Source organism: Primulina tabacum, chromosome 3, assembly GCF_025594145.1.
Source record: "Primulina tabacum isolate GXHZ01 chromosome 3, ASM2559414v2, whole genome shotgun sequence".
Classification (NCBI taxonomy): domain Eukaryota; kingdom Viridiplantae; phylum Streptophyta; class Magnoliopsida; order Lamiales; family Gesneriaceae; genus Primulina; species Primulina tabacum.
Genome location: NC_134552.1, coordinates 50,081,291 through 50,143,580, shown reverse-complemented (window position 1 = coordinate 50,143,580; position 62,290 = coordinate 50,081,291). Strand labels below are relative to the sequence as shown.

General features: G+C 36.3%; 3 protein-coding genes and 1 long non-coding RNA gene across 4 annotated transcripts; 2 read left to right on the top strand and 2 right to left on the bottom strand.

Moving 5' to 3' along the window:
* The first annotated feature begins 3,213 nt into the window (after nt 1-3,213).
* Nucleotides 3,214-15,192, top strand: LOC142541165 (DNA (cytosine-5)-methyltransferase CMT3-like). The gene is made up of 20 exons (XM_075647801.1): nt 3,214-3,664; nt 7,239-7,322; nt 7,937-8,044; nt 8,120-8,239; nt 8,314-8,413; nt 9,698-9,885; nt 10,019-10,084; nt 10,169-10,426; nt 11,248-11,306; nt 11,409-11,475; nt 11,556-11,885; nt 12,032-12,100; nt 12,179-12,265; nt 12,353-12,440; nt 13,544-13,662; nt 13,763-13,867; nt 13,972-14,015; nt 14,102-14,171; nt 14,262-14,365; nt 14,886-15,192. The coding sequence occupies exons 1-20, from the start codon at nt 3,326-3,328 to the stop codon at nt 15,049-15,051; spliced, it is 2,571 nt and encodes an 856-aa protein (XP_075503916.1). The 5' UTR covers nt 3,214-3,325; the 3' UTR covers nt 15,052-15,192.
* A 6,354-nt stretch (nt 15,193-21,546) lies between these two features.
* LOC142539169 (uncharacterized) lies at nt 21,547-29,239 on the bottom strand. The gene is made up of 3 exons (XR_012818847.1): nt 29,181-29,239; nt 28,611-29,046; nt 21,547-21,840 (listed from the first exon to the last, which is right to left on the bottom strand). It is a non-coding gene; the product is annotated as an uncharacterized LOC142539169 (long non-coding RNA).
* A 19,801-nt stretch (nt 29,240-49,040) lies between these two features.
* LOC142539168 (benzoate carboxyl methyltransferase-like) lies at nt 49,041-50,594 on the top strand. The gene is made up of 4 exons (XM_075644446.1): nt 49,041-49,142; nt 49,232-49,645; nt 49,776-50,030; nt 50,204-50,594. Exons 1-4 carry the CDS (start codon nt 49,062-49,064, stop codon nt 50,591-50,593), a joined length of 1,140 nt encoding a protein of 379 aa, XP_075500561.1. The 5' UTR covers nt 49,041-49,061; the 3' UTR covers nt 50,594.
* Nucleotides 50,595-51,653: 1,059 nt separating this feature from the next.
* LOC142538767 (uncharacterized) lies at nt 51,654-52,529 on the bottom strand. Its single transcript, XM_075644068.1, has one exon. The coding sequence runs from the start codon at nt 52,527-52,529 to the stop codon at nt 51,654-51,656; it is 876 nt and encodes a 291-aa protein (XP_075500183.1).
* Nucleotides 52,530-62,290: the final 9,761 nt, after the last annotated feature.

Sequence of the window (62,290 nt, the reverse complement as noted above, 5' to 3'; positions counted from 1 at the left end):
GAAATTTGCAAAAAAAAAAAAATGGAGAGCAAAGTTCAAGGATTTTCGTCGTCTGTTTGTTCTTCTTCGCAACCCACGCCAACGATCGAATATTCGAGCGTTTTAACGCAAAGACACGTCTCTAAACCTTCTTTTTGAACCATTCAAATCATATCATGCCTGATTTACGTTTTTAAGCATGAAAATTATTTAGATAAAAATATGCAACGTTTGAGTATTTTATTTCAAACGTTTTTGATGATCTTACGCTTGTTTGAGTCACGTTATGAATTATAAGGGTACGCTGCCAGTAGAATGTTTTTAAGGGATGAGGAAAGTGACGTTTAGAGATGATACGACGGCTAGACAGTAGCAAGAAGGGGCTATGCATGGAAGGGATCGAAAGAGCAAGGGTTTTAAAGGGTTTTGGGGGAAGCTTGGCTACGGGTTGGAGCTGCTGCACCAGGGCTCGGCCAGCCATGGTTCAGGCCTCGTGCGCGTCTTGGTTTAGAGTCCAGGAAGAGTCATAGGGCGACCAGACTCCTCAGGGCTCGAAGAAAGGAGGCAGCCGCACGCTTAAACCAAGAGCTAGGGTTCGCGGCTGGTTCAGGGGTGGGGCACACGGTTGGTTGGGTGGCTAACTGGTCCAGTAGGGTCTAAGGAGGATGGTTCAAAGTTTGAGACGTGGTTTGGTGCAGACGTGGTCCAAGGTGGCTAGGGTTAGTGTGAGCCACGACTTTGGGGATTGGAGGGGGGTGCGCGGCTGGTTGTAAGGACTAGGGGTGGTGCGCTGGTCTAGGATGAGTCAGGAAGGGTCCAAGAGGGTCTGGGAATGGTCTGGTCCATGATGGATTGTGGGTGGCTCGGGTGTTTGGGAGAAACGTGGCTCGATTAGGGCTTAGGTTTCGGTTTTGGTTATGGGAAGGGAATGGGCTCAAACCGTGGTCCACGAGGGTTGGTTCATGGTTCAAAGGGGTAGTTTAGGGATGAAAAGTTTATGCTTAAAATTTGAGAAGAAAATATTATGTTTTGAATTTATTTGGGTTTAAAACGTTTCACGGTTTAGCTACTAAGTCAATGAATCGAAAGGCTCGGGTTTACATTTAAGAAAAATATTATAACTCAAATTTAAGCTTATATGATGCTATGAGATACGTTCGAGTCAATAAAAGTAAGAAAAAGTCAAAATTGGGAAGTTCGAGGTCCAGAGGTAAAATGGTCATTTTGTATCTCGAGTAGTACGAAAGGTGTGGCAGTGTCCCGAAGAATCATAATGTATGCTAAATGATATTTTAAAATGGGTATGATGAAAATATGATATTTTGCGATATATGCTAAAACTGTACGATTTTTTCTGAAAAATACTATTTTACGAATTTGAAGGATACAATATTTTATAAATAAAATGAAAAAAAAATATTTTGAAGGATGTGAATTGAATGTGACAAATATGATATTACTGGAGATATCGTGAGGGAAAAAACCCTAGAGAGAGCCCGTTTATGGGAGAAGGCCCCAGAGGGAGCCCGACGACCGTCTTTCTATATTTGGCGACGACTCTGTGACAAAACTTGCTGACGCCCTGCCCCAGGTACTTGGTGTAGCTAAGACTGATCAGTTGACCACATGATGATATGATTACAGTTAGTCACTTTCAATGATCAAAGTTCAACAAAAAATGATATACGATGATGGAAAGTTTTACGATTTAATGATTTATTTACGCTTACAAATTTATGCTAGCTTGTTTTATATAAAGTACGATTTTTGTGAACGTGCTTGTATATGTATTATTTGTTGCGTATGGTTTGAACGTACAGAGTCATTGGACTCACTAGGTTTGGCTGTTTGCAGATGAGAATGATTTTGAGGGAGACACTGATGTTTGAGTTGATCGAGTCCAGCTGTACACTCCGGAGTAACTTTATTTTCCGCATTAGCTTAGTATTTAAAGTTTTGAAGTAAAGATTTTGAGAATTATTTATTTAATGATTTTATGCTTTATTTTGAAGTTAGTCTTTTGATTATTTTAAAGTGACATGATTTTGTGGTTAATGATTTATAAATTTTTATGCATTTAAGATTTTTAAATGTTGGGTTTATTTTCAAGTGAGAGTTCGAATTTCATGAAAAAAATAAAATTTAGTAGTATTTTAAAATTAAAAAGTAAGTACATTTCAATTTGTCTTTTTGAGCGATTGGTCAGTGCGGTGGAGGAAGTGTTACTCTTCAAGAAGTCGGTGACGGTCTGCAAGAGGTGGCCCACCCCATGTGCATTCCCAGTCTCCAGTTTATATATATATATATATATATATATATATATAACCAAAAATAATTTTTTTTTTAAAAAACATAACCATTGTTATTTGGGCAAAAAATGTTTTATATTTTTTATTTTAATAAATCTGAATTTATCTAAAAAAAATAAAAACTTCAAATACCCAAAAACTAGTTAACGTCCAGTCTAATAAAAATAAATTTTTTTCCCATCCATTATTTCATACATTATCTCAATTTATTTTTTTATATTATTTATATAATTCTATTTTTTCTGAAATAGATAAAAATAATCGATGTTTTTTACAAATTTCATAAACTATCCAAAAATGACGGAAGAAAATGCTTCTTCTCAATTATTGTAATTTTGAATGATTGTAATTTTCATTTCAAATTAATGTAAGTCTCCGGTTAATCAAGATGGCCATTACAAAATAGCCTTTAACGTAACAAATGTGATTTTTTTCTATGTTTTACTCATTGATTTCAAAATAATATTTTAGTTTTAAATAAATTATACTCGTAAAATAAGTTGAAACGATTTTAAACAATAAATATATTTAAAAATATTATTATTTATTTTAAGTAATAATAATTTAAGTAGTATAAATAAAAGTGAAAATGTATTTATTTAATGTAAACTAAAAGTAAAGATGAATGCATTGCTAATCATAAACTAATGAGTGTCAATATTAAAATAAATGTAAGAGAATATAAATTTTAATATAATAAATATGTTGTCGTAGAATGTAGATTCTACGATTTTTAATGAAGTGACGGGTGTTATAACCGAAATCAAAACAAAATATTACAATACTTATATGTTATAAGCCATTACATATAACAAAATAAGAGAGAGCCCAAACGGACTCCACGCCCAGCTATTCAAATTCATTTAATAACACCCGATAATTCCAAAACTCCCGCCTTATGTCCACTGCCCACTCCCTTCAAAATTTTGAAAAACCCTGCCCTTCATTCATAAAGCCCATTCGATCCTCTTCCAAAACTCCACACTTTCCCCAATTTTCTCTCGTTTAGCAGGAACCAGATCCATTCCTTCACAGAAATGGCGAAGAAGAGGAATTCTACCTCAGCGGTTACGGATCTGGAGGCTGCGTCGACGGCGAGAAAATCCAAAAGGCTGGCTTGTTCAGTCGCAAAGGAGGTGGCTGGATCGGATTTGATATCAGATGAGATGGCGGAAGTTGTGGAGAATGGTGACTTCGACGATACGTCAAATACTTCTGTTGCTGCTTTGGATGAGAAGGTTAAATTTCCGGTTGAGGAGGAGGAGGACCACCAAGGCGATGTGGAAGATGAATGCGTTGGCCATTTTTTGGGACAACCGGTTCCCAAGGAGGAAGCACGGCGGCGTTGGCCCCAACGATACCGAAAAGATGAAAAGGTAACAGGCGGTTTACATGCATTTGGTTTTACCATGTATGTTCATATTCATCTGTATTGTTCTGTCACAAGACGCCTGATTTTGTTTTTGGTTTCGTATTTGTATTCTTGCCAGTTTTTAGAGGATAAAAAACTGCTAGGATCTCAAGATACCATCCTTAACTGATCACGATTGCCTGCAACGTTGGTGTTATATTCGTATTATTCGAGCTATTTGTAGACTATACTCTCCCATTTCCTATATAAATTTTAATCTCTAACCCCATTTTCCTCACGTACAAAAGAATAACTGCAAAAAATATGAGATAATGGGGTTGTATGTAGTTCCCCCAATTTGCTGTGATCAATGTTTAAATTTGTTATTCCTAGTCAAATATTAACATCCGATTTTCAACTGATTTTGGCCAGCTAATTATTGTGTAAAAACTTGTATTCCTTTTGTAACCAAGAAATATGTTATCTTTAACCATTTTAATTCATTTGATCATATGTCAATTTCTAATTGTTGATTAGATCATAATCATTATCCAAAATTTCAGCATTCAATTAGTATGATTTGTAGGTGTCGTGTAAATATCATATTTATTTACATTTCATCGCATTGATTAAATTTACCAGATCCTGTAGTCAACTGGTGCCATTCTTGAAGCATCTCTAATTTTTTTTTTTTGAGCGAAACTCGTAATTTTATTGCGAAGAACCGTCAATTACAAGCTTAACCAACCAAGTTGGAAATTCTGCATTCATCCACACAAAGGATGAGGGAGAAGAAAAAACAAAACGAGCCAAATAATGGGCAACTAAATTAGCCGACCATTGCACATAAATAACTTCGGAAATAATAGGGGTCTGAATTCGATCTCTGATTTCTGCCACACAAGAACCAATGTAGCTAAGATTCTCTTGATTGGTTGTTACTGCTTGCACTGTCAACAGAGAGTTTGATGCCACTTGAACATTTCGAAGATCTTTTTCATACAAAAGCTTGATTCCTTCCCGGATCGCTAAAAGCTCCCCATACACCACCCATATTTGTTGATTGATTTGTTTTCCAAATGCTAGCAACAACCGACCTTGTGAGTCACGAACCACACTGCCCACACTATAATGATTCTTATCCTTATTCAGTGTTTCATCCACATTCATCTTGAGATTGTATGACCCTGGCGGCATCACTTTCTTTTTAAATTGAACAACTTTATTAATTGAAAATAATTTCATGTTAATTGTTTAATATTATATGATCAAATTAAAAATAATAATGACAGATGCAACACTTGTGTATTTTTACTGATATAAATAATGAATCTTTCCCCCTTTTAAACCTCATGCATGGTTTCGTCCATAGCTGTAAAAGGCGACCACCTCTCGCCTTAAGGTTACACCGTTGGTCCGTTGCTCTTGGGTATGCATCCAGACACAACAGTTTACTCATTTGTTGGATTGACCTAACAATTAGAAGTTCACTTTTATAGATCCTGAGGTGTAAACTAACGTCCAAGAGGCAACAAGAAAACTTAGTCTGCGTCCTGTGGTCTGTGGATCATTTCTCTTAAATTGAATATCGTTTCGTCGTCATCATTCATTCCAAATGGGAGAGTCTTTGGTATATTTATATTTGATACCGTGGAATCCACCCAGTGGCATATAGATTGCCTTGGCGGTCTAGGCCTTGGGTGATGGTCTGACGCCCGACTACCTCTTGGCGAATTTTAGAAGTTTGATTAATACATATTAAAAATATATATGTTTCCATAAAATAATACAATGTTAATATATTTCCCAAAAAAGAACTTGAACAATTATGGTTTCATCTTCACGTTCTCTCATATGCCCAAACCAATTCCCATAGTTAAACTACCATTTTATTACTCATAACTAACTCTATATCTCCCCTTGTAATAACTCCCCCACAATTTTTAAAATTTGTTTTCTTATCCTATATAAAGGTATAAAACCATTACAATATCATGCATCACAAACATTAATTTTCCTTGTAACATGAGTTTAGATAGGTTTTTGAATATATGTTCTCACTTCATAGAGAATTAATCATTTTTCAATCATGAAATGAATATAACTTTTGAATTTGAGTAACTAAATGTTTTTTTTGGCTCCAAAGGATGTAGAGCTACTCAATAGGAGCACATGTTTTGACGATATGATTTTTTTCTTTTTGAGTTTTGACCCACCTAGTAGGATAAATTGTGAAGAAATTTGAATGACAAGTGCAGAAGTTGAATCTCTACTTGAGATAAATAATTGGGATTGATACTGATTAAATTTGAGAGAAATTCATTGAATGATGGAGCCAATGCGATACCATATTAATATTCCATTCCTACATTCTAGTATGAAATCTCAAATTGACATATATTCTAAAACTGGTTGGAAATCACATGTTTCGTATGTTATTTCCAAACGGTGAAGCCATCCTTCTAGCAATGATCTCAGGAAATTTCAGGTATTTGACTTAAGCAACTTAACTTAAATCACAAAAATGATGTTTAAAATTTAAGGCCAAGACTCCTAAGCAAATAAGATCTTGTATTGATGTTCCATCTATCCCATTCCTTTAATTGCACTTAGTTGTCAAATGCTCACAGTTTGCGCTTAAGCGCTTGGATTCTGTGAAGTGCACGTTTTTTTGCGCTTAGCATTAAAGGCCTCTTCAGAGAGAAAACAGCATTTTTCTAAAACACTAACCTCAGGTTGCCCGTTGCCATGATAATTTCAATATCTGATATCTCATGTTTCTTAATTAAAAAATAATAATTTATTTTTTGTTAGAATATTTTATTTATTGCGCTGTAGTTTTGTAAAGTGTGTGTGTGTGTGTGTGTTTTTTTTTTTGGTACTTTGCGCTTAAGCCTCGTGACAATTGAGTGCTTTATTGTGCCATACGCTTTTAATTACTATGATTTTGCTACATTCATTTATAGTGAATCACTTCAAGCCTTTTTAAACCCTTTTTTGTCTTTCTCATCGATTGCAGCATTATGATTTTGGTTTGGTCGTAGTTGGACATTCTGTTGTCTCTTATTGCTTTTTTCATGGTTGCCAATACGTTGACGGTTATCTCTCCAATAATTTGTTTGCATAAGTTAAAAAATGTTATTATGACTATCTAAATTGCATGTTGCACATAATCATTTTGAATCTTAGTAAGTTTTGAATTGTTAATGAATCATGAGGCCACTGGACAACCATATCTACACAAATGCCTTACGCATCAAAGTTATGTATTTTTAAGTTCCTCAATTGTTGACAAATTTTAGAATTGTTTTGTTTTCAAGCTTCACAACTAAATGTTAATCTTTAATTTCATGACTATCAAAGAGTATGTCGATGTCAATCTTTCCTAGTTTGAAAGAGATCTCTCTATTGACTTACAGAAGGTTTGTCGGTTTTTGAATCATTACTCTTTTTGGAGGAGTTATCTTTGCATTAAGATGGTTCTTTTGTGTTTTAGACATTTTATTTTTGAATTTTCAGTCCCAAGATTTTTGCATCATTTGTATTGCTTCTCTACTCTTGTGAAGCATTTATGGTTGAGGATGTTTACATATTTGCAGGAAATAACTCAAGCCAAAAATCACTTTTTGCAAGCGGAAGTTGATGGAAAAGTTTTTGATTTGGGAGATGACGCCTATGTGAAGGTGAAACTTTATTTGACTGTAATGAAGCACACTCCTATTTATAAACAATAATTTTTAGAGTTGTTTTGCGGTTGTTTTTTTCTCTCGTTCGTGCTCTCGATTGGTATTCATTGTGATGTTGACTTCTGCTCTTATTTGGTGATATTTGAGACCACTTTGAAAGGCATATTATTCTTGAACTGTATAGCTTCTTTTAAATAGTAACTAGTAGAATATTATTTGGTATTTTGATATAAAAACAAGTGTTTGTGTCGTTATCTTCCATAATTAGGCTATGATTTTAATTTTCACGTGCAAAGTTCTTTTTAACGTGTATTTGGAGTCTTAATCACAATATATTTTTTATATATATTTTTTCATATTTTGTACGTAATTGTAAAGGGAAATACATTTAATCTAATAATTCTCCTTTTTTCTATTGATTTTGGAAGTATAGTTTAAAATTCGAGTTATGTTTCCAAAAGGTCATTTATTTGATGCTAGAACATTTTTCTAGTGTTCTCTCGTATTATTATTTTTGTACTATGAGGGTACAATGCCTAGCTTTCTTTGCAAATCTTAGACATAACTTGTTCTCAGCTATTACATTACTAATACGATGAAATATGGTTCAGGCTGATGAAGGGAAAGACAATTACATCTGTAAGATAATAGAGTTCTTTGAAGCTCGTGATGGCTCTCTAAAATTTATGGCACAATGGTATTATAGGGCGGTGGACACGGTAATACATTATCAGAAACTGGTGTTTTGGTATATATTTTATGAAATTTTTTTAACTGGTTTAATTTTTGGTTAGACTATCAAAGACTGTGGTAACCTCATCAAAGACAAACAGATATTCTTCTCTGAGATCAAGGATGACAACCCTCTTGATTGCCTTGTTAAAAAACTCAAAATTGTATTTTTGCCACCAAAGGTAAGTCCTATACTGGTAAAGTTGATTACACTTTTTACAATTGTGATAGGAGCTAAACACTTGTGCATCTGCAGGCAACGTTAAATGAGAAGAAAGATCTTGATCCATCATTTGGTTATTACTACAACAAGATATATTTAGTTCCATATTGCTCTTTTGTCAATATACAATCAGGTATCTCGTCGATTTCCAAATGCAAAGATATATTTAATTTATTATATAAATGCAATCTAAAAAATTTCTCAAACAGCGCAGCATAAAACGATGTGGTAACAATTTGAAGGAAGAATTGTGCCAATCACATTGAATGTTGGAGAAGTCAATTCTTTTTTACTTTTGATACAATGGTATCTATATTCTATACCACCAAACAAAAATATGTGCAATACTTTCTTCGATTTATCAATGTACAACATTGGAGGATGTTGAACAATTTGATGGATAGAAAATATGATCATTTAGAATTTTATCTATTTTTAGTTGATGCTTTCAAGTATCCATTATTTTATTAATGATTATTTATTCAGATTTTAGAATTAGATGAATCGACTTCATTTGGAGTAACTAGTGATATATTCGAGGGCTTATTTTTTCTACAAATAATTTGGTCTTAAATACTGATAATTGTTTTTTATCTAATTTTATTTGTGTAATTTGGAATACTTTTTTTTATATATATTTGAAAGACTATTGTTCATTGTTCTTTTAATATTTATATTGATAATTTTTTTGAAAAACTTTTAGTTGGTTATTCTCTGTTTTATGTTAACTGTCTAACCATATGAAACCTTTCAAATCTGCATGTCAAGGTTTATTTGAAAAACCACAAATTTTTTTTTAAATTCACACCAAATAGTATACGTCAGTCAGTTCAGTTTGAGCGAAAACTATTACTACCATTGTATTTTGGTATTTTGCACCACAGCAATGCATGTTATGCTATGATTTAGATGTAACGAAATCTGAGTTACACACTAAAACACAAGTTAATTGTATTTTAATTTGGACATCAAATCATCAGTGGTGGTCTTTTTTTGTTAAGAATAATTATTTGCTTTTCTCTATTTTAAAAATATTTCTGTTAAAGCAACATTTTAATTGATTAAATAATGTTAGTGTACTCTTGTATTTAAAATTAAAGCTCTTTCTCTCTGAGGTACATTACCATTCACTTCACAATACAAAACAAGGAATTTCACTGCATCTTTTTCTATGAATATTTTTGGTTGTAAAATAAAATGAGTAGTTGTAATATAATTATCTTCATTCCTAATAATGGCTTAGATGTTTTAGTAAAATTGAAATGAGTTGAGCAAAAATAAATTTGCTAATGCATTATGCTTGCGTTCGCACGCTACATTGTTTTTTTTATTTATAAAAATTTCGTATAATTTGTCTTGATGAATTTATAAACTTGAATTTTTTTAATTCACTTTTGAGTACATTCTTGCTCTGCAGACTGTTCTACAAAAAGCAGTGAATCTAATTCTACAATCTCTAGTGATGCTGATGGGGAAACAATTAATTTTCCTGAGGTTGAAGAGCATAGCAGTGAGAGAACAGTTTTAGATCTGTATTCCGGATGTGGTGCCATGTCTACTGGGCTTTGCCTTGGCTCTAATATCTGTGGTGTTAGACTCGTTACTGTGAGTCTTTTTGTCATCTTTATAAAGAAACTACACTTCTGAACCGATCACACTATAATTAGAATAGTTACTCTCGTGTTCAATAAGTTTGCTCTTTACTAGTTCAAAAACTCATGAATTTTTGAATTTACAGAAATGGGCTGTGGATATTAACCAATATGCTTGTGAAAGTCTGAAACTAAATCACCCAGAAACTCAGGTTCATTTCATTAAGCTCTATGCATGCATCAACTGCAGTTTGTTATTTGTTTGTTAAAGTTTTTTTTGGTTTTGGATAAACTAGGTTAGAAATGAATCTGCAGAGGATTTTCTGCACCTGCTCAAGGAATGGGAGAAGCTTTGTGCCTCATTTTTATCCCTAGATAAAAATGGCTTATCTAGTGAAATTGGAAATTCCGATGACATTGAAGAGGATAAAAGTGACGACGATGATGAAGAGAATGTTGATGGAAATGAATCTGAAATATATGAAGTACAAGAGATATTATCTATATGTTACGGTGATCCAAATGATAACCAAAAACCTGGACTTTATTTCGAGGTAAATAAACCAAATTTCTTGACATTCTTTTCTAGGCATTTAGCTTATTTTAACAATGTAAATAATTATTCTCCTTAAGAAGTGACAAACAAATTCTTCCATGCTGGATCATAGTTTTCAAAAGCGAATAAGCATGCACTTAAATATAAATCTCAGCGAAGCACTAAAACATACTTCAAAGTGCACCAATTCTGTGAATCGTATTTCACTTTGCATCCAAGCGCGCTTAAGCATGCTTTGTATTTCTTTTAATTTCTGAAGGAGGAGAAATAGCCCTTTTCTAATCTATATTTTTCTTAATAAAAAAAGAACAGATGAAACCCTAACTTAGCGTGATAAACATGATTATGTAGATTTGAAGGTGAAGATGTTGAGAATTTCAATGTTTGATATTTCATGTCTCTCATTTTAAAAGAAATTTGATTTGATTTTTATTTTTTGAGAATATTTTGTCGTCCTGCTTTATTTTTGTCAAGTGTGTGCTTCGTTTTGCATTTAAAGCCTTGGGATACTAGGTGCTTTGATTCGCATTGTGTTTTTTCAATGACTGTGTTCTGGATAATTAAACCTCTAGACTGCAAATTAGTCTCACAATTGGATACAGTCTTTTTATATGTATTTTGTTTTATGCCTAGCGCTTTTTTGTCTCTGGGTCAGGCACAAGTATGTGCGCCTTGTAGAAGGTATAATAATTATGATTTTTTTCTCATTTATGATTAAGATATTCCTTGCTTTATAACATCAAGTAAATTTTTCAGGAGATCTTTTTATGCTTGCTGTTATGACATAATATCTGCCTTTTCTCTTTCCATTCTGTTTAGATACGATGGAAAGGTTATGGTGCTGAGGATGACACATGGGAACCTTTGGAGGGTTTAAGGTATACATATAGCAATAGTAGTGTTTAATGATAATTTTGTTTTTAATTGTTTTCTATGATTGCCTAAATTTATGGTATTTGTACTGAATGGCTTGTTACTAGTGCTTGCAAAGAAAAGCTGAGGAAATTTGTGTCAACAGGCTACAAGTCCAAAATGTTGCCTTTACCTGTGAGATCTTGTTGCTTCGATAGACTCTTTATTAGCTGGTATCTGCTTTTTAATAATGGGTATTTTTTTAACGTTTGAAGGGAACTGTTGATGTTGTGTGTGGCGGGCCACCGTGCCAAGGCATAAGTGGCTTCAATAGGTTTAGAAACAAGGATCAACCCCTTGAAGACTCAAAAAACAGACAACTGCTTGTTTTCATGGATATCGTGGCCTATTTGAGGCCAAAGTTTGTGTTAATGGAGAATGTTGTTGATCTTGTCAAGTTTTCCAATGGTTTTCTCGGAAGATATGCACTGGGATCTCTTGTTGCAATGGATTATCAAGCTAGAATGGGAATGATGGTAGCTGGTTCTTATGGTTTGCCACAATATCGCATGCGAGTTTTTATTTGGGGTGCACTTCATACTGAGGTAATGCTTCTCATATTTCTCTTGTATTTTATTTATGTTTCTCGATACCTACCTTTCAATTTTTCCTACATCCTGTGTCATTTATTTTTATCGAACTTTTGTTTTATCAATTTTGAATTATTCATGCCACTTTGTTTTCTTTACAGAAATTGCCCCAGTATCCATTGCCAACACATAATGTTGTTGTTAGGGGTAACAGTCCCACAGAGTTTGAGGTAGGATTTTCTTGTTAGGGGATAGAATTTAGATTTAGCGACATTTTGTTTCATAATGAATATTATATAAACTTGCAGGCAAATGTGGTTTGTTATGAAGAAGGTTATCAAGTCCAACTGAAGAAAGAGCTTTTTCTTGGTGATGCCATATCAGATCTTCCACCTGTACGTGTTCAAGCTTATCATTTTGTTACTTTGTTTATTTAAGTTTTCATGAACTATTTTTTTTTCCTTTCCATGTCACTGTTTCAGGTTGAGAACGATGAGGCTCGTGATGAACAACCTTATAATTCAGATCCTAAAACAGAATTTCAGAAATTAATAAGGTTGCGGAGGATTGGTAAATCCCAACATCCTTGAATTTTGATGAATTTCATTCTTATGCTTAATTTTTTTTGTGATGAGGGTGAATATACATCTTGGCAGACGGTAAACTAAATAAAATGATCTAATTTTGAGCATGTTAGCATGACTATTCGGAAGTCTAACATGCTTGTTGAGAACACATCTAACTCTCTCTACCAAACGAGTCACTGAAGTGCGTAAACTAAATAAAATGGTATAATTTAGTGTTTTTTGATTTAACAGGACAAAATATGCAAGTAAATTTGAATAAACTGAACTAAAAATAATTGAACAAAATAGATTCAACTCAACAAGAGGTCTCTCACTTGAGAATTGGTGAGAAACATAAGTGTCTTTAATGTAATTTTTAAATTTTGGGAACATATGTAAGATTGATACAATCTCGGGAAGATATATGTAATTAATCTTTTATTTAAACTACACATAACTTAAAATTGCATTGATACAATCTCGAGTGCTAAACTTTATTTCCCAAGCAGACATAATTGTTTCCTTCTTTCTGCTGTCTGCGCCTCAGCACATCGAAACCTGAATGCGTCACTTCTCTTGTTTTTGTTATATGTTGAGTATTTAAGAATGAGAATTATGATTTTATGTTCAACCTAAGACCTGCTCTTTTATAGCTTTAAAGTTCGATAGTTATTAAATTGAATTTCATATTTTTATGTATAAGGATATAACATTGGTGATGACTGAGTCACTGAGTTGCCTTCTTAGATTCATATCTTACCAATCATTTGAATTTATGTGAGTATGTTTACCTGAATCAATAAAACAGGTCAAAGTTTGCCTTATATATAGGTAATGTGAAATTTTAAATAATTCAATTCCTTACCATGTCCCTTCAATACCATGCAAATAAAATGTGTAAATAGTAATCTATCTCAGCCTTTGCTCGATTGTTTATTGTCTTTCTTGCATCGGTTCCTATAAGTTTTGGTTAAATTTATATGTTCATTTTATTGTCCTCAAATCCTTTTGAGTTCAGGCAAGCTGGATCTGTAATTTTTTAAAACTTTTTTACCTTGTTATGGAAAATGTAAGTTTTTCAATAGATCTTTATCCTTTATCTTACAGAGATGCCCGGCTGCTTGACGTTCAAATCTGAAGTGACAGAACACAGTTTGTATGATCATCGCCCTCTTCAGCTAAATCAGGATGATTATGAACGTGTTTGTCAGATTCCAAAGAAGAAGGTAACACCAAACCGTTAAAAATATTTTTGCCTGGTAATCTTTCAAACCTCTCACAGTTGATCTTGACTATGTATTCTCCTAAATGTTCAACTTTTTCCAGGGTGCAAACTTCAGAGATCTGCCTGGTGTACGTGTTCGTGCTGATAAGAAAGTTGAATGGGATCCTGATGTACAAAGAGTGCTGTTGTCTTCTGGGAAGCCTTTGGTATCTATTTGTATTATTTGTTTTCCTGTCGGTATATAAGCCAGTCGTTACCAGTGGCTCTTTGACAAATTTAACTTTATTGTATTTGCTCTCGGTGAAAACAGGTCCCAGATTATGCGATGACTTTTGTGAGAGGAACTTCATCGAAGTAAATTAGCAATTATTGGTTTATTTTAAGTGTCTTTTCTGGAAAAAGTTTGCCTGATCTGTGAACTGATATTTTAATTGCTGCAGGCCCTTTGGGCGGTTGTGGTGGGATGAAATTGTGCCTACTGTTATTACCAGGGCAGAACCACACAATCATGTAACCATCTATTTCTTAATCAATAGATTCTCATCCCTAAATTATAAGCGTTGTGCAATATTGCAACATAAAGTTTTCCTGTTGTTCCAGGTCATATTACATCCTCTTCAAGATAGGGTCCTTACAGTGCGTGAGAATGCTAGGTTGCAAGGCTTTCCTGATTATTATAAACTCCTTGGTCCCGTGAAAGAAAGGTGACTTCGTTTTATATTGTTACTAGTTTTAACCTGTGTTGTAAAATGCGCAAAAAAGCATGGATGAAGTGCGAATCGTGAAAAAAGTTTTGGTTTGTGAACTTGATTTTTAAATTTAGTCGATAGTATAACATTTTAAAACTCTGTACCCAATCTTTTCCTTTCTTTTGCGCCTAACCTGATGCTGATCGGTAAAATTTTCCACCACATAATTTGTGGTTTTGAGATTCTGTTCTTGACTTGAAAAATATTTCATTTATTCTTAAATAAATATTTCATTTATTCTTAAATTTTGTTTCTTTAAGTGTTAATCTATTAATTGGTTTTGTAATTATAATATAAAAACTAAGGATGTTTATTCACAATTTTCAGAACTTTGGTTTTAATTAGGAAATTGTTGGCATTTTACTTCTCACTTAACTGGTGACATTTTTATATAGTTTATTTTATTTTATAATATAATGTAAAATTTTCATGATTATTGCTTGAAGTTTTAATCTTGTCTTTATAATATAATTAGATACATTCAAGTTGGAAATGCTGTCGCTGTGCCAGTAGCACGAGCATTAGGATATTCTTTGGCTATGGCAATGAGAGGATTATCCGGAGAAGGACCTTTATTCGAACTCCCTGAAGATTTTCCTCTAAATCGAAACTTACCTTCCCCAAGTATTATGATGTTATGATTTATTTATTTTAGTTTCGGTGTAAAAAACGGATTATGCATTATTGCATCTCAGAGGTTTAGGATATGATGTTGACTATAATATTTATGGTGTATTCAGCAACATTGAAATGTGACATATGGGGTTTAACCTATTCTTAGATCTTCGTTGTATCATTTGACTTTTTTTTTTGGGTCAGATTAGTTTTATTAGTCAAAATGTGAATACAAATATTTTGGATGTAGAGTCGATTATGGAAAATATGGTCAAAACTCGGGTTTAGTGATTTGTGAGGTATCTATTAACTTGTTTTCAACCATTACACGGAAGAATTTGGTAAAATGTCAATAATGTTATTTTGTATCTCATCCCAAAAGCTTCTATTGAAAGTAGAGTCGAGATAACTAATCGTCTTGTTGATTTGATAGTACGACAAAAGACACTATTCTTGTTCGTCATAAATTTTTTTTATCCTTCCACAAGATGAAAAACCATATTTAGGTAGAAGAACTCTGAGCCGAGTCATCCACTTTTAGGTAGAAATAAGTAGAGACTAAAGGGTATCAAGCCTCATACAACTATCAAGGAAATTGAGTCGCCTGTCCACAATATAACAGGAAAGAAAATCGCCTTGATAGACAAAAAGATCATCAACTGGAATTGATCAAGGTTGAACTTTCGGTAAGTGAACTTGAAATTAATGAGTTTTGATTATTTTTATAGTTTTGAAAGAATACAAAAACTTGTGTGAGACAGTCTCACAGGTCATATTTTGTGAGACAAATCTCTTATTTGAATCATTCATGAAAAATTATTACTTTTTATGCTAAGAATATTACTTTTTATTGTGAATATCGGTAGGGTTGACCCGTCTCACATATAAAGATTCGTAAGACCATCTCACAAGAGAGCTACTCTTCAAAGAAATAATATATTAATTACACATTTTACTTATTTACATGTCAGTAATATAAAGTAAAATGAATTTCAAATGACATCATTATTGAATGTACATAAAATTCATCTTTATTAAAATGAAATACAGTATAAAAATATAAGTGATGAATTCGAAGTTTATGATCTTACTTCTCTAAACAACATAAATACATTTGAAATCTATGGATTTAAAATTATTAATCCAAATGCAACCTCAGTTTATTTTAAATAACATCTGAGAGTTTCGAGTTAAGTGAATTAACAACTGCAAAAAAGGTAGTTTTCCAAGTTAGTGACCAAATACAAATGAGATATATGATTAATTAATGTAGTGTTTTTGGGTCAGATAATCTAATGACGTGGATGTGCCATGGGAACGATAAAAATCAAACAATATGCAAGATGATAACCTCTATAAGTTAAACAAATAAACTCTAGCTACCCATAATCTTAAATATTACCACTCAATATATCCCACACCTGCCGATCAAAATTGAGCCTCGTGAAATAATTAGTTTATCAGACTAAATCGTGAATTTTTGCAATTCCCACCCTCAAATCAAATTAAATAAACATATTTAAGTCTTATATTGTCAAGATAATGTTTTCTCAAATATCAAAATTAAAGGGGTAATTTAATGATTGAAATAATAATTTGATAAAATTGTTTTCATTATCAGTTACTTTTAAATGTGCAGACCGCGGGGCATATTTTTAATTCTCAAAAGAATAGTAAAACAATTTTAAAAAAGCATGCATTATTATTATTATTATATTTTTTCAAACATTAAAATATAATTTATTTGTTGATAAATTATTTTTAATAGAATTAAAAAGGAATAGATTATTATTAAAGTTAATTCAAACATTAAAATATAATTTATTGGTCGATCATTTGGTTTTTTTTAACCTTTTCATATATACTTCTATATTCCAACTTCCTAACAAATTAAGTAAATAAATAACCTAGCTAAATTACTTTTTTAATGTAAAATTAAATTTCTACGGCAAGCAACATTGAATTATTATTTATGTAATTAAATCACAAGGGAAAAATTATATTTTTGTTCCTTTGTGTATGTCTTTTTGCTTTTTTAGTGTTATGTATTATCAAATTTTTGTTTTAGTGATGTATTTTTAGGTTTTTGACAATTTTAATTTTTATAACTGACATGAAAATACACATATCAACACCAGAAAAATTGAAATTTGATAATATAGATAATCAAAAAAAAAAAAAAAACCATTAACAAAAAATACAGTTTTATCAAATTACTGTTTACTTAATTCTTTTAATGTATAGACAATTTGATCAGATTGTGTAGCATTCAAGTGTTTTTCTATTAATTTTCTAAGAGTATTTTAGAAATAGCGAGAGTTTTTTATTTATTTATTTTTTGCAAAATAAAAAATAATAGAATAAGTTTTAAAGATGAAACTAGAATATTATATATTTTATACTTGTTAAGTTATTGTTATTATCCCTAAGTTTTGGTAATCGACAAAATCAAAACAACACCTAACTGTTTTAGGAAATAGCCGCAATCTATCTTGTACAACAGGAACGCTTCAACCGCTTGGATCTCAACAGCTTGTAGCATCTCAGCAGCTTGAAGAGCTTCAACCGTTAGAAGTTTTCCAACAAGCTAATTAAAGACTTCAATCGCTTCATTTAAGGAACTATTTATTAAACATTTAATGAAAAACATTTTCTGACCGGCTCAGGACATTCAATGGTTTTGCACCGCTACAAGTCAACCAGATCTTGCTCCAGTCCCGATAAAAATCTTCATTTATGTCAATATCCCAAATGGAAATATTATTCAATTATCCTACAAGTTTTGATGGAGCTAACAGTTACTATAAAGAGGATATTTTTAGGATCAAGAAAGAGTTTAGAGAGAGTGTGAATAAACTCTTTAAGAAATTGTTGTTTTTTAAAATTTGTTTTCAAATGTTTTTACACGGTTGAAAATTTTATTGAGCGGTTAAAAATGTGAATCACTTAAAAGTGCGGAAGACGGTTCAGAATTTCTAATGATAGCACAATCGGTTGGCTAGCCTGTTAACAAGAGATGCTTCAAAATGCAAGTACTTGGAGAAAGTAAAGACACAAGATATTTATGGATGTTCGGAGATAAAACTCCTACGTCACTCCTTCTTCATCTTTAGAAAAGATTCCACTAAAAGACTTTGGCATTACAAACTGTCGCAACAGCCCACTGCAATCAGGACTTATCACACTGTCTGTTTTGAAACTCTTAGGCAGCGTTTGGTTTGAAGGATAAAATAAACTAATGATTAGTAAGTAAATGATAAAGAAAATTATTGTTGTAGGAATGTAATATATGGTTTTATGTTTGGTATGATTTTTAAGTGTGGGATAATTTTGAATTTTTTGATGAAAGGACAAAATTGCCCTTTCTTCTTCCACTCCGGCGGGGACGATGGCGGCGACGGCGACGTTCCGGCACTTTCAGTACGGCCAGCAGTCAACGGCGTCGACGGATGCCGGCCGGCCGGAAGTTATCAGTCGGCGGCGACGGTCGGTGGTCCGGCGTCGGCTGGTTCTCGGCGGACTGCCGGCGGCGATCGGTCGGCATTCGGCAACGGTCGGCCGACGGCGGCGGCGGCGGTCGGTGGTCGGTGGCGGCGGTCGTGGCGGGAAGTGGTGTTGAGTTTGGATATAGGAGAAGGGTAAAATTTAAAAAATAGGAAGGATTAAGAGTTGGATAAATAATTCTAGGGTGTGAGGAAGGTATTATTTTAACCCACCTAATATAACCTAATCATTCATAGGAGGTATTGACTTGGTTAAATAATCACGCGTACCAAACGAGGGATAAGGTGGGTTAAAAAAATAAACCCACCTTATCACCCCTACCAAACACTCCCTTAGTGATCACTTTACACTTCTGGATATTTAAGAACCCTCGATTCACCAGAAAACATAGTAAATCAAATAACCGAAGGTTACTGATATACAGAAACATTATGTTTTGAGTAGCACGAAGCTGATACTTCAAATGATCATATATATTTCTGGTGAGTAGCGTGCTTGATGAGCGATGAAGTATGGAACTTTAAGTGCAGTCAGAAACTTCAAGTATGCAAGCTTAGTGATGTGATAATGTAGCGCTTCAAAAGTTTGTATGTTGTATGCAAACATTAGCGAGCTCTGTCTTGCATTTCTTCAACTCTTTATTTATATAATATTTCGGTCTAACGAACGAAAAAGGATGTGCAACGTAAACCTGTAGCGTTGAACTGATGTGTCACTATCAGCTGCAAAGACATTTAATATTCTCTTTGTTTGTGCAGGTTTGAATCATGTTCCTTTGAAGAGTTTATGCCGAGTATCGTTTTATAGTAACTGTTAGCTCCATCAGAACTTGTAGGATAATTAAGCAATATTTTCTTTTTGGGATAGTGACATAAATGAAGATCTTTATCGGGACTAGAACCAAACATGGTTGAATTGTAGCGGTGGAAAACTATTGAGTGTTCTGAGCCGCTCATATAATGTCTTTAATTTAGTGTGCAATAAATGGCTCTTTACTGAGGCGGTTGAAATCTTAGAATAGCCGGTTGGAAAACTTTTAACGGTTGAAACTCTTCTGCTGCAAGCGGTTGAAATCCAAGCTGTTGAATTGTTCATATTATGCAAGATAGATTGCAGCTGTTTCCTGAAACAGTTAGGTGATGTTTTGATTTTTTCAATCACCAAAACTTAAGGGTAACAATAATTTCTTAACAATTTCCCCTTTTTGGTGATGACAAAACCCAGTTGCAGAACTATACAACAATTTACAGATAATAAAGAAAGTGTAATGAGAGAGATTGTATTTCATTGAGTAAATGAAATTACACGCTTCAAACAATACAAGCCATTATATTAACTATTAACACATTGCTTTAACATTTCTTTTTTGCTTGACTCTTCTTCTGTTCTTCAAGTTGTTTTTGTATCAAAGCTTCATCTGCTTTGGCACACTCTGCAATCCTTTTCCTTAAAGCTTCTTCAGCCTTTTGAGCTTCCTTCTGCCTCTTTCTTTCCCCATTTTTTGACATCACCATGCATAAGGAATTGCATGATTTCCATCAGTTGAGCGCCTTGAGAATCCATGCGCTGATCAACGTGTGCTTGAACTCTCGACATTTCGCCCGAAAGCTCGATGCACATGTTGATATGCGAGGAATTGTGCCGTTCTTGTCTAAGGGAAAGACTGCAATTCATTGCAAGAAATTTCTTGGAGAGGTCAGATTTCATAGGCTGAAAAGCTTTCTTGAGATCAAATTGCTTCCAGTTGAGGGAAAAAATTGATTTATCCATTGTTTTTAGGTGGTCCAAAATATTCTTCTTGTTGTCTACTTCCACAAATTCTTCCTCGGGTATGAAGAGGTCTGATGAAGAAAGTATTCTAGCATTGATGGAGGCCAGTTGAGAAGAAGATGCTTTTCCGGTTGACTTGGAAGGCTATGGTGTATCGATTTCGGAAACTAGAACATCAACTGCTGTGTCAAATGCCATCGACAAAACAGGAATTGCTTCGCTGGAGACTTCTTATGCCACAAGACCGTTTGATTGATCCTCAGGAATCACGGAGAACAAAGAAAAGAGGTAACCATTTCAAGATCATCTGTAGATGCAGTAGTTGAAGAGACTGAAGGTTTTTGGAGAATGCCCTGAGCAGGATCATCAGCAGATTCAAATGGTGAAGGAGAAGAGATTTCCACTTGGGTTGTTCCCTGATCAAAATCAGACAGAGATTGCACAACTTCTTTGGCAGAGATGAGAGGTACTTCAAACAGACCAATATGCGCCGAGAGAAGAAGCACAACTGATTCAGACTTGTGAATGGGTCTATCTTCCTCATGGATCTCTTGAGGAGCTACCATGGAACCAGGTTCATCTTGTCCATGGACTATCTTAGTGATTGGATCATATTTTGTCATGATGATTTCGGCGTTTGGAAGGATGTAATACGCATCGCTGGTCATAGCGGTTTCAATCGGTACCTTGGAAACAATAGAAGTGGCAAGGACAATATAGGATGAAGATGGTGGTAACTGAGTAGTAGAGGAGTTTTTGATAATCCTAGGAACCAGCACTTCATCAAGGTTCAATTCTGGATCAAACTTGGCCTTATTGCCAACCGCAGACAGTTGAAGTTCCAGCCGCTTAATAGCGATAACCATTGAGAGTGATAGGGCATACATTTGAAGTTGGGCTATGATAGATTAGTCATCCCTGACGGTTGGACAAGTAGGAACACAATTGTTCCTCTTCAGTTGAATTAGTGCTCAGAGAACACTTTCCTTCAGCTGTAATTCCATAAAGTCTCTTCATAGGAGAGTGGTTGGGATGTCAGAGGCTTCTGTCCACTCCAACATTGGAAGTTCAAGTTTGGCAGCTGCTTTGATCTTGCCGGTTTGAATAAGTTAGTTGTCAGGGCCCGTGCTCTTAATTAATATTTAATTACCAAACAACCAGTATTAATGGTGTAAACATCGAAAACGAGTTTAAAACGTTATTAGGGCCTACAGAAATTTCGGCATGACAAATTGTCAGTAGGACATCACAAAAATTTCAAAACACAACAACAACAATATACGCTCGAAAATAACACCAAGTTCACAATCAACCACACAAACATCCTACAGCCGCACTGGCCAGGACTAGACACAACCTACCACAAATAAAATCCAAACAACATTAAAACATAACCATACAGCTACATAGGGCATCACCCTGGCAAATGTATCAAACCAGCATAATATATATAAATATCTGGGAACTCTGACACAAACCGACTGACTACTGGGTACCACTCGCTGACGCTCCACCAGATGCGTCAAAACCCCTTGAATGACCTGCTATGGCATCAAAAACAACCACAACATCAAAAGAAAACAGGGGTCGGATCCCAGTACGACAAACCAGTAAAATCACGACGTATATAAAGGATATGTAATAATACCAAGTAAATGCAATGCTATGCGATGCATTAATGCTAACAATGGAATAACGGATACCAAATGGAGTCAAAACGAATAGCATCATCAACAGTAACAACACCCGTGCCAGGAATGCAACATCAAATCGTCGCTCGTCAATGCACGTAGCATCGGGAATGCGAGTAGCTAAGTCGCTCGTCCCTAGCTGTCAACTGGGAATGTGGCTAATCCTAACCCACTCGTCCATCTGATGACTCAATATATCTCAACAGAATCAACATAAATAGCCGTCAAAGGAGTCAAGGCTCAATATGTTATGCCAATACAATTTATGCATGAATGCATCAGAATAAACATTCAAAGCACATAATAGCAAACAACATTCACCGAATATTCTTACACGCCAATATAAGCGTCATAATGATATAGGTTTGAGCGTACCTCAACTTCAACTTACAATACCACAGAAAATCTTAAGAGCTATCGGATGAACTGGCCCAACAATAAAACCTACAATATAAATTCGCTATACACTTCAATATAATACAATCCAAGTGACTAAAACAAATTAAATTGGCTCGGTTAACATTCGAATTCCGGGCAGCTTAAATAACCCTTATAAAATCCGAATTCAAGCTTAATACCTCAAGAAACGAAGCTTAAACACACAACGATGATCTTGTGAAGATGGCTCGTCGGAAAACACTGTTCACGCTGGAAATCTAGCTGGAAATTATGGGAAAAGCTTAATTTTCCACTACACAAACTAATCCACCAAAACACAACTAAGAATTGAAGCCAAAAATCTTACCTATAACAGAATCGAAACTCACGCACAGTTGCTGGAAATCAAGCCGATCGAACTCGATAACTTCCGATTCATGGCAGGAAATACTCTAATAGAAAGGAGGAAGAAGTTGCTAAGTTGCTGGGCTACTTCTCCGACCGAGGGCGGCGCTACGCGATTGATGCAGAAAGATGAGAGAAGCGACGGGGCAAGGCAGGGGAAGAAGCTTCTGGATTTTGAGCGATCTGATTCTTCTATCAAATGGATTGGGGTTATTATAATTTAATGAAACGGGCTGGGCCTTTTTAGAGTTATTGGGCCTCACATTCTCCCCCACTAATAAAAGATTTTGTCCTCGAAATCTAACAAATACAACACTGACATCCAAAACATTACGACTAGAAATACATAGAAAATTCAGAATACATCGCGTAATTCATTACATTCTCAAACAAATGAGGTCATTCTTGTCGCATCTTTGCCTCTAATTCCCATGTAGATTCTTCTCTTCCGTGCCTACTCCATTGCACCAAAACTAGTGGAATCGTCTTGTTCCTGAGCTGTCTTTCCTTGCGGTCCAAAATTTGCACTGCATGTTCAACATAGCTAAGAAAACCATCCAACTCCACATCCTCGACATTCAAGATATGAGACGGATCTGGCTCATACTTCCGCAACATAGATACATGAAACACATTATGTATCAAAGACAAACTCGGCGGCAAGTCCAAACGATAAGCCAATATGCCAATCCTCTCAACAATCACATACGGTCCAATATAACGCGGAGCTAACTTCCCTTTATGTCCAAATCTCATAGTACCCCGGAATGGTGATACTTTCAGGAAAACATAATCGCCCACTTGGAACTCTAAAGGTCTACGCCTTTTATTAGCATAACTGGCTTGACGATCCTGGATTGATTTCATCCTTTTCCTGATCAATTCAACTTTATCTTTCATTTCTTGAATAAATTTTGGTTTTGACATCTGTCTTTCTCCTATATCTTCCCAACATATCGGCGATCTGCACTTTCTTCCATACAAAGCTTCAAATGGTGCCATACCGATTGTTGCCTGAAAAATATTATTGTAAGAGAATTCAACCAAAGACAATGATTCTCGCCAACCACCTTTGAAATCCATCACTACTGCTCGTAACCCGTCTTCAAGCGTTTGAATGGTTCTTTCTGACTGACCATCTGTCTGTGGGTGATAGGCAGTGCTCATAGCCAACTTTGAACCCAAAGCTGATTGCAAACTTCCCCAAAACTTTGAAACAAACCTTGGATCACGATCGGATACTATGGTTACTGGCACACCATGCAATCTTACTATATGATCAATGTACAGTTTTGCCATTTTCATATAAGTACAAGTACGATCATACGGAATAAAATGAACTGATTTAGAAAATCTATCAACAATCACCCAAATCGCATCACAACCACGATTAGAACGAGGTAAATGAGTCACAAAATCCATAGCAATGTGCTCCTAGTTCCACTGTGGCACTTCAAGACTGTGTAACATTCCACCAGGTCTCATTCTCTCGGCTTTAACTTGTTGACACGTTAAATATTTAGCCACAAAATGAGAAATATCTTTCTTCATACCTTCCCACCAATAATGAGCTCTCAAGGTATGATACATCTTTCGAATTCCTGGGTGAATACTGTGTCGACTACAATGTGCTTCCCGCAGTATAACTTCTTTCAAATCTATCAAATTAGGAACCACAAGTTTACCATTAAAGCGCAGACTACCATCTGAAGCAACACTAAACTTTTCTGTCTGACCTGTTCGAGACAATTCCTTTAATCTATGAATGTGCGGATTGGTCTTCTGTGCTGCTTTGATGCTGGATAAAATCTGTGGCTCAACTTGAATAGATGACACTATAAAGTAGTCTCCACTGATCTGATAAGTCCATCCTGAAGTTCCCAAGTGTTCGTGAACTTTAGAGATAGTCAAAGATGTCATCATAACATTCTGAACATTCCTGCTGAGAGCATCTGCAACAAGATTCATTCGCCCTGGTTGATATTGAATCTCACAATCAAAGTCTTTAAGTAACTCCATCCATCAACGCTGTCTCATGTTCGAGTCAGGCTGTGAGAAAAGATATTTAAGACTCTTGTGATCCGAATAAATCACAAACTATTCACCGTACAGATAATGACGACATAACTTCAATGCGAACACAATGGCAGCCAACTCTAAGTCATGGACTGGATATCGGGTCTAATGCAGCTTCAACTGACGAGAAGCATATGCAATCACTCGCCCATTTTGCATTAGAACACAACCAAGTCCATTTAGAGATGCATCTGAACAACAACATATCCACCTGAGCCTGATGGCAAAGCCAGCACTGGAGCTGTTGTCAAATTTTCCTTCAAAGTCCGAAAACTTGACTCACATTCATCAGTCCACACAAAACGTCGATCTTTTTGTGTTAATTGAGTCATAGGCCTTGCTATAATAGAAAATCCTTCAATAAAACGCCTATAATATCCTGCCAATCCCAAGAAACTGCGAATATCGGATATATTCGTCGGTGTTGGCCAATTGATAACAGCTTCCACTTTACTAGGATCCACTGATACTCCTAGAGCTGATATAACATGACTCAAAAATACAACTCTGTCTAGCCATAATTCACATTTAGAAAATTTTGCATCAATTGCGCTGCTCTGAGTGTCTGGAGGACCAACCTTAAATGTTCTCGATGCTCCTTCTTTGTTTTTGAATAGATCAGAATGTCATCTATGAAGACAATAACAAATCTGTCTATAAATTCTCGAAAAACACGATTCATCAAATCCATAAAAACTGTCGGAGCATCAGTCAATCCAAAAGGCATAACTAGAAATTCATAATGCCCATAACGTGTTCGAAATGCTGTCATCGGAACATCTTCCTCTCGAACTCGAAGCTGATGGTAGCCAGAACGAAGATCGATCTTTGAATACACTGATGTACCTTGCAACTGATCAAACAAGTCATCGATACGCGGCAGTGGATACTTATTCTTCATTGTAGCTTTGTTCAACTGCCTATAATCAATGCACATTCTCATCGTTTCGTCTTTCTTCTTTACAAACAATACCGGAGTTCCCCAAGGTGACATACTTGGTCTAATATAGCCTTTTTCCACTAAGTCCTATAATTGCTCTTTGAGTTCTTTCAATTCCGCTGGATCCAAACGGTATGGTGCTCTTGAAATAGGATTTGTCCCGGACACCAAATCAATGCTAAAATCGATTTCCCTCTGGGGTGGAAATCCAGGAATTTCATCGGGAAATACATCAGGGAATTCCTTGACAATAGGAATATCAGAAACCTCAAATCTTTTTCCCTGTGTCGCATCAACTGCATAGATCATGAATCCTTCATTTCCTGTCGACAAGATTCTAAACATTTCCATTGCTGATACTAATGGAATACGTGATTGCAAATCATTACCGTAAAAATTCCATTTACTGCCATAATACGGTCTGAATCTGACGACTCCATGGAAACAATCAACGGTAACTCGATAATTAGACAGAGTATCCATTCCCAAAATACAGTCGAAGTCAGACATATCTAGCTTGATGAGATAAGTTATCATAATATTATTATCGAATCTGATCACACAATTCAGAATTATCTCATGAGACATCAAACACACACCGACAGGTGTAGAGACTGACACAGTATCTATCAACGGAGTAGCAGCAATCTCATGTTCATCAACAAATACAACAGATACAAATGAATGAGATGCTCCTGTGTCTATCAGTATACGAGCAGGATGATTAAAAATAAGGCAGATACCTGCAATAACTCCGCCTGGTGCGTCTTGAACTTGATCCTGGGTTAAAGCATGAACTTGAGCCTGCTGTGGCCCTGAAAAACACTGTTGTGCAGAACCTCTAGGCTGAGGATAGCTAGACTGTTGAAAAGACTGAGTCGGAATAAAAGGTCTAGTTGCTGGCCCTCTGAAACCTTGACCAAACTGAGGTTGCTGAAATTGTTGTCTTACTGCATTCGGACATACTCTAGCATAATGTCCAACTTGCCCACAGATATTACAAGATCCATGAACTCCCGTAAACTGAGTGCTGAAATGCTTACCACCACAACGATCACAAAATACTCCACCTGGTGACCCAACTGAACTTCCACGCTGACTGCTGGAACTAGAAGAACTACTACGAGTCTGTTTCTTGAACTGTTTTCCTTTCGCTTTAAAGTTTTGCTACTTTGGTTGTTGATAAGACTGCGAAGGCTGATACGGCAGTAAAGGTCGGTATAGTGGTGCACCAACTGGCATCGGCACATTACCTCCGAAACTCTGAGGAAAACCTGGTTGAACTGACTGTGGATCTGCCAAAAGTAGACTTGCCTCCACATTCTTGGCTTTCTCAACAGTATCGGCATAATTAACAGGCGCTCCAGCTACTACTAAAGTACAAATGGTTCGATTCAATCCTTGCATAAAATACGATAGCTTGTTCCGATCACTGCTAGCAACATGAGGAACATAGGCAAGAAGCGCTGAAAATTGAGAGGCATACTCCACTACAATCATGTTACCTTGAGTCAATCTATTGAATTCAACTTCCTTGGCCGAATAATATGAAGGCGGTGAATAATCTCGAGCAAACTGAGCGCAAAATACATCCCAAGTAACTTTTTCACCTGATTCTTTCAGAGCTTCCTCAGAAGTTTCCCACCATAACTGAGCTCGGTCTTTTAATTGACAAATAGCCAACTTAAGTTGCAAATCAGGAGTGTACTCCAACATATTGAACAAACGCTTCATAATTTTTAACCATGCTACAGCTTTCTCACCATCTTCATTCCCAAAGAATCGAGGAGGACACATGTTCTGAAATCGGGATATCACTAGTTCCATTTCACCCATTCCTCTGGTCAACCGATCCACTTCATGGTCAACATTAACATTTCGTGCTTCACCACGAGGACGACGACCTCGTCTTCCCCATCAGTCTCGTTAAGTCCTCTCACATTAGGAGCTTCAGATTCCTGAACAACTTCCTTTCCTTTTCTAACCTTACGACAAGGTGCCATCTACAAACACCAGGATTTAATCCACAGGCAGAAAACAAAATAATCGGTTGAGTATAAGAGCATAAACTTAAACTAATACTCTCTAGTCATGCTGATTCAATTAATTCAAAACATATAAACAAGTAAGAGCAAGTAATCAAACACATGCACAATCATATTATTTGTGTATAAACTCAAGTGTACGAAACTCTAATTCGAGCGTATCCCAGTTACACTCTGATATCAAACTGTCAGGGCCCGTGCTCTTAATTAATATTTAATCACCAAACAACTAGTATTAATGGTGTAAACAGCGAAAACGAGTTTAAAACGTTCATTAGGGCCTACAAAAATTTCGGCATGAAAAACTGTCAGTAGGACATCCCAAAAATTTCAAAACACAACAACAACAATATACGCTCGAAAATAACACCAAGTTCACAATCAACCACACAAACATCCTACAGCCGCACTGACCAGGACTAGACACAACCTACCACAAATAAAATCCAAACAACATTAAAACATAACAATACAGCTACACATGGCATCTCCCTGGCAAATATATCAAACCAGCATAATATATATAAATATCGGGGAACTCTGAGACAAATCGACTGACTACTGGGTACCACTCGCTGACGCTCCACCAAATGCTTCAAAACCCCTTGAATGACCTGCTATGGCATCAAAAACAACTACAACATCAAAAGAAAATAGGGGTCAGACCCCAGTACGACAAACCAGTAAAATCACGACGTATATAAAGGACATGTAATAATACCAAGTAAATGCAATGCTATGCGATGCATTAATGGTAACAATGGAATAACGGATACCAAATGGAGTCCAAACGAATAGCATCATCAACAGTAACATTGGCCACCCGTGCCAGGAATGCATCATCAAATCGTCGCTCGTCCATGTACGTAGCATCGGGAATGCGAGTAGCTAAGTCGCTCGTCCCTAGCTGTCATCTGGGAATGTGGCTAATCCTAACCCACTCGTCTCTCTGATGACTCAATATATCTCAACAGAATCAACATAAATAGCCGTCAAAGGAGTCAAGGCTCAATATGTTATGCCAATACAATTTATGCATGAATGCATCAGAATAAACATTCAAAGCACATAATAGCAAACAACATTCACCGAATATTCTTACACGCCAATATAAGCGTCATAATGATATAGGTTTGAGCGTACCTCAACTTCAACTTACAATACCACAGAAAATCTTAAGGGCTATCGGCTGAACTCGCCCAACAATAAGACCTACAATATAAATTCGCTATACACTTCAATATAATACAATCCAAGTGACTAAAACAAATTAAATCGGCTCGGTTAACATTCGAATTCCGGGTAGCTTGAATAACCCTTATAAAATCTGAATTCAAGCTTAATACCTCAAGAAACGAAGCTTAAACACACAACGATGATCTTGCGAAGATGGCTCGCCGGAAAACACTGTTCACGCCGGAAATCTAGCTGAAAATTAGGGGAAAAGCTTAATTTTTCACTACACAAACTAATCCACCAAAACAAAACTAAGAATTGAAGCCAAAAATCTTGCCTATAACCGAATCGAAACTCATGCACAGTTGCTGGAAATCAAGCCGATCGAACTCGATAATTTCCGATTCATGGCAGGAAATACTCTAATAGAAAGGATGAAGAAGTTGCTAAGTTGCTGGGCTACTTCTCCGACCGAGGGCGGCGCTACGCGATTGATGCAGAAAGATGAGAGAAGCGACGGGGCAAGGTAGCGGTAAGAAGCTTCTGGATTTTGAGCGATCTGATTCTTCTATCAAATGGATGGGGGTTATTATAATTTAATGAAACGGGCTGGGCCTTTTTAGAGTTATTGGGCCTCACATTGGTCGAAGGCTTGACCGTTCGAAATTCAACCCATTTATCAAACATTTCTATTTTCTGCCGAATGATCTCATTGACTCGCTTGCTTGTCAGCACAATGGTAGTGTAGCCATTTTTTTTTGGGTGGATCTTCCAACAAAATTTTCTTTCCCTTTTCTGTAGGATGAAGGAGGGGAATACTGGAGTAGGAGATGGGATTTTCGGTCCAGCGATTTAAATTTCTTTGAGACTTCTTGCTTTAACGGTAGGGACTGGAAGATGAATCAACGGTGCAGAGAGATGCTTGATCAACTTAATTTTTGCAGCCTTGGGCTTTTCTGACCGTTTTCTTCTTAAAGACTTGGGAGACTAGTACGTCATCCCGAGATTCTTCCTCAGAACTGTATTTCAGAACCAGATTACGTTGTGATGTCTTCTTCTTCTTAACAAATTAGATTGCAGTCTCTGTTTTGACAGAGACAATCTCCTCATCCGTTGGAAGGTTCTTATTTTGAAAACTTTCAACCGTTGAACAGTTGAAGAACTTTGTTTTTCCAACATGAATCATGTCCACTAGTTGGACTCCTTTCTGTTGCAGAAGATGAAAAATTTGAACCGCAAATTGTTGAGACTAATTCTATTTCTTTATCATAGCAACCAGTGTCTTGAACAAGACATCAGACCAGTCGACTTCAAGATTTGTGGCGATAGTGGCCATGACAAGGAATTTTTCTAGGGTGATTGTATCATACGCACCTGCCTTGGCTAGGATTCCCTTCGCAACTATATCAGCCATCAGTCTTAACTCATTCTTCAGATCTCGTTTCTGGCAAGTTTGGGGAAGATACGATAGTCAGAAAGGGAGAAGTTACTTATCCAATGCTCAGCATTGCCATCTGGAAGAGTAGCAAAGTCGATGATTTCCAGCGACTGATAACTTAAAAAAATCAGCGAACATTTTCTGGGTAATGCGAAAGTTCTTTCCCTGAACATCGTAGAAAATTTCCTCATTTTTCATGTAGTAAGTGTCAAAGAATTCCTTTAAAATGGTTTCGGAGTATTGATAGCTGCAACCCAAAAATGTTCTGAGGCCTGAGGCAGCTTGTATTCGAAACATGGCTGTCATAGGCTTATTGGTCATGGCAAGCACAGATGCAAAGTCGATGGCCATGGTGTTGTGAGCAATAGAGGCAGCCATTTGTTCGAGTGTATGATGAATAATTAATGAAAAAGTTCATCAAAACAAACAAGAATCGCAAGATAGTGGAGTACAAAAGTGATAAATGCTGGTGATAGAGAGAATTATGATGTAAAATTTATGTAAGTATATTCGGTTCATGGAGGCACATATCAGTCCACGTGGAGGAATGTTAGTGGATGTGTTTTGAAATTTGAAAAGTTTCAGACGTCGGTATAATGAGTAATTTCAAATTTTAAGAAGATAACTGTTATGTCATATAAAGCGGTCAGAAAGTTGAGTGATTTTTACGCAATGACATTGAGGAACATGCACAAAACAAGAGAAAAATGAAATGGTTTGCTTTATTTGTGATTAGAGAGTGTGCAGTTGAAACCATGTAATAAATATGGGTAGTCCAATCGTCAACCGCAACGGTTATAAAAGTGTTCTTTCCGACCCATTTATTTATTGACATAACCGCTATTTCCCCATAAATACATGTATATTTATTACAAGTTAAATGATCTTAGCCTTGGAGAATGAGTATCCGACGGCTGACAAAGATCTCTTTGTATTCTCCTGTCAATTTGTCATAATGATGATCGCGATCTTTCATATGGTCCGAGCCTATAAACAAGAGCAAACCAGGTAGTCATGAAATCACTTAAAACTTTTTATAGACAAGATAAAATTATATCAAAGCAAGAGATGGAGCCAGATCTAGCCGAGGAGTTCCAGTGGTCCATCGTGGCCAGCCGCAAGCTGAAATATGAGGACAAGCATTTTGGAAAAGACGTTGTCCTACCTGGTCCAAGCTCCATGAGCTATAGTTCTTCAGGGAGATAGGTCTCCCTCGTAGAGTACCTGTTGCCACAAGGAAACTTGTGGCACGAGAGAGAAAGTACTGGCGGCGTCTCGACGTTCGCTATGTTGTATAAATCTTCAAGGGTGAAGATGTCTACCTCCTGATGCTCTTCAAAGAGCAGAAGGCTTTGGGAAGAATTGCATTCTCAGAGGAATTTATGAGGACCAGCACCGGTGGGATGGGTGGTTGGATGTCCCTTTGGAGGGCTGCTGTAGATAGGAAAATAAATAATGTAGAGGCCCGAACAGAAAGGAATTAGATTGTTCTTTCTTATTAGGACTAGCTGCGGAATCATTCCGTTCACCAACCACGATAGTGCAACGTGATGTTTCACGCATGCTAGTAGTTTGTTACCTACTGTTCTAGTGTTTTATCAGATGTACTATTCGCAAAGCCTGATTTAATGAATGAAATTTTATTTTGTTTATTGCTTGTCTCATTTTTATGCTTTATGTTTATTTTATTCGAAACTTATTTTGGAAATAAACAATAGATTAACATGTAAAGGAATTAAGATAAATCAATTAATCCAAGAATATTTCGGAAATAAGAAAACTCAGTGTCCGGTAGAGGCTTGGTGAATATATCGACTGCCTGCTGATCTGTCAGAACATATTCAAGGCGAATTTCCTTCTTCATGACATGTTCTCGGATGAAATGAATCTAATGTCAATATGCTTTGTCCGATAGTGCAATACAGGGTTGTATGTAATTGCTATTGCACTTGTGTTGTCACGAAAGATAGGAGAGTCCGCGGTTTGAATTCCATAGTCTTTGAGCTGCTGTTGCATTCACAACAATTGAGCACAGCAACATCCAGCCGCAAGATATTATGATTCACCGGTTGAGGTGGAAATAGAGGTTTGTTTCTTGCTGAACCAAGATATTAGTCTATCCTCAAGAACTGACATGAATCGCTGGTGCTTTTCGGGTCGATTTTACACCCTGCGTAATCTGTGTCTGAATAACCTACAAAATTAAAACTTGAATCTTCAGGATACCAAAGACCTACATTAGTAGTACCTTTAAGATATTTAAGAATGCGTTTAGCAGCAGTGTAGTGTGATTGCATATATAGGATTAACTTGAAATCGTGCACACAAACAAACTGCAAACATGATGTCTGGCCGGCTAGCGATCAGATATAACAGTGAACCAATCAATCTCCGGTACATGGTTGTGTCTACTGAGATTCTCCCTTCGTCTTTGTCTTCTTTTATTGATGAGCTCATTGGGGTAGCAAATTTAGAGCAATTTTTCATACCAAAATTTTTTAACATGTCTCTTGTATATTTGGATTGGTTAATGAAAATGCCAGTTTCTGACTGCTTGACTTGCAGTCCTAGAAAGCAGTTTAAATCTCCCATCATGCTCATTTTAAACTGATCCTGCATCAACTTGGAGAATCTTTCACACAATTTAGGATAAGTTGATCCAAATATTATATCATCGACATAGAGTTGTACAAATAATGAATGGTCATCCTTTGAGAATTTAAACAATGTTTTATCAACCGTTCCAATTGAAAAATCATGATCGAGTAGGAACTTGGTTAAAGTGTCATGCCATGTACGTGGTGCTTGTTTTAGTCAATATAGTGTTTTATCTAATCTATAGACATGATTATGATGATCATAACTTAGGAAGCCAAGAGGTTGTTCAACGTATACTTCCTCATTAAGCAAACCGTTTAAGAATGTAGATTAGACATCCATTTGGTACACTTTACAGTCTTTAATGCAGCAAATGCAAAAAATATTCTAATGGCTTCTATTCTAGCAACAGGAGCAAATGATTCATCAAAATCAATACATTCTTCCTGTTTATAGTCTTGTGCTACTAGTCTAGCTTTGTTTTTGACTGCTGAACCGTTTTCGTCCATCTTATATCTAAACACCCATCTAGTACCAATTACATGCATATTAGCAGGACGATGAACTAAGTGCCATACTTTGCTTCTTTCAAACTGATTTAGTTCTTCCTGCATCGCATCTATCCAATTACTATCATTTAGTGCATCATCAAATTTCTTAGGTTTTATCTGAGAGACAAATGTTGCATGCATAAATTCATCAATCATTTTCTTTCTAGTTCTAAGAGGAACGGTTGGGTTACCGATGACCAGATCGAGTGGATGATTCTTTTTCCACCAGAGACATGGTCCATATGGATTGGGCTCTGTTGGTTGAGCCATTGCATCTTCTTGTTCCACCATTTCCTCCTCTATCTGATTAGTTTCTGACGGATGATTGTTCAACGGTTCATCCATCTGATGAGGTTATTCTTGGACGGTTGGATTTTGTTCAGAAATATGTTTCGCCTGTTATTCTCAAATCTATCTCATCATCACTGCTAGATTTAAGGTTAGTAGCATCTAATTTATTATTTAAATCATGAATGTTGTTACTATTATTATCGTGACAGATAGATTATTCATCAAAATATGGATGGATTCTTCAACAATTAAAGTCCTTTGATTGTATAATCTACAGGCTTTACTCGCTGCTAAATATCCTAAGAAGACACCATTATCAGATTTAACATCGAATGCGGTTAAATGTGTCTTGCCATTATTATGTATGAAACACTTACAACCGAATATGCAGAAATATCCAATCTCGGGCTGCTTGACAGTTCAGACTCATATGGAGCCTTTTCATGATTCTTGTTGATCATGGACCGGTTTTGAATGTAGCAAGCAGTGTTGACAGCTTCTGCCAAAAATCTTTGAGTGATCCTAGACTCTGCTAGTATAGCTCTAGCTGCTTCTCTGAGGGTGCAGTTTCTTCTTTCAGCAACTCCATTTTTTTGCGTTGATTCTGCAGCTAAGAGCTCATGCTTGATGCCATGATTCTCAAGATAGGATGATAGAATTTGTTTCAAGAATTCAGTTCATCTATCATTCTTGATCTTGTCCACCATTGTAGTTCTTTCATTCTGAAGTCTCTTGAGAAGTTTGATGAGATGGGCAGCGGTTTGATCCTTGGAACTCAAAAATATTACCCACGTGAATAGGGAGAAGTCATCAATTACCACTAGAGTATATTTCTTTCTCCCTAAGCTCATTACTGGTATAGGTCCAACTAAATCCATGTAAAGTAGTTCTAAACAACGAACTGATGAGTTCCTTCCTTTATTCTTGAAGGTTGATCGAACCTGCTTACCTAGTTGACAAACATTGAAATTCTATATTTTGCAAAATCAATGTTAGGCAGACTAGATACCAAATTAAGCTTGCTAATAGTGGCAATAGACTTGAAATTAAGGTGATTGAGCTGTTTATGCCATAACCAATTTTTATTTTCATTTAAGGCGATAAAACAAGTTGGCACATTTAAGTTGTCATCATTCCATCTCATCTTATATGTGCTCTGTTCTCTAAGACCAGTCAACATAATATTGTCTGCTGTTGATTTAACCGTGCAAGTGTGCTTGTGAAACTCAACGGTGTGACCGTTGTCACATAGTTGACTTATGCTAATCAAATTGTAACACAAATTTTCAACTAAGAGTACATTTAATAATTATTTTGCAATGGGTAATCTTCCCTTTACCCACTGCTTTACCTTAGAATTATCAGCAAAGGTGATTTTTGATCTTTTGTAATCAATGACTTCTGATAGAAGTTGTCTATTTCCTGTCATGTGTCTGGAGTAGCCACTGTCTAAGAACCAAGTATATTCTTATACATTCTTCTTTCTTTTGTACATGAAATTATTGAAATAAGATCTTGGTACCCATATCTAGTTGGGTCCTGAACTGATTAGACCCTTCTGGATCTACGCTTGGATTATCCTGAGGGACTTTCCATTGTGTCTCCCGGAATGAATGCAGTTAGGTGCATAAGCAGGTGGTGTGTGAAGTGCTCTTTCTTTTGCAGTATGTTGTCTTGGCCGTTTGTCCTTGTCACTCAATTCGTATCTCTTTTGAACAGGTCGGCCATTGTAACGGTTAGGTCTTATATCTTTTGAGTGATGTCCGATTGAACTTGTTTTTCTATGGGATGAATTTGAATCGTTGTGAGCGGTTGGACTTGGCCTGTGTCTAAGCCAAGATCGGTTGGATTTCACACTCTCAGATTCGACATATCCTAGACCCCAACGCCTTCCATTGTTATCAAAATTTACATTTTGATTGATTTGGATTTTAGCCTCATCATGTTCATAAACCGTACTAGATCTGACCAATTTAATTGATTTTAAACTGGATTTTTCTAGTAGCGGTTGAGTTTGTGCCTCAGAAATGCTGCACTTATTTATGGTATAACGAGCCTAGTTCTATCCCCGGCTGGTTTCTGCATCTCATGCATTTTTTCAAGGAAATCAGATGACTTATTTCATGAGTTGACTACTTTTATCAACAATTTGTTTCTTTCAAAGTGGCATGGAATAATCTTCATAAGTCATCATTCTCAGCCGCTAACAGATTTAACTTGACTTTTAAACTTTCAACCTCATTTAGTTGCGAACAGCTGGAGAGAGTTAACTAGTTTTTCAAGTCTTTTTATTCTGCCTTGGCCTCATAGAATCGTTGCGATAGTCCCTTGAACTAATTTACCATGTCATGCAGTGCTGTGACAAGGTCATCTCGTGTAAATTCCAAGGAGTCAAAGTCAAGTACCATATCTTCGGTAGTTTCTGATTCTTCATCAGCCATGGGATATTTGACTGCCTCATCGTCGCTTTCAATTGAGGATACCTCAGAGAGGGACTGCTCTGAGTCTGAGTCGGTCCACTTGTTTTTTCCTTCCTCTGCAAATAATACTCGTTAATCTTTATTTTTGATAAACTTATTTTCGTCTTTGGACCATCTCCTCTCAACCAGTCTCTTCTCATCTTTTTTTGGCCTGTTGCATTCTGCAATAAAATGTCCCTTTTTCCCACTAGTTAAAACACTCTTGACAATCATTTGTATGGTCATTTTTGTAATATGGTTTAGCAAACTGAGATTGATTTTTACACATAAATTTACCAAATCTTTTGACAAATAGAGACATAGCTTTATTGCTTAATTGCTCAGCCAATTTCTTACTTGCAGACTCTTCGACAGGAAGAGTCACTGTGGTTACTGGCAGAGCCTTGATTTGTTGAGATGTAGATGGTTCTTCTTCAGTTCGGATTCCAAGCTCGAAGTTGTATGCTTTAATATCGGTGAAAATATCATGAAGCTCCAGCTTGTTCAAATCTTTTAATTCTCGCATCGCCACTGTTTTTACGTCCCATTCTCTGGGAAGATATCTCATTACCTTCAAGGAAATTTTTAGAGTATTCTTTTCCAAGAGATATAAGTTCAATAATAATACTAATAAACCATTCATCAAACTCGAAGAGAGTTTCTCCTGGCTTCATTTGGCGTTGTAAAACTTTTGGATTGAAAATGTTAGTTTATTTTCTTCGCTATGATCTTTGGCTTCACATAGTTGTCTGAGTTTCTCCTAGATCTCCTTTGCTGTGGAGCAAGTTTTAATTTTGGCAAACATATTCTTATCCGGAGTTTTATAAAGGATATCATTGGCCACGTTGTAAATGTTTGCCTTCTTCTTATCTTCAGCCATCCATTTGGATTGATGCTTTTCTACCATCTGGGGAGCACCTTCAGTTATAGCAATAGCTGGATTGAATTTCAAAATTTTCATAGGCCCGTCTGTGATGATATACCACATGTCATTATCCTGAGTTGCTAAACGTGCCTGCATAAGAATTTTTCAGTCATCATAGTCTTCTTTTGAAAACATGGGAATCTTGTTAAATGATGCCATTTAGATTGTAAATATCAAAGTTCAAGAAAACCCGCTCTAATACCACCTGTTAGGATCGAGAAAGAGTTTAGAGGGGGGGGGGGGGAGGGGGGTCTAAACTCTTTAAGAAATTGTAATTTTTTAAAATTCGTTTTCAAACGTTTTTATGCGGTTGAAAATTTTCTCGAGCAGCTAGAAATATGAACACGGTTCAGAATTTCTAATGATAGCTACAACCGATTGGCTAGCCTGTTAACAAGATATGGTTTAAAATGTAAGTGCTTGCAGAAAATAAAGACACAAGATTTTAATGAATGTTCGGAGATAAAACTCTTACGTCACCCTTCTTCCTCTTTAGGAAGGATTCCACTAAAAGGCTCTGACTTTATAAACTGTCGCAACAGCTTAATCCAATCATGACTTATCACACCGCCTGTTTTGAAACTCTTAGTGATCACTTTACACTTCTGGATTTTTAAGAATCCTCGGTTCACCATAAAACTTAGTAAATCAAATAAAGAAAGGTTACTGATACACAGAAACATTATGTTTTGAGTAGCACAAAGTTGATCCTTCAAATGATCAGATATATTTCTGGTGAGTGCGTGCTTGATGAACGATGAAGTATGGTACTTTAAGTGCGCTCAGAAACTTCAAGTATGCAAGCTTAGTCATGTGACAGTTTAGTGCTTCAAAAGCTCGTATGTTGTATGCAAACGTTAGCGAGCTCTATCTTGCATTCCTTCAACTCTTTATTTATATAAGAATTAAGTTTAACGGTCGACAAAGGATGTGTAACGTAAACCTGTAGCGTTGAACTGACATTTAATGTTCTCTTTGCTTGTGCAACTTTGAATCCCGTTCCTTAGAAGAGTTGCTGCTGAGTATCCTTTTGTAGTAACTATTAGCTCCATCAGAACTTGTAGGATAATTAAGCAAACTTTTCTTTTTGGGATAATGACATTGTTGAAAACTAAATTTCGGATGTTTGAAAAATTGAGTATCTAAACTGATCTAAAAGAATGATAACTGATCTAAAATATGCAAACTATCGGTTGCCATTAACTGAAGAATAATACGCAGATTTTTGAAGGCAACTAAACCAACAACTGAACTACGTAGACAACTGACTGATTAGTTACTACAAACAGTTGTGAGCTTATCAACTACATTCAAACAGATGATCCTTCAGCTGTACACGTCATCAGTTAAGACAATCAACCGACAAAATATGACTGCAATTAGTAATGGGATCGTAGCATTTCAGAAAGCTGCAGTGTACGACTGTCAGAAGAGTGTTGACGTGGCATGAAACGGATAGAAATGTTCAAATTGTATTTTAGATTACTGTTGGAGGGAAGCCTATTAATAGCAGAGAAGAGCAACTGAAGAATAGCTCTCGGAACTTTTGATTCTTAAACTCTTGAAATCTCTGAACAACTATCGATTCAGATACTTTGCTGAAATCCTTGCAATCACAAAAGCTCAAGCTTATTGTATACATTCATATCTTTCAGGTTATACTTTGAGCTTTCAACACAAACTGTATTACTCGATCTTGAAGAGATCAGCTGTGTTAGATTAATTTAGTTCTATTGAGAATTGTAAACGAGTTTGTAACTAAGAGTTTCAGTTTGTCATTGTTAAGTCCAAAACTGAAGTAGGTCTGTACAACTGTTTGTATCGATCAAAGTCTTTTAGTGTATATCCTATCCTTGAGATAAAAGGGGTGACGTAGGAGTGTTTGAAATCTCCGAACATCCATAAAATCCCGTGCCTTTTTATTTTCAGTTTATATTCTATCTATCAGTCAGTTTATTTCCGCACAATATTTGGTAACTGATTGATATTGACTTCAAGATTCTCGAGTATCAGTTTATCACTAAACTGACTCATCAGTCGAAAAGGTTTTGAAAATCGTAAGTGTTTATTCAACCCCCTTCTAAACACTTTTCCACCTTTAACCGATCATATCAAGTGGTATCAGAGCAGTAGAATCTTGTTCCTGAATACTTCTAAATACAAACTGATCAATATGTCTTCATCAACAAAATTCCAATGTTCTCCATAGAAGATTTTGATGTTCGGAAAATAAGAATGCAGGCTCATCTAGCTGCACAAGACGATGACATGTGGTACGTTATCACAGACGGACCCATGAAGATATTGAAGGCAGACACAGCTGTTGCCATAACTGATGGGGCACCGCATCGTATTGAAAAACCCCGAGGTGAATGAAGAGCTGAAGACAAGAGGAAACCCAACTTGGACAACATGGCTAAAGATATTTTGTACAAAACGCTGGATAAAGTCACTTTCAGCAAGATAAAAATGTGCAAAACTGCCAAGGAAATTTGGGAGAAACTGATTCAGCTCTGTGAAGACAATGAGCAAACCAAAGAGAATAAGCTATCTGTTGCTGTTCAAAAGTTTGACAATATCAAGATGAAGAATGGAGAATCCATGCATGAGTATGATGAAAGAATCAACAGTATTGTAAACGAACTGAATGCACTCGAAAAGGTGTATTCAAATAAAGAAGTGGCACTGAAGGTAGTCAGAAGTCTTCCCAAGGAATGAGATGTTAAGTCCATGGCAATGAGAGAGTCAAATGACCTGAACAAGGTCAAACTTCATGACTTATTTGCTGACTTAAAAGCCTACGAGTTTGAGTTGTAAACTAAGAGAAGGGGAACCTACTACACCAGCTGCTACAACTGGCTTAACTGCTGTCAAACTGGAACCAACTGGTTCAGTTGACAAAACTGCCAATCAGTTAAGTCATGACGCTATGTCATTATTCATCAAAAATTTTGGAAGATTCATGAGAAGAAGTCAAGGAAATTTCCAAATACAATATCAGAAAAATCATTTCAAAGAAGAACCTAATACTTGCTACAACTGTGACAAACCTGGTCATTTCATTGCTGACTGTCCCAAGCCTAAGAAGGACAGTCGAGGTTCAACTGAAAAAGGAAAGAAATCCTATGAGCACAAGAAAAGATCGAAAGATGACAAGAAATCTTACAGAAAGAAGCATGAGGTGCTTCTAGCTGAGGAAAACAAGTCAAAATGGAAAGAATCTGACAGTGATGATTCAGAATCTGAAAGCTTGAGCTGCTCCAGTGACGATGATGAAGAAGTCAAGTGTCTAATAGCTGATGACACAGAACTGGAGTCAACCAGTCAACTATTTGACTTTAGCTCAACCGATTTCACACTAGATGAACTCATTTATACACTTCATGACATGGTGAATGAGTATCACAAGCTGCCTTATCTTTTGAGAAGGCCTGAGCAAAGTAAACTGATCCAAAGACAATAAAACTTAAACTGATGAATCAGTTGATCTGTTGAGTCTTAAAAGGGATATTGCTGAGCTCAATGCTGAAAGAAGCAAGAATCAATCAATGATTCAACAGTTGATGTTTGAAAATTCAAAGCAAACTGAGCTTATTAAAGCATGGAACAAATCATCTGTTGCATTAGCTGAATGCAAGATAAACAAAAATCAGTTACTGATAAAACTGGTTTAGGGTTCAGCAACCAAGATGAAACTTCCACAAGTGACACTCAACCAAAACTGAATATGAACAAAGAGAAATATATTCACTTTGTAAAATCTTTTATGGTACAAGAACAACCAAAGCCAAGTAAACCAGTTATACAACCTATTGAAAATAAGGACAAGGCTAGAAGGTATGGTATTGGTTATAACTCAAAAATTTCAACTGACCAACAAAATCAGTCATAAAAAAGGTTCTGTAATAAATACTTGAACTATTCAAATGGCTACTCCAATTACTAAAACATCAAGCCAGTTCATAAAATAAAAAGATATCATCTGAATAACTAGTTGAAGAAGGCTAAAACTCATATTACTTCATCTGCACACTACACATCAAGCACACACAAGCCGAGAAAAAACTATCTGGAACAAAACAACTGGAAAGTCAGTTAGACTGGTCTAAGTCTGGGTTTCTAAAGGACTAATCAGTTTAGTACCCAAATAGTTGTAAGTACCAAGATTATATATTGTGTGTGATTGCAGGTGACATGTGCAAACAAAGAATCAATCTGGTATCTGGACAGTGGATGCTCGCGTCATATGACAGGGGAAGCAAGTTTGCTATCCCAACTGATCAAATACACTGGTCCAAACATCAGTTTTGGAGACAACTCCAAAGATAAAACTGTGGGTAAGGGTAAGCTTATCCATGGTAACTTTACGATTAAAGATATTCTATTAATTGAGAATTTGAAGTATAACTTGATAAACATCAGTCAGTTATGCGACAATAAATTCTCAGTTCAGTTTGATAGACACACTTGTTCAGTTAGAGACTCAACTGATGATGTCATCCTAACTGGCAATCGTTGTGGGAACACTTACAAAGTCAGTTGGACTGAACAACATTATGCACCAGTTTGTCTTAAAGTTTCCAAATCTTCTAAAAACTCGTTGTGGCAAAAGGATTGAACCACCTAAACTTTAAATCTATTGCTTATCTGAGTAACCATGATCTTGTAACTAGGTTTGCCCAAAATAGATTTTTCAAAAGCTAAAATTTGTTCAGCATGTCAGTTTGGTAAGCAAGTAAGATCTTCATTTAAAAACAAGGGTTGTAAATCATCTTCCCGATGCTTAGAACTGCTACATATGGATCTTTTTGGTCTATACTAGTCATGAGTTTAGGGGAATGAAATACACTCTAGTAGTCGTGGATGACTTTTTAAGATTTACTTGGGTTATTTTCCTCAAATGCAAATATCAAACTACTGCACAACTGATTAAGCTTTTCAAAAGACTATTAAATGAAAAATCAGTTGAGATTGATCGAATAAAGTCTGATCGAGGGACTGAATTCATCAATCAAAATCTTTCACAATTTTTAGAAAATATTGGAATCAAACATGAGCTCTCAGCAGCAAGATTAAAACTTTGAAGCAAGTCTCGTGTGGCTCAGCGGATAAAGTTTTTATTTTTAAGTATCAAGTTATAATATCACACACACTCTTATGAGACTGTCTTACGGGTCAATTTTGTAAGACGGATATCATATCCGACCTGAAAAAGTATTATTTTTTATGTCAAAAACATTATTTCTCACTCTCAATATAAATCAGATCGATCCATATTACGAATATAGATTCATGAGCTGAAATATTTTCAACTTCTTGGAATGATGATTTTCTGCAACTTCTCTGCGTGACAAAGTTGCAGAGTACTGATAATAAAAATAAATTTGGAGAAAAAAGTTTGATATTGACATCATAATTATTTTAAAATGAATTCCTTATGTGATAATTTTTTTTCGATTTTGATATTTTATATCATCAAATTTTGTTTTTAACATTATATCTTTTGATTTTTGACAATTCTATTATTTTTTATACATATATCAACTCCACGCTAGTGCTGAATCGGTGCAAAAAGATAAATATACAAAATGAAAAAATATAAATTTTCCTAATTTTTTTATTTTCCCATATGCTCAATAGTAAAAAAATGTCCCGACTCTTTATTTGAAAGAAATAAGATTTTGAGTCTCAATCAATCGCATCGATCACACATTCACAACGTTCAAAATTCACCAAGTCCGAAGCTTCAAAAGGAAACATCGCCAAGACAATTATCCAACATTAGTCTTTTTTAATATAGGAAAACATATTTTCTTTGTCTTTTTTATATAAAAAAATATGATTATTTTATGAAATCCTTCCTAATCAACACATCAAAAACCTTCTATTTTAGAGGGATGGAAATTTTACTTTAGGAAAAAACAAATATTTAAAACATGGGAAAGAATTATATTTTTAATATATATATATATATATATATATATATATATATATTTATGTATATATTATATGAAACTATATAAATATTTGCAAAAATATAAAGAAGAAAAGCTACCATCCCACTCCAATTACTTCTTTCTTTGCCCAACGACTTTTCATTTCAAAGTCATGGTCGAAATTATCTAAATAAAACGTAAAAGGTTTCTTGGTTATTAAGAGCAGCTGGATCAATCCTGCTGTGTGAACCCCTTAAAACAATGTTCGAATTCTAATTTGACAAATTACCACTTAACTAATTTCACTTAAGTTTACTTGTTAAAATTATATGATATTTGGATTCCATAACTGCAACATAGATTAAATTTCCAAAAGAAAAAAGCAGCGTAGATTCTATTGTTCTAAAAAAGCGGTAGGCGAACGATATGGATGTAAACGATCCAAACCAAACCAAATAGTATTGGGTTTGAGCTTGATTCGTTTAAGATTGTTTGAGCTCGAGTTCGATTCGAACTTCTATTATCAGGCTCGAGCTTCGTTTGTCTTTAAATTACTAAGCTCGAGAAAAGCTCGAGCTCTGCTCATTAAAAGGTCATTTATCATGTTAATCAAGTCGAGCTCGAGCTTGATTCATTAATAGCTTGTTTACCATATTTAACAAGCCTGGCTTGAGCTCGGCTCGTTTTTGAGCTCGTAAAACATAGAATTAAGCTCGAGTTTGAGCTCGATTTGAGCCTGTTAAAAAGTAAATATATATATGATCTAATTTTAAATCAGACATAAAAATGTAAATTCATTCATAAATAACCAACGACAAAAATAACAATTAAAAAAACATAAATTCGGTATATTATTGAACATGCCAAAATAATACATCTAACATCCAGATAATAAATATTCTTCATATAGTGGTATTACCATATAGATAACATTATATTGCAATAATTTCACTCTTTTAATATTTCAATTCCTTATATTGACATTAATACTAATATTTTTATTTGTCAACTCAACAGACGAGCCAAGTTTGAGCTTACATGCCTCCTAAATGAGTCGAGTTCGATCTCGAGCTTACGAGCCACCTAAACAAGCGGAGCTCGAGTTCGAGAGTGTAATGCCCAGGATTTGCTACGTTATTAATCTGAAATGATTTGTTGATTAATTGATGTGATTATAGATGGAACAGATTAGACCGGGATAGGCGGAAAGGAGATTTGAATTATGTGTGAGGATGGAGCCTCGCGCATATGCGCGTTCATGCCGGGCGCATATGCGCGGAGTGGGCAGAGAACCTCGCGCATATGCGCGACATGGATCCGCGCATGTGCGCGAGGGTACCCGAGAGTTGCGAAGAATGGTAAAGGACCTCGCGCATATGCGCCGAATGAGGGCGCACATATGCGCGAGCTGCCGTGCTTGGAACGCGCCGAGACATATTGTCTCGCGCATATGCGCCGATGAAGATCGCGCATATGCGCGAGACGTGCTGCTTAAAGAATCATGCCACGTTTTGTAAACCATGCAATGTATATATATTCATGAGTCTTCATCCGCAGAAAGGGAAAGAATTGAGAAAAAGTTTCTGAGAAAGAGTGAAAAATCCTTACGCCTTTATATTTCGATCTGTCCGTTATATTTTGAATCCGACTTCAGTACTGTGCTCCTATCAACACATGCTACAATTGGACGTAAGTTTTGTTACGTTTTGATAAGATTTGGAATTATGATATTACTAGAATTGAATATGATTCATATATGATGTTCTTGATATGTTAGACATCGTAGAATCGCAGTCAGATTGAGAAACAGATTGATTATGGAATTGTTATGGTTTTTCAGAATATATCGAGCGATATTAAACAGATTTGAATTATGAATTGATTACAGATTGTATTGGATATCAGTTATGGATTGTAATTATTATTTACTGATATGGTATTGACCGGGATATCAGGATTATTCCGTTATGCCGTTGGTTTTGAGTTAAATCCAGATTGATCAGATAGGGTATTGATTTGAGCAATATATTGATATTGTACTTTTTGATATTGTCTTTGTCAGATTGAGTGTTGACAGACTTTGAATTCCAGACTTGAACGTTGTCAGAACTGCGATTAAAGAAAGATATAAGTCAATGTGGTACCGGGAGAACGACTCGAGTGTGATATACTTGAGTTTCCCTAAATCACATATTTATTGTTATTGTGTGCATTGATTTGAATTGATATGCTTGTTCTATTGATTTATAGAAAGCATGTATTAGACGAGTGATCTTGCGACATAAGTGCCGATAATGATGGAATCGTCACTGGCACATTGCACATTGTCACAAGATAGTGAATTGGCGATAGTGCCATAGTCTGTGACGGATAGGTCAAGACACCGGATGTTTGGTTATATCGAAGTGGATAGAATTGGAATTTCTTCTATTACTGATGTTCGATATAGGAAGGCCAACGTCTGGAAACCGGGATCCCTAGACTAGGATTGAGTATAGTTTGAGACGTGGAGTCACGAGTCTGATTGACTGTCTTATATTGATTATGTTTTCAGATTTTGATACATATTCCTGATATCTGTCTATGCTTTTATATTGATTATATGATTGCATATTTTGTTGATTTATACTCGGATATATATCTCACCGGAGTTATCCGGCTGTTGTCGTGTTTGTATGTGTGCATGGCAACAGGTGGGACAGGATCAGGGTCGAGGAGATGATGAGTGATCGTGATTAGAGTGGAGACTACGGACTTTGACGTTGCTGTAGATAGGATTCAGCACTTAACATTTAGTTGTTGAACCTTAGTTTGAGTTTGATGCTTATTGTACAAGACTTGTACCTTTATACTGATATGTATATTAGAGTGTATTCCATTATGTTCCGCGTTTAATACTGTATTTGAAAAAGGAAAAAATTTAGACCCTGTTTATTATAATGAATTGAATTGTCCCAATGATGATTAAGAATATGATTAGCGTCCGGGTCCCCACAGAGAGCATATTATCGAACATGTTTGTAAGCTCACGATCCGAATATCCTTAAGCTCGAGCTTGGTTAGATTAGTTTTCGAGCTCGAAATCGAGATTGAGCTTGGTTTTATATGATTAACAAATAAACTCAAACGAACTTTTTATTTAGCCGAGTTCCGAATAACTGACAAACGGTTTAATTCATTTACATCCCTAGCGAACGACCACTCACTGTTTAGTCGGTTTTTTATTTAAATATATAATTCTTCTTGTTCATCTCCATATTTCTCCAATAATTCCTCTATATCAGATTCAAATTCAAAATGAATAGCATATTCCTCCTCTTTATCCGATACAAATTTATCGAAAATATGACGAACAATTTTTTTAAAAAATATAAAAACAAATAAAATAAAAATTATATATTAAATTGGGTGACCACCTATGCAGCGAGTAGTCATATTAGGTAGCTGGTTTTTTTAACAGCGTCTATAGACATCGTCTTACTGAAAATTGGAGCGGATGACCCTCGTCTTTTTTTACAGTGGACTAAATTCTGAATACGACCATAACCATAAATCTGAATTAATCCACGGTTGCAATGCAAGATAGAATCCGAATCGAAACCATTGAATACAGTTACAGTTTCAACGAATTCGTACAAACCAATTTATTGACCTTTTGGAACGACATACATTTTACAAAATATTCCACTTGAATTATTTTTCAAATGATATAAAATTAATTTAAATTAATTAATGTCACTAATACTCACTTCGTCAATATTAACTTAAATTATTTTTACAATAAATTACGAAAAATATATATAAAAAATTTATTATTTTTTAATATATATAGGATTGGTCTCTTGTGAGACGGTCTCACAAATCTTTATCTGTGAGATGAGTCAACCCTATCGATATTCACAATAAAAAATAATACTCTTAGAACTACTTATATTTGGGTATATATTATATTGTGATGTACTAGTTGCGGGATTTGTTTAACAGTAGTATTCAGTGTTCACGCATCCATCCTTGAATTGAATTCAAACTCCTAATTGTCTCAGCAACTTGCACCCATTCAAATGCTAATATCGTTTATATCTTATCAGCAACTTGCACTCATTCACATGCAAACTTGTGTAAGTTTTTCGGTGATGGTTTGGGTTAGGTTTAATAATTGTTTTTGTTTTGGTAGAATATGGTGTTTGAACTGTTGAACGATTCAAAAGATTAAAGCTGTATTGATACAATCAACTATAAAGTTTAGTAAAATGACAAACATTGTGTTCTACAATCGATTTTCATTTATTACAACATGTGGAATTATTGAGATAAATATTGTTGAAGTGCAATAATTGTCTCTGTTTGGTAGAACAATCGAAAAATGATGTATGAGTTGTTGTACTGTTCAAGATATTAAGGTTTCATCGTTGCCACTAGCTATATTTTATGATAAAGCGATTAGTGTTCAATCATGCAGTTTAGACGTTGCATTTTTACTATTTACATGTAGATCATATTTCATTTAATAAAATATTATTAAATTGATTTCTAATCTATATTAACATATTTTAGAATCGGTGAAATTGGAATTGAAAATCACAGTTAATTTTGAATCTTCAAAATCGCCTAAACAATATGCAATTTGTGCACCCACCATTCTTTCAATTAATTCAAAGTTGTGGAACTCTGCTGGTTTGTAATGATTTAGCAGCTCACAGTTCTTACTTTTTTTTTTTTGGACACTTGATTAAATTTACACAATATCATTTGGGTCGCATAATACTATTTTTTTTCAAATAAAAATGGATTAAATTCGAATCTTCTTAGATAAAAAAATAAAACAAAAAAGAAGAACATCGCCATAATAATCAATCTCCAAACCCCTTAAACAATTCCGCTGATTTTTATTATTTGGATTTTAGTCTTTCATATCTAAAAAAATATTAAAATTTTTGTAATGATGTTTAAATTTGTGTGGATCTTCAATATCAATGACTCCAAATTTATTTTTTTGGTGTTTATTTTGTACACCAAAAAAATATCCAATATATATTCAATATATATAGTCATTGATATCGACTATATATATAGTCATTGATATCGAATATATATATATATATATATATATTGTAAGTAATTGGCTTCGGCGTATCTGGATTCTATTAGCCAGAGGCGCTCAGATATTGATTTTATTAGCAAGTAGTGTCACTCCAGTAATTTCAGGGAAGGCCGGAAGGGACATTCCAATAATTAAAATTCAGGGAAGTTAGCAATGACTTAGAAAAAAATATAACTCGAGACACTAATTATTTTTCATTGTAACAAGAAGCTAATATGCATTTAAATTAGAATAGAAATATTAGAAATTGAGAGGAAGTAATTAGTATGTTGTCCATTAATCGTATTCACCCTTATACCAAAAAATGAGATGACACCCACTTACTCGATGTGATATCAAAATTGTATATTCAATAAGTAAGTGTAACCTCATTTATGAGTATAGACGTTGACACAGTGTGTGTATATCATAACAAAACTAAATATATATTATATAATAAGCTGGAATACGATATTTGTAATTAAATAATGACGCAGTTTGCTTGTTCCTACGGGTACACGTACATTAAATTAATTGTTTCAATACATTGTAGCTCATGCATATTTTATATTACAACCAGTTCCCAAGAATGAAGAAACTCAACAGTTAAAAAATTTCTGATATTTGCTGTCAAATTAGACTACGTGACAGGGTCAAATAACAACGAATCAACCAGGAAAGTATGTAACTCCCTATATATAGATCGACTTGGAAGATTAATATCACAATCAAACTTGAAAACCGCAGAAAAATTTCAAAGAAGTTAATCGAATATGGGAGTATTAAAGGAAGTTAGTGTGCACATGACTGTAGGAAATGGTGAAACTAGCTACGCCAACAATTCTGCCCATCAAGTAAATTACACACAAAAGATATTAATTCATTGTTTTTTTTTTCATGTGATATAACCAATGCATTGTGTGTTTATTCTTTAATCTCTCAGAAAATAGGGATATCGAAAGCGAAGTATGTCTTGGATGAGTGCCTCAAAGAAATGGTCGCGGATAATGGCTTCTCGAAATGCTTCAAGATGGTTGATTTGGGTTGTTCGTCTGGACCCAACACGCTCTCTGTCGTCGCTGAGATAATTGACACGATCGGAAGGTTGCGTAAGCTGAATAACGTTGATCATGAGTTGCCTGAAATGGAAGTGTTTTTGAATGATCTTGAAGGGAATGACTTCAACAACTTGTTTAAGTTGCTGCCGAGTTTTTACAAGAAACTGAATGAGGTGACGGGAAACGAAGGGATTAGATGTTTTGTTTCTGGTTTGCCGGGATCTTTCTATGGCAGACTGTTTCCAAGCAACACTCTCAACTTTGTTTACTCGTCCTTCAGTCTCCAGTGGCTCTCTAAGGTATACTTGCATGCATGTTTCTTTGGTACCGCTGTCATCGTGTGTGTGTGTATATATATATACATATATATATTATATTACATTTTAATTAGAATCTGTTTCGTAGTTTCAAATGCTGCAAATGATGTAGATTCCTGAAGGACTGGAGAATAACAAAGAAAACATTCACATGTCAATGGCAAGTCCCCCGGAGATATTCGAAGCATATGCAAGACAATATCGCCGGGATTTCACCACATTCTTGACTTCACGGGGTGAGGAAATGGTCCCGGGTGGCCGTATGGTTCTCACATTTGTTGGCAGAAGTGTCGAGGACCCGTCCACAAAAGATGACTGCGCACATTTCACACTTCTTGCGAGCTCACTTCTTGAAATGGTGAATGAGGTATATTGGGAAAAATAGATTGAAAATTCATATTTATGACAATTTGATGTTACCAAAGAACATAGATATCAGAGACACATGGATGATGTCTACAAATTGTATATATACATATAATTTGCACGCATGATCATCAAAATAATATTTCTAACCAACCAATCAAATTAATGAACCAGGGACTTGTGAAGGAGAGTGATTTGCATTCATTCAACATGCCTATATACACACCAAGCAAACAAGACGTGGAGGGAGTGATACAAAAAGAGGGATCCTTCAATCTCGACAAGTTCGAGGCCTTTCTAGTTCCTTGGGATGCACATGTCAAACATGAAGATACACTAGACCAGATTTCTCAGCTTGGCGCAAACGGGTCCGCCTCAGACCACAGCCGTGGAAAACGCGTCTCGGATTTCATCCGGGCTTATACAGAACCGGTATTGACGAGCCATTTCGGGAGCTCCATCATAGACAAGTTGTATGGAAAATATGCAAAGAAACTCGCTGAGTATCTGTCAACGGAGCAACCATCTTTCTACAATATTATCATTTGCTTGAGAATGAAATGAGTGCTGATACAAAAGTTGATCCATAAAACCACTTTAAACAGTACTTCATGTATTAATAAATGTTCTTGATATTATCCAATAAAGGCCGTGTCCGTGATTCCTATATAAATTTAGTCTAGTACCATCTATGCGTTAATAATTGTCAATGATATATATCCACAGTTTGATGTTTTTGATAAAAATTTACTTTTCGTAACCAATTCATTTGAACAATTTTACACGATAAAAATAATCGATTTTATTTTTATTTTATCATGAGTACTGACATGATATTGCACACATGTACGCCACATAGGTACATGTTAGCACCACACGGTCGTCTCATTAGCACCGTGTCAAAAAATGGTCAAAAATTGCAAATAATAATATAGCATATTAAAAATAAAATTTGATAACACAGATTACAAAAATTGCAAATTAGATAAACTTCCATATGTACGTAATTATAAAGAACATATTACAAAAATTTGATAACACAGATTACAAAAATTGCAAATTAGATAAATTTGAGGAAACTTTTCATGTACGTAATTATAAAGAACATATAGTAACGACTACCGACCACTTCATTGACATTGATACTTAATTTATATGGTGAGGCTCAGCAGATTCTTGTCTTTAATAAAAAATTTCACTTCCATATCATGTTAAATTTTTCTAGAATATAAATTTAAGCTTTTGTAAAACTGGACAATTAATTTGCTGCAGTTCATATGTACGTACGTAGAATATTAATTAAGAAAAATACCATCTTCGCACTACAAGAAATTTTACATTTGACGACGCATAATGTGAAATGGTAGCATATGACGACATGCTGTGCGTCGCGATAGGTCAGATTTCTTGTAGTGTTATAATTGGTTGAATGTCTTTAATCGGTAGAAGCTACAATTGTAACCTCACCTACTAATACTGGATAGAATCTTAAACAAACTAGAATATATTTTGTCATTAAACTAATATTATATATTTTCTTACCAAAAAAGGTACCAAAGAATGTTGTAATCCATCCATTCTTCGTATCCGCCTTGTTCAACTTCACGCCTTACATCCGAACGCCCTAATGTTTCTGAGACGACACCTCATCGTCATCCCCGTCGTCGTCGTCTGAACTGTCGTCAATACCACAAAAGTCATGAAGGTCAACCTCAAAATCATCAGCACTGCTCTCAGGGTCAAGAACATGCAACATAGACACTTGATGAATCTGTTGATCTCTAATCTTAACGAGGTTCAATTCATCTATCATCCCCGGATAATCCCTAAACCCACGTCTTTGAATCTTGAAAAGCATCAAAAGCAAGAAGCGAACACTCCTTTCTATCTCTACCTCGTGACAAACCCTATGAAACTCCTGAAGAACAGTCCTGAACTTGATGGGCAAGAATTCTTTGAAAGTCGAGCCACATTCAATGCAGAACTTCACCGCAACCTCGACGTGATCCGAGTTCGGATTCCCCATCAGAAACAAGCACACGTCATTCGCCAAAAGCGGGTAAACGACCAACTGATTCACAAAGTGCGCCAAGAACTTGGAAAGAACCCGCAATCTTTTCATGTTACCGCTTTTGCCATCGTAATTATACTCGTCTTTAAGCTTTAAAAGAACCCTTTTCACCAGCTGAAGCCCCAAGTCAGGGAAATTAGAGTTGATGATTGCCACTAAAGCGGCATAAACATTGGTTAACCGAGGAGAATTCATCTGGGATTTCATAATCTCTTGACAGAACACACCCCTACCCTCAAACAGATCTTCTTTCGAGATTTCTGCCGCGATTTCTCGGACGTTGGAGATATTAACGTTGCTCACTAGTTCCGTGATTCTTTCTTTCATGGAGAACCACTTAATCCTCTTTTCCTCGACGATCTTTACACATTTCTGCGTCAGCCAAGAAGATTCATTGGTAACAGAAGACTCTGTGTCTTTGGATCCCATTATACTCTATCTTGAATCACTTTTTTCCTCGTTTTTTTTTGCCAAGAAAATCGTCGTCGCAAGTAGGAGGGTTTTGAGAATTGTTTAACTATATAATGATCAATTAGAATTCTAATAGGATAGTGATTTGGAAAATTTCTTCTGATTGGGCTACAAGTAAACTTGTCAAAGAAATTGTATCTTAAACGCGCAGGACTCTCTCGAGCATTAATTGAAAAAGGGTAAATAATCTGATTCAGGGGGATTCTTGACTTAAATAAATCTAAGAGATAAAACAGATATTTCCTTTTAAATATATTGTGATTATATGTCCTTATTTGTTTCAACTTTTTTTTTAAAATTATCACTTAAAGTTGAATAAAACCATTATTTAATCAAAGAATTGGTCTCTTTTGAGACGGACTTACAGTTCTATTTCCGTGAAACGAGTCATCCTTATTCATACATACAATACAAAATAATTGTTTCAACTTTTTTTTAAAAAAAATTATCATTTAAAGTTAAATGAAATGACTATTTAATCAAAGAATTGGTCTCTTTTGAGACGGACTCACGGTTCTATTTCCGTGAAACGAGTCATCCTGATTCATAAATACAATACACAATAAAATTTTTGATATAAAAAATAATATTTTTCAAAAATATTATTTTTGAATGAATTTAGTCAGATCAAATATTATCTCACAAAATTGACTCGTGAAATAATCTAACGAGAATTTTGTGTTAATCAAAAAGATTATTTTTGAATGAGTTTGGTCAGATTAAATATTATCTCACAAAATTGACTCGTGAAATAATCTAACAAGAATTTTGTGTTAATCGAGTTCAATATATAATCATTGCATAATAAAGGGCCACCAAATTCCGATTTATATCACTAAGAAATTTTTATTTTCATATTTTCTGATATTTCACGTGTGAGAATATATATTTGACCACGTGCATCGTATGGAAATACCGCGTCAGAGTCATTTTCGAAAAATAATTTTCCGAACCTCAAAAACCATAAATAGTATTATTTAATTTTTTTAAATGTTATTTAAAAGTTTATTTTTTGTGTTAAAATCCGAATAAAAGCAGCCCAAATTTTTAAAATCCGAATAAAAGCGGCCCATTTATGCTTTCGCTTACAAACAAATCGACCACTTGCGCTGTTATCAAGCCATCTTTCAAAAAAGAAATAGTCGATTTATTGTGATTTCAAAAATAAAAATAGCAAATTAATTTATTTTCTTTAACTCAACTCCTCAGAAAAATGGTGTAGCTGACAGAAGAAATCAGACCCTTAAAGAAGCTGCTAGAACAATGCTTGTTGATTCTGGTATTTTCAAAGGTTTTGGGCAGAAGCAGTAAACATTGTATGTTACACTCAGAACAGATCAATTCATGTGAAAACACCATATGAGATCTGACATGGACGCAAAAATGTGGTTTCTTATTTCAAAATATTCGGTTCCAAATGTTTTATTCTTGACAATGACAAAAATAATTTAAAAGCTTTTGATGCTAAATCTACAGAGGGAAAATTTCTGGGATATTCTTCAGTTAGTAAAGCTTACAGAGTTTTTAACAAATGCACTTTGAATGTAGAAGTGTTGTGAGAACCCAAATTTTTGGACACGTAATTAATTAAATATAGACATGTATAGAAATTCGTTTCTCTTGCTCGATTATTCATAATCCGATCTCCACCGTTCAGAATATGCTTCGGTATGTTTCGCATAACATATCCAAATTTCAGAAAAATCCAACGGTTAGTTTTTCGTTTATAGCCTTTGAAAGAAAACTGCTCAGATTTTAGGCGGGAATTCAGCATACCTACGATTTTTCTGTATGAACAGGCCTAGAAGACTTCCAAACCCGATCTTTACCGTTCATAATATATTTAACGTACTTGTGAATGTACTGTAAAATTTTGAGTCCGATCCAACGGTGAAATAAGGCGCAGTGAATTTTTCAACACGACTGATTTTTCGGTAGATGTGTTGCTGCGTTTTCGAGGGGTTGGTTGCATGATTCTTCTATAGTTTCAGAGTTCTTCACGTTTTCTTCCAGTCTAAGGTAAGTGGGCTGTTTTAAAGGTTTAAAATTTCGGATATATGCATATGTGATTTTTCGGTATTTTTGAAAATACAGTCGAGTACATGTTCTTCTACTCCGTTCTTGTGTTGGTTGTCATACGGTTTTGGGCACTGTGAGGATTCAACTGTATATGGGTGGGAATCCCAACCATGACGTACCCTTACGCGGTGGGGGACATAACCGCTATACGGCCTCGCCCCCTTAGAGGAGTAAAAATTAGGGATTGATATCAGTAAACCATAGAAAGTGGATGAATCTCAGTGCTGGTAAATGTTATGCATGTGATATGAATGATGCTATGTAAGTGCAAGTCATGTGATTTTCGAAATTATGCATATTGTTATATTGTGCTCGAACGGCCTCCACTTGCTGAGTGACGACTATATCACTCACCCCTTACTTTACTCTCCCCAGATAAATCAGAAAAGAAAATCGAGGAGGATGAGCAAGACCAGTTTTGGGGCTGATAATAAGATGATTCAAGAAGTTTATTTTAGTTTTGGCTTCGTAAGTTGTAAAAGCTTCCGCATATTATTTTTATCATTTTAAGAATCTACGTTGTAAAGACAATCTTTTAATTGATTATGAGTAATAAACTGGTTTTTGGTTTATACTGTACTACGAGGCTTGTTGTTTTCAATTGTGTGGTTGTAAAACAACGTCGGTGTCAACTAACCCCGATCTCGGGGCGTGACAAGTGTCTATTTGTAAAAATTTAAAAATTTCTTAACTGAAACGTGAACATTCAAAATTCGATAAAAAGAGATAAACTGTACGTCTCACAAGTTGTTGCAACAAAAGATTTGAAATTTAAAATTTGACAAAAGTAATTAATGTTTTCATAAGACTTAAAACATGGCGGTCCTCGGGTTTAGCCTCCCGCTCAGTCCAAACCTGCTCCTTGGTCCCCACCTTCAGTCTCCTCATAAACATCCTCACCTGCATCGATCAAGTCTAGTGAGTCTAAACACTCAATACGTATAAACTGGAAGTAACAAGTACTAAATAATAAAATCACACGCAACTTGAAAATAGAGCATATGTACTTAAAACTTGAACTTGAATATTAAAAACTTGAACGTACGTACATACATACTTAGACGTGCCATCGACATAAACTTTCTTAAACATGCTTGCATACTTAAACATACTTGAACATACATAACTTCATCATTTTGCGTAGAGGCATGTTTCAAAGCAAGTGACCCATAACATAATCGCCTGATCAGACTAAACCACAGTACTGGGATGACAGAGACGTATCCACTGCCACATACATGAGATCCCCGTTCATAATTTAACGAGATGATTGGACCCCGTTCATGATTTAACGCTTTCCAATCTCGATCTAAACCCGTTCATAATTTAACGGGGTGGGTTGGTCCCCGTTCATGATTTAACGCTTTCCAACCCCATACATACATTGGTCACAAGAAATTTAGCATACCTCAAAAACTTGAAAATATTTTCTTTGCACGTCGACATACTTACTTGGCGTTGAGGGATTCGTTGGACTTCAATTGGGGCCGCTGCTGCACATACTAACGTAATTACATGCATTACATTTCATAGCTTAGACGTAGGTACTCGTGATCACCACCGAAGTAATTAAATATCTTATGACATTCTAGATCTCTCGCGACTTGACCTCATTAAATCATCGTACTAACCCATGAAATCTAACCCCGAACAATCTCTAAGATAATGTGTGAACCTTCCCCAAAAATAAAAGACATGCACGTACTATTAAAACTTGAAAAGAAAGAAAAACAAAGTATTTGGACAGAAGGGGTGGCGCTCGGGCGGTAAAACTTTACCGCCCGAGCAGTTTTACCGCCCGAGCGGCAGGGTCCGCGCTCGAGCGGTAACAAATTTCCGCTCGAGCGCCAGGTTACTGGGAAGAACACTCGGACAGAAAGAATGCCGCTCGGGCGGCAAAAAGTTACCGCTCGGGCGCAGAACAAACTGGACTCCGCGACTCAATAAACGTATACTCTCCAATTTCGATTACACATACAGTGATCAACGCCTCGAGACTCATCCTAGGACACTATGATCCATACTCGACCCCATAAAATGTCCCGAACATCGACGCACTCCAAAACGAGCAACAAATCCGTAAACTCAAATTTTGACACCAAAATACTTCCTATGGCTTCTAGTATATTCGAGTGCCTATCGACACTAAACCACATATCAAATAACAACCCAACATCATACTAAGCATACCTATATGCAGCAACGATCACCCGTCGATTCCCAACGAAGCCCGCAACAATAAAATATCGAGAACACATCAATACATAATTTTCTGAAAAACGAAGTTTGAGCAGTCCCACGAAAAACGTCATAACTCACTCAATTTTTATCCAAATAATTTGAATTTATTGTCCAATCGAAGGTATCAAAAAGTTCTACAATTTTTGCGTTGAAAGTTTTCTCAGAATCACGACCGAAAAGTTGCAGTATTTAAAAAGACAGAAAAAACATGATTTTTGATCCAAAAACGGTTTCAAAAGTGATCTAAACATAATTGCTCAAACTTCTACACATCACACATATATTTTTACGCATAAATACCAATACAACGCATAATATGACGAGATCGATGCAGCAATAACAGAATATACGTGTCTTTTGATAATTTGATATACCGTAATGACGATACCGAAGCGGAGACGGAGTGAGGGTCGATCCGGGACGAACGTGGCGCTAAAATCTTGTAATAAAATTCACGAAAAGTTGCTGGAATGGTGAAGGGGGTGGGTGGCTGCAAGGGCTTGAGGAAGCCTAGGTTTTCTTTCTCAAAATGAATAAAAATCTGAATGTTAAGTGAGTGTGTGTGTTTAGGCATTTTTTAGTGTGTGTAAAAGTGTGTGTGTGTGATTAGCTAAAATTAGGGGATTAAAATATTGCTTAATTAAATAATTAGTCACCAATTAAAATTTAATCAAACACTAACTTAACAATTCTCCTAATTGAAGTAAAATACACACTAATTTTACAAAATTTACTAATTAGCAAAATAAGATACACAATGCTAATTTTAAACTTCTAAAGTCACTAGATAAACAATTAAGGCTTTTAAAAATACTAAAGCTTAGTAAATCGTTTAAAATACCCCATCCTCAACTTAAAATAAAATACCACATTTTAAATTGCCAAAATCGTCACCGGTCTTTTCCTCGATCCCGCATCGAATAATCGCCTGAAACATGAAACTCGAAAAACCTTTTAACGTGCATCATATAAACATAATTAATTTAAAATAATGCATTTAAATAAATCATGCATGGCTAAAAACTCAATTTAAACTTAAATAAATGCTCTAATAGTTAAATAAATGCATGAGTTATACGTGTACTGAATTTGGGTACTACAGTTCCTCCTCCACTTATAAAAATTTCGTCCTCGAAATTAAATCTTACCGAACAACTCCAGGTAGCGAATTCTCATATCTGCTTCGGCTTCCAAAATGGCTTCCTCCACTGATTGATTTAGCCACCGGACTTTGACCAACTTGGTCACTTTGTTCCGAAGTCTCCGCTCTTTTCTGTCTAGGATTTGGACAGGTCTCTCCTCATAAGACAGGTCTGGAGCCAACTGTAACGGTTCATAGCTCAACACGTGCGAAGGATTAGCTAGGTACTTCCTCTGCATCGAGACGTGGAATACATTGTGTACCCCGGCCAGATTCGGCAGAAGGGCAACATGATAAGCCAGTGTCCCAACTCTGTCAAGAATCTCAAATGGCCCGATAAACCTCGGACTGAACTTGCCTCTTTTTCCAAATCTCATAACACCCTTCATGGGTGCTATCTTTACAAAAATGTGGTCACCTACGGCAAACTCAAGGTCCCTCCTTCTCTTATCGGCATAGCTCTTTTGATGACTCTGGGCGGTCTTCATTCTGTCTCGAATCCTGACCACCACATCTGCAGTCTGCTGAACTATTTCTAGACCAAGTTCTGCTCTCTCACCAACCTCATCCCAATGAACTGGTGATCTGCACTTCCTTCCATACAACGCATCGTAGGGAGCCATGTCTATTGATGATTGGAAACTGTTGTTGTATGTAAACTCCACTAGAGGTAGTTTAGATTCCCAAGTCCCCTGGAAATCGATCATACATGCTCACAATAAATCCTCCAAAATCTGAATCACTCGCTCAGACTGTCCATCTGTCTGCGGGTGAAAAGCGGTACTGAAAAGCAACTTCGTCCCCATGGCTGCATGTAGGCTCTTCCAAAAGGACGATGTAAATCTCAGGTCCCTGTCGGACACGATAGAAACTGGTATCCCATGCAACTGAACTATCTCCCTTTTATAAAGCTCCGCATACTGCGTCATGGAGAAAGTCGTCTTCACTGGCAGGAAATGTGCTGACTTGGTGAGTCGGTCTACTATAATCCAAATGGCGTTAAATTCTCTGACTGACCTCGACAAACCAACCACAAAGTCCATTGTAATATTCTCTCATTTCCACTCGGGGATAGGGAGTGGCTTTAGGATTCCTGCTGGCCTCTGATGTTCTGCCTTCATCTGCTGACAAGTGAGGCATTTAGATACGAATATGCGGATGTCTCGCTTCATCCCTGACCATCAATACAAAATCTGCAAGTCCTTGTACATCTTGGTACCTCCTGGGTGAATGGAATACGGAGATGCGTGTGCCTCTGTCAGAATATCCTCTCTGATCGAATCAACGCTAGGCACCCACATTCTGTCTCTGTATCTCATAATACCATCTGACACTGTGTAGAGTACACTGCCCTTGGCTTCATCCTTCCGCCTCCATTTCTGTAACTGCTCATATGAAGGCTGACCTACACGGATACGGTCTAGCAGAGAAGATTGGACCGTCAGATTAGACAGCCTCGGAGCTCTGCCCTTGCGATAAACTTTTAAACCGAACCTCTGAATCTCAGACTGAAGAGATCTCTGCGCTGACAACTGTGCTACAACTGCGACTTTTCTGCTCAAGGCATCTGCCACAACGTTAGCTTTTCCCAGATGGTAGCTAATTTTGCAGTCGTAGTTTTTCACTAACTCCAACCATCGTCTCTGTCTCATATTTAGTTCTTTCTGTGTGAAGAAATACTTGAGACTCTTGTGATAAGTGAAAATCTGACACTTCTCGCCATACAATTAGTGTCTCCAAATCTTCAACGCGAAGACAATAGCTGCTAACTCAAGGTCATGAGTCGGATAATTCTTCTCATGCACCTTCAACTGTCTGGAAGCATAAGCTATCACCCGACCATGCTGCATCAACACTGCGCCTAACCCGAGCTTAGATGCATCGGTGTATAGCACAAAATCTCCTTGCCCTGTTGGCATGACTAACACTGGCGCTGAAATAAGAGCTTGTTTCAAAGTATCAAAGCTCTTCTGACATTCATCACTACACACAAACTTAGCATTCTTCTTGGTCAGTGAAGTGAGTGGCACTGCTATCGACGAAAGTCCTTGAATAAACTTACAGTAGTAACCGGCTAAACCCAAAAAATTGCGGATTTCTGATGCATTCTTCGGTTCAATCCATTCCTTAACGGCTGCCACCTTGGCTGGATCCACCTCAATCCCACTGCTGGATATTATATGACTGAAAAACGCTACTTTCTCCAACCAAAATTCACACTTACTGAACTTCGCAAATAACTTGCGACTCTGCAAAGTCTGCAAAACTGTCTTCAAGTGCTGACTGTGCTCCTCATGACTCTTCGATTAAATGAGAATGTCGTCAATAAATACTATGACGAACTGATCAAGGTAAGGCTGAAAGACTCGATTCATGAGGTCCATGAAGATTGCTGGAGCATTCGTCAGTCCAAACGGCATTACTAAGAACTCGTAATGCCCATATCTGGTCCTGAAGGCTGTCTTATGAACATCGGCATCCTTCACCTTCAGCTGGTGGTACTCTGATCGAAGATCTATCTTAGAGAACTTTGTGGCTCCCTTCAACTGATCGAACAAATCCTCGATCCTTGGAAGTGGGTATTTGTTCTTTATTGTTACATTGTTCAACTCTCGGTAATCGATGCACAGCCTCATACTCCCATCCTTCTTCTTTACAAAAAGTACTGGTGCGCTCCACGGTGAAAAACTGGGGCGGACGAAGTCCTTGTCCAGAAGCTCCTGTATCTCCTGCTTGAGCTCTAACATCTCAGCTGGAGCCAATCGGTACGGTGCCTTCGAGATTGTCACTGTGCCTGGCATGAGATCAATCGCAAACTCCACCTGTCTCTCTGGTGGAAGACCTGTGACGTCGTCGGGAAAGACGTCTGGGATGTCTCTAACTACTGACACATCTGATAGTGACGGAGTGGGTATGTCAGGTGTTGAAATGATGCTGGCCAAGAAAGCATGACACCCCTTGGAAATGAGTCTCCGCGCCTGCATGCAAGAAATCATGCGAGGAAAACTCCTTCATCTAGCTGGCTCGAAGAGAAACTGCTCCATACCCAAAGGTCTTACTAGCACTGATCTCTTCTGGAAGTCAATCAAGACTCTATTCTTCGTCAGCCAGTCCATACCCAAGATAATATCGAATTCTGGCATTGGCAACACAATCAAATCTGCATACACTAGGTGGCCTTGCAGCTCGAGATCGATGTCCCTGACCACACTAGTAGCTGACAACTCTTCCCCTGATGGGACTGTTACTGAATAATTCACATCAAGACCGATAGACTTGAGGTCTAAATGATTAGCGAATGTCTCTGAAATGAACGAGTGGGTGGCTCCTGAATCTATCAAGGCCTGAGTGGCTACTCTCTTAATGAAAATATTTCCTAGGAGATGTTAGCACAACACAAAACTTATATCCTCAAAATTTCTAATATTAACCTCACCATAGTAGAAATTAATATCTCAAGTCACTCAAAAATATTACTAGCACACTAATGATCCCAAATAAACTTCCACATGCAAGGCAAAATAATACTGAGCTTAGGTAGAAAAGGTTACCGGTCAGTAAAGTCGTGTCTGGGTTCTCCTCCTGTGCATGCATGACGAACACTCTGCCCTGAGTTGGCTGCTTCCACTGTGGGCACTCTTTCAGCATGTGGTCAGTAGCTCCACATTTAAAACACTTGCCTGACCCATATAAGCACTGCCCCGGATGCTGGCGGTTGCACTTAGGAGGGCACACTGGGAAATTTTCGGGCTTCTGAGGCGCCCCCTGCTGCTAAATTGGACCCTTGTCTCTTGGCGGTCCCTGATAAGACTTCTTCCCTGGCGGCCCCTAATACGGTTTCTTAAACTGGGGCCTCTGGTGCTGCTGCAGCTGGTGTTGCGGTTGTGCCTGATAGGGCCTCTTGTCCTGCCTGTCCAACTCGATATCCCTCTGATCCTGCTCCGCCGCCAATGCTCTAGATACGGCGACTGCATAAGTAGTAGGACCATCAACTCGGACGTCACGGCGCAAGACCGGCCGTAACCCATCCATAAAATGCCTCAACTTGCTCTGGGCGTCATTAGCTATCAGGGGCACAAAGTGACACCCCCTTTCGAATTTCCTGACGAAGTCTGCAACACTACTGTCTCCCTGTCGCAGTGTCATGAATTCCCTGGTTAGACAAGAGCGTACCTTCTTAGTGAAGTACTTGGAGTAGAAGACCTCTTTGAACCCATTCCAAGGCAGCACCTGTAAGTTGACTGCCGCTGACGCACTC

Bases quoted from the DNA above. Each gene is read 5' to 3' on its own strand.
- LOC142541165 (XM_075647801.1), top strand. From the start codon at position 3,326: ATGGCGAAGAAGAGGAATTCTACCTCAGCGGTTACGGATCTGGAGGCT. The intron at 11,886-12,031 runs GTAATGCTTCTC...TTTTCTTTACAG, and splicing joins GGGGTGCACTTCATACTGAG to AAATTGCCCCAGTATCCATT. The intron at 14,016-14,101 runs GTAAATTAGCAA...TAATTGCTGCAG, and splicing joins GTGAGAGGAACTTCATCGAA to GCCCTTTGGGCGGTTGTGGT.
- LOC142539168 (XM_075644446.1), top strand. From the start codon at position 49,062: ATGGGAGTATTAAAGGAAGTTAGTGTGCACATGACTGTAGGAAATGGT. The intron at 49,646-49,775 runs GTATACTTGCAT...CAAATGATGTAG, and splicing joins GTCTCCAGTGGCTCTCTAAG to ATTCCTGAAGGACTGGAGAA. The intron at 50,031-50,203 runs GTATATTGGGAA...TTAATGAACCAG, and splicing joins TTCTTGAAATGGTGAATGAG to GGACTTGTGAAGGAGAGTGA.
- LOC142538767 (XM_075644068.1), bottom strand. From the start codon at position 52,529: ATGGGATCCAAAGACACAGAGTCTTCTGTTACCAATGAATCTTCTTGG.